Here is a 72,089-nt window from a genome sequence, read left to right as displayed (position 1 = left end):
CAATAATATTACATTCAGAATTCTCCCATCCACCCCACAGAGAAGAAGGTCAATTGCTGAGAGTATCTTCCCTTGGACTTTGGATGAGAGAATGACGGGTTGATATTTATTTGGTTCTATTTCTTTTTGTTTTCACTGTAGCAGCCTGTCATAAAGATTGTTCAGTTTGGCAGAATTCTGCTTGTAGGAGCCTGTTGTAAAGACTGTTTAATATGGTAGAAGCCTGTGTGTGGGTGGACCAGGAAGAATTAAATGGAACACCTGTAAAATACTCTTCCTGGTTCAGAGGTCAAGTATTCAACAATCTATATGAGGAACTTGGACTTTATGACGAAGAAACAGCTATGCAAACGAATCTGCTTCTGTAATCTAGCTGGATGTGGAGAGCAAAAATTAAAGCATTGGCTGATTATCACTGAAAAAGTTTAATATGATCACCTAATAAAAGCTATAATTATAGAGCATTTATTACAGAATATTGACAGCACTAAATAGTAAAAACAAAATATGCACTGTGCACAAAATGCTGTCCAGAGACAAACTCATGTTTTCAAATATTTTTATTTCTAAACACGAGTGAATAAAAAATAAAATAAACATTAAACTCACAAATGTAGAAAAAGAACAATCAAGTAAGGTAAGTCACACTGTAGAAAAGCAAATTTAAGATAAAGGGAAACTTTTTTTCCTTTTAAGGTGAATTCTTTCTCTCTGAAGCTCCTAAACACTGCTCTGGGGTCCAACCCATGGCCAAGTGGTTAAGTTCACGTGCTCTGCATCAGGGGCCCAGGGTTTCGCTGGTTTGGGTCCTGGTCACAGACATGGCACCCACTCATCAGGCCACGTTGAGGCGGCATACTACATGCCACAACTAGAAGGACCCACAACTAGAATATACAACTATGTACTGGGGTGATTTGGGGAGAAAAAGCAGGGGGAAAAAAAAAACGCTGCTCTAAGAACCACTAGTATAGATGATATTAAAGTGAAAATCTCCCAGATACCACCGAACTTATATATGGTGTCACCCAGAATCATTTACTGTCTTATTTCTGGTATGTGGTCTTCTTTAGGAGAGGTTCTGTGTCATGTCTAATTCAGTGCCAGGATGCTCAATAAAATTCTATTAAATGAAACTTTAAATAAATAAGTTCTAATGGCATATATTTTTAAACTATTTATATTCCTGATCCCAGTTTGAAAAATAAATATTTTTCAAATTTAATCCTTATTAAGATCTCTTCATATTCTTAACTCTTCATTACAGAGAATTCTCACAATCTAACTGATAAAAGCGTATTTATCACGACTTAAGAACAATTACATTGGACCTTTCCTTCCATCTAACTTTGACTAATTCTCACGTGTTTCAGAAATATGAATAACATCTTCATGCAATTCATATAAGGCACAGAAAATAGGTACCATTATTTCTGTTTTAATGACAGATTTTGAGGTTAAGGTGACTCATGAACAGCTGAGCAGCCAGTCAGTAGGAGAAACCAAAATAGAACGGAAACGCCTCCATTCCCACCCCCACGCTCAAACCTCGAGCGCACCCTCCTACCCGGGATTGAAGCGTGATGCGCCTGGGAGTGAACCGTGACCGCTTCCTGCAAGTTAACTAGCTGCGGAAGGAAGAGTCAGCCGTCCCTGGTGGTGAGCAGGGAGCACGACTCCCTCTCAATCTAGCTGGTAAAAATGGAAGGCAAGAAGAACTTAGAAAAGCAGCCCCTTGAATGCTCAGCTTGTTTATTTGGAGGCTGATGATTCATTTACCTTTGAGAAATAACTTTCAGAAATCACCATTCAAGTCACCTAAACTGAATAATTTTTACATCCCAGAGAATGTAACCTTAAAGGTCAAACTACCTTGTGTGTTAGATGGGCACAGCCCAGCCTGTTTTACTCTCTGTGAGGGGAAAACTACTTTATTAAACGGGTTTCTCTGATTCTTTTATGTACACAGAGAAAGAATAGGAAGGCACACTTCCATAGCAAATACTTAGAGTGCTTTTTAAAAATAATCAACAATAAAATATAGCAGGTGTAGTCTCTGACTTGCAAACAAATTATTCTTGGAATTCTTAAGGAGCTTAAAAATATTCTTAGAATACTTAATGAGCTTAAAGGTAATTTTTTAAATGTGTCTAAAAATATCAACAATCATCCTGTATCCACAAACAAAATGGCCCTGAGTGGATGAATTAAAAATTACATCTGTAATGTGTTTGATAAAGTTAAGATGCACCTTTCCCTCCGCCGTCCAATTCAAATAATAACGTCGTCCAATGCAAATACTAGTTTCCAGTAACCGAAGTCATTTCTTTTCCTACACCTCTGTAACTGGAGGCATGCAAGTCTATCTTACTTACTGAGGCTGCTTTCATATTCCAGTGGGCTGGGTTCTGAGAGAAATTTTAAAACTGTTTTCCTCTCCACTAAGTCCTTTGCCGCCCTCCTATTGCTTAAAGCAAACCACACCTCACAAATATGAGAAAGGAATAATCATGAAAACCTTTGCCTGATTCACCAAAAAATTTCTGTTACTATTACTGACCACTCCATACTCATACTGTTCTTAAGTTGCCTCCCACATCCTTATAGCATTGATCCTATTTGTTTGATTTTCTCTGCTGCACTCTCAGTGTCTGTGGTTCTCTTTATTATCATTAATTTTATGACTCCCTGAATTTAAACTTCAAGAGTTTATGTTCTCCAGTGTCCAACCATCCTACCTCCTCTTGAAAAATGGACATGAATACAAAGAAATCAAGCCATTGGATATAAGAAGAGAAGCCTATGAATGAGAGAAACATTTAAAGAATGTAAAGCAGACACGTTAAACTCACATTTAGCCATAAAGAGCAGCTTGAGTCTGATAGAACAACTTCAGCCAAAACAGAAGGTTCTTGTGGTGAGACAGCTGATACTGTCAGGCTGCAAAACCCTCTCCACTCCTTCCTGTGGGCACCTGAATTCCACAGGCTTGCAGATGGCAAGAGTCACTGAATAACGATTCCTTAGGATTTTCTGTGTGCTGGTCGGAGGCCTTGCACATGGCATGTAGCTCAGGACATGATGATTCCAGTTCCTTGAACAAACTCAGATAAAATAGGGGGGAAAATGTTTCCCTGCTTATCCTGGACACCGTCCCATGAAAGCGAGGCAGTACAGTCAAGTAAAGTTTTCTAGGGAGTTCTAGTAAAATGTGACACTATTCCAGCATAATCTAGCAGGTAGGAGGTTCAATGGCCTCCAGTGGCTTCAACACACTGGATATTTGAAGAGCACAAGAGGAGTTGCTCTAAAGACACACATTTCCTTATCCTTTGGACTAATCCAATGGAAAAAATTATACTTGACCCGTGAATCTGTTTTAAAGTCCCTGTATCTACACAAAGGTTGACGATAATTTACTTCTCTCTGGAAGCTATGAGTACAATGTGGATCCTGAGAAATTTTAATAATGATATTTTAATTAAGATTAAGGTGAGACCTGATGAAGTCAACTGTGTCTGGAGGAACTCCACTGCAAGAAACAGATTCTTGGGGCAATTCTTTTGCTTCGTATTTTGTCCCGCAGAGCTTTGCCTAACTAAAATTCTGCTAGGTTAAAACAATACCAGCTATGTACTCCCACTTTTGCCCTACTAAAAGAGGAATTTGATATAACGGTTGAAGTGGTAATGTTAGATGGAAGTTGACCTTCAAAATGAAATGCTCACTGGGAAGATAAGGCTGTCACTGATTAACCTCTAGAAATCCTTTCTCTGCTGTCCATGACCCCTCCTGAGAGGATCCTAGATGAGATTCAACGTGTCAGGGAATATCCTAAATTATATGTCAAATAATATTGTAACATTCACAAAGGGGTGCATGACCCAAACCTATTAAAACTTAGCATCTAGAATCATCTTATTCCATTTTTACCCTTTGTTGTTTGGTTTTTTCCCTTACCAATTTCTTTTCCAAGATGGGCTATTACGTTTTCCACTGTCATTGCTTCTCCCATTCAGTTCAGCCTACTCCCACAAATGCTCATTTTCCATTCATTTATTCATTCAACAACTATTCGCTAAGGTGCACGTCCTGTTCTGAGTGCTAAGGTACGAATAATGAAAAGAAAACAAGATTCATTGCTTCAAGAAGCTGACAATCTCATAAGGGGGATGGTCAAAAACAAGAAAACAATAAGATAATTTCAGATAGTGATAAATGAATCAAATAAATATGCTAATAAGTTTGAAAGTAACCAGAGGCTACTTTCAGGATAGGTCTTTCTGAGAAGAAATCGTTTAAATTAACACAAGATATATGAGCTATATCTACTTTTGAGGAGGCTAAGAAAAAATCAGCCCAGGAAGAGTAAACATTAACACCAAAAGCCTTAAGGAGAAAAGGAGTTGAATGTATTTGAAGGATAGAACAAAGACCTGGAACGTAATAGATGATGAGAGAGGGTTCTAGATGAGACTTGAGACAAATGGGGAGGGGAGATCCTCTAAAATATTGTGAGCTATGAGAAAAAGTTTGGATTTTTCTTTTCAGAATCCAATGGGAACTCTTTAAGCGTTTTAGTCAGGGGAATGAGATGGTCTACCACGCAGTTTTAGGTCACCCGTTCTCTGCGTGAAAATGGCTTACAGGGCCTACAGACAGTGCAGAGAAGGCAGTGCCGAAGCGATCGGAGTAATAAAGGGTGATGAGGCTGTGATGAGAGCAATGACAGTGAGGATAAAATGAATGAAATGGACCGCAGTATGTTTTTAAAGTACAGAAAACGAATTAAATGGATCCTAGGTACGTTTTTCTAAGAGCTTACTTGTAGTTTAGACACGGGACAGGTGGAAAGGTAGGTGTCAAGGATTTTATTTTGAGCACTTAGAGGGATGGTGATACCATTTTCTGAAATGAAGCCAACAGCTTTGGAAGGATAGAGGCAAGACACAACCGTTAATTCTCTTAAATTTGAGATGTTTTCAGAGGTGCTGAGGGGTGAAACGAGGGACAGAGTTCCAGTCTGTTAGTCACCAGCCTACAGGTGGTCTTCAAGTCAATCGGCCTGAGTACTATCAACTGTGAAAACAACCGACGACAGAGAATTTAGAGATCAAATAAATTAAGACAAAGGGCCAATATACCTTCTTGAGACACAAACTGCTATGTATATTGCAATAAATAAGTGGCTACCATGTGCCAGCCATTTTAGTACACACATTCCTGCCCTTGAGAAACTTGCTATCCAATGGTGGAAATAGAAACAAATAGATAATTTCAGAATAGCATGTTGAAAACTTCTTTTGTGGTTAGGGAATGGTCTGCTTCTAATCCTGATGTATTATTCTAATATATATATATAACTGAGTTCTGATCATATTCCTATCCTTGGCTTATTCACAGATAAATATTAGAATTTAATCTGGTCCAGGTACTCTTCTAGGTTATAGACATACAATTGTGAAATTATATAGTTACTGGCATCATGATTTAGTAGGGGGAATAGATATTTAACAAACAATCATAGAAATAATTCAAATTACAACTATGGTAAGAAAGATAAAGGATAAGTATAAGGTTTTCCTAAAGGCTGCGTCTGGCCTGGTCTGGCCTAGTCTGACTAGGAAGTGCCATTTTAAGCCTAGACTTGAAGGATTGTTGGTTGAAACTTAGGAAATCATCAGAGTCAGAGAAGAGTAAATAGGGGGAACAGCATATGCAAAGGCACCCAGCTGAAAAAGAATTTGACATGATAGAGGAACAAAAAGAAGACAGCATGACCAGGAAGCAGTGAAGGAAGCAGGAAGCAGGAAGCAACTCTTCATCTCTGTCCCAAGATCCAAAAGAATATTGTGAGACTATGAAGGAAACAGAATTCCAGGGATCAGAATCTGAGGAAATCAGAACTGTTTGGGATTCCAGTGAATGGTTCAGGATGTTGCCCATGATTGGGAACCCACATCTGGGGTGATTCCTGGTGAGCATTGGCTTTCAGAGGTGGGGAAAGGGCCTGCCGGCTTTAGAGAGCAAGGCTGGGTGGAACACCTTGAAATGCCATAACACTTTGTATCAGTTCCATGGCATTTATCACTTCTTTTTAGAATAATTCCCATCTCTAGGTTGAAAACTCAACTTTGAAACTTCTGCATGCCTAACATAATGCTTCACTCCCATTAGGCAATCAAATGATGAACTGTTTAATTCAAATGTAGTTTTATGGTCATTTCATCTGAGGCAACAGGCCTATATAAGGGTGACACAGTGGGCAAATCCCAGGTGAGGTCTCATTTGGAGTAGGCAAATTCATAGAGACAAAAAGTCGACTAGCGATGGCCTAGAGGGGGAAGAGGTTGGGAGGAAATGAGAAGTGACTGCTAATGGATAAGGGTTTCTTTTTGGGATGATGAAAGTTTTCGAAAATTAATTGTGGTGATGGTTCCACAGCTCTGAATAGCATTAAGTTGAACGCTTTAAATGGATAAATGGTATGGTATGTGAACTATATCTCAATAAAACTCTTATAAAAAAGACCAAGGACTTGCCAGGGCCATCTCTATGATGTGTTGTTATTTTATCTTTGAAGTTCTTAAAAAGCTTTTAGAGTCATGTAAGAATCAGGATGAAACCAGCCCTGGTAGTCTGGTGGTCAAGATTCGGCGATCTCACCACCACAGCCCAGGTTTCTTCCCCAGTCAGGGAACCACAGTGCGTCTGTCAGTTGTTATACTGTGGTGGCTGTGTGTTGCTGTGATGCTGAAAGCTATGCCACCAGTAATTTCAAATACCAGCAAGGTCACCCATGGTGGATAGGTTTCAGCACAGCTTCCAGACTAAGACAGATTAGGAACAAGGACTTGATCACCCGCTTCCAAAAAGATTGGCCACAAAAACTATGAATAACATCGGAGCATTGTCTGATACAGTGTTGGAAGGTGAGAGGCTGGCTTGAAAAGACCAGGTAGCGTTCCGCTCTGCTGTACACAGATCACTGGGAGTCAGAATCCACTGGATAGCACTAACAGAAAGAATCAATATGGCCCAGAATCGTGAACCCTAGCAGCTTCTCCTTTGAGCTGTTCTCTCTTGAACCCTGTAATACTCCCAGGCAGGATATGTTATCAACAAATTAAGGGGAAAAAATGGCCTCAGGTCCCATTACCTTCAAATCCTGGTAGGATATGCTCCTGGGATGTTTAGAGCAGGGGTCTAACCTGATGTCCTCGGGTGTGGGAAGGAGGGAGTGAGGAGTCATGTTGGGGGATCCATAGACTTCAGATGGCAACCCTCCTAAAGTTGTATGTCAGTTGTGAATATGTGGTTCGTGGAATTATTCTGGCAAGGGCACTTTTATTTATCATAGTCTTAGAGAAGTCTATTTCGCCTCCAGCCCCCAAAAAGGAGGAAAGCTTTGAAAATTTAAGTACAAAATGCAGAATTAAAAAATAGGTGCTACTTCCTAGGTTATATCCGTTTTGTTTTACTGGTTGGGGGAATAGGAGAGTAGGGAGAAAGGAAGGGGAGAGAGAAAGAGAGAGAGCGCACTAATTCCCAATTTCGGAAGGGAGCAAGCAATATTTCCTAAGGCATCATCTAAATTAGACTCAATAGAGCAGGAAGGACTGATTGAATATGCTTGTTCTCTCTCCTTTTTCTGTGCTCATTTTAGAAGAGGGCGTGGTTTATAGGGATAAGCATCAACTCTGATGAAGCAAATGAAACAAACGAAAAAGCCATACTTCATCTAAACACTGCAAATCAATGTTATCCCTTCTTACCCTCTCATTGAAGATGCCTGCCGCATGAATGATTCACGGTGAACCATCAACTCAGTACAGTCACTCTGCGAGAACACCAAGGGTTTGCTTACACATAATTACTCAGAACTGAGTAGGAGGAAATCCCTGTCTCGGATCATGGGAGATAATGGAATTCCAACTAAGGATTCCTTGGCAAAGTAGAAATACTTTCCCTTGGACCTTTGAAATCCTTGATGAGTTGAATCATGTCAAGTAACAAAATAAACAAGGATGAGAAACATCAATTGGGTTTGGTCCAAAGTCTAGCCTGCTTAAGATTGGGCTTCCCCCATCATTGCTTAAACATTGTACAGTTTTCTATCAGCCAAGCCTGCGGTTTTATTTCATTTTTTTTTTTAAATCAGATTTCAAAAGCCAGGCACTAGCTGATGGTAATTAGTAGGCATCGGTTGAAGTTTATTCTTGCCGTTCTTTCCAGGCATGCATAATTTTTGTGAAGAGAAAAGAAAATCCAATTATCCCCAAATCCAGCCAGTGTGGCTCATCTGCTCTTGTGTTAGAGCTTTAGAAATGGTTCTTAACAATTGAAAGGAAGACATATGGTACTTGAGAACAACATCTTGTAACCTTATTTTCAATATCAAGAAAAAAAAAAGCCTAGTCTTGTCACCATTTACATCCCTCTTTATGAAAATCTGACACAAAAAATATCGATCCTGTAAAACACGTGACGTAAAGGCTTGTTCATATCATAAGGAATTTATTGGTGATTTTATTTGAAGCTCCTTCTTATGTTTTAAAGGATTCCCTTAAAAATGCTCAACTTGAAATTTTCCAGGAACACTTGTATAATGTAAACTAAAAACATCTGATATACTGTTGGAGGACTCAGATTCTTCAAATCAAGGAAGGTAGGAATTTCTACTCAACCTTGGAAAGACTGTGGCTGTGACAAAGGATTCAGGAAATTAAATTATCTTGCTGTTGAAATTATTTCTTGAAATGTTAGTTAATTTTGGAAACTTCATTGATCTCTGAGTTCCTGTAAATGCTTTAGGATTACAAAAGCAAATATTAAATAAAATTTTGGTAATAAAATACCCTTTAGCATTTGGATTAGCATTGTTCAGGTCATATTTTTCTTCTGAACATATTTATCTCTAAGGAATAAACACGGAATTAAAGGAGAACCATACCAAAGATGCTTTTTGTCATTTCTTGCTCAAGAAAATATTCTTTTTTTTTTTTTTCTGCTTTACCTTCCCAAACCCCCTGTACATAGTTGTATATCTTAGTTGCAGGTCCTTCTAGTTGTGGGATGTGGGACGGTGCCTCAACATGGCCTGACGAGCAGTGCCATATCTGTGCCCAGGATGTGAACCCTGGGCCGCCGCAGCGGAGCGCACGAACTTAACCACTCAGCCACAGAACCAGCCCCAAGAAAATATTCTTACTGCAAGTGAAAACTGAAAAAAGAAACTGATTGAAAAAAATTCAGGCTAGCGTTTTTATTTATTTCTCTCTCTCTCTTTTTTTTTTTTTGAGGAAGATTAGCCCTTAGCTAACATCTGCCACCAATCCTCCTCTTTTTCGCTGAGGAAGACTGGCCCTGCGCTAACATCTGTGCCCATCTTCCTCTATTTCTATATGTGGGACCTACCACAAATAAAGCCTACCACAGCATGGCTTGACAAGTGATGCATAGGTCAGCACCCTGGATCCAAACCAGCGAACCCCAAGCTGCCAAAGTGGAACACACAAACTTGACTGCCACACCACCAGGTCGGCCCCCAGGTGAACATTTTTAAAGAAGCCTGCATTGAACTCTTCTGATAAAACTGTTGTTCAACAAGCCTTTGCCTGTATAATTGATTTTCATTATTGACCTTGTTTCTGAATAGACGTACTGTTGTGTTCTGATGACGTCATGTCACCAGATCAGCAGAAGGAAACTCCCAAGACGGCAAGACCTTCTTTAACTCCAGAGAACTTTCTACTAGCTGTGCAGCAAGACATTGATTATGGTCAGAATTCTCCAGTTATAAACTTTTTTTCTTGTCTGGATAATAGTCTGATCATATCATGTTTCTTCTAAAGGACTTAGACTCTGACACTTTACAAAGTTGTGTCCAAATTCCATGATGTAGTCCTCCAGGCTCCCACCATGGGACCTCACAAACTAAAGTTTGTTCACGTTACTTCCCCCAGCAAGTCAAAACCCATCTTCTTTTCCAGTGCAGTCAGCCTTCTTATGTTCATGCTGATTTCCCCCTCAGAGCCCAGGCTGTCCCATACCTGATGCCCATTCATCTTTTCATATATCCATCCAGTCTATCATCCAATGAAAACATCTTATATCAGGTGCTGCGCTGGGCATCATGGGAGCAGAAAGGTGAATGAGGTACAGTCTCTGTCTTTGAGGAACTCACAGTTTAAGATGGAATATGGATATGTTAACAAATGTGTAAAATAACACAAGATAGCAAAGGCATTTGAGATTTAATTGAGGAAAAGATTTATTTAAAGAAATATCATAACTGGAAGAGGTCATAGTTGATTTGAACCTTGAAGGATAAGTAGGGATCTACCATGAGTATTTGAATTTTGTCTGGTAAGTTTATTAATGTATATTATGGGCCTTCAAAAATATTTGTTAAATGAAAGTTAACAAAATGCTAAACTAGGGGTTTTTTTTGACACATTTTTCTTCCCCAAGTCTTACCACAGCCTTACGAAGTTGCTAAGGCTATTCGTGCTTTGCAAACAAAATACAGGCCCAAAGGAAGTTGGTCCAGTAAGCGGAAGATCCGAAGCTATATCCATTCTTCTGGCTCCAAGACCTTTGTTCTTTCTACTCTGCCTTCCTACTCTCTTACTGTTCTTTTAAATTTCCTGGCTGCTCCTATCACAAAGTGAACTCGGAGCAGATACTCAACAACAATTATTTACTGATAAAGAGAAGCATATAACTTTGATGCCAAACTTTTAATACCGATTTTCCAAACACTCCAACAGCCTCTAAACTGGCCAGTTATCCCTCTTAAATTTGGTCCCTTGCCATTTCCCCACCTTTATACTTCCTCAATCAGGTCTAACCTGCTTGCCTGTATGAAAACAAAAGCATGTAAATTTCAAGCAGCCAACAGTGCCCAGTGTTGAAGAATCCCACTCCTGAGCTATTGTCAGAGGAGTGTTAGGAGGAAAAAGAAGAGGAAGAGACAAGTCCACAGCTCTATAGGAGCTTCTCAGAAGTCCCTTATCTTTTAGACAAATACCAGCAATGATTCTGCAAGTCTTCTCTATGGCCCTGGTACAAGGTATGAAACCTTTGGGTGTTCAAATGCTACTTTCAGAGATTTAAGGTCACAGCAGAGATCCTAATTTCCATGACTGCATTAATGTATCTCTTGAATTACTCTCAGAAGGAACTGAAAATCTTTTGTTCGCTGTCAAGGTTTTCCAGGTCTTTATACTCAAGCACATGACAGATAGTCTACAAGCAAATAGTAGGGTAGTGACTGGGGAGCAATTTTCTGCCTTGAATTCTCTCTTCCCTTTCAAAGATACTCCTAGAACATTCCATTGACCCTTTGTGCCTGGAATGATGAAAGGACATTCCTGGGTGGGTTGGTATATTTCACACAATGTGTTCTTAGCTGCTTTCCAGGAGTGATTCAGGCAAGTGTAAGCTGCAGAGAATTCTGGTGCAGAGGATGAGAGAAAGCTGTAGTCTGCTTAAGCATGAGTGTGCTCCCTCTGAGCAGGCTGAGTAATGCTGTTCTGGAGGTGACTAGTCCATGGAGAAGCCAGGGAGTAGGAGTCAGGCTTTCTGATTTTAAACACCAACAGGTGGGATAACTTCTTTGGGCCTCATTTTCTCATCTGTGAAGCAGGAAAATTCATGCCTGACGGGAAAGGTCATGTGCAAAATCAGGTTCACTATTATTTATTGAATATTTGATGAAGGAAGAGTGGGAGAAAATACTGGCAGTCATTAGAGAAGTTGCCCGCAGTAAAAAAAGATGATTTAACCCATGGTTAGCATCTGGTGCTAGGGGTATGGTAGCAAACAGACGTGTTCTTACCCTCAAGGGTTCACCTGGTAATTTAGGAGACAGACACTAAATAATTAATTGCGCATTTAATTATATAACTAAAATTGTGATAAGTACCACAAAAGAGATTATGGTATTAAAAGAATGTTTAAGAATAGAACAAGATTTAGTCTACAGAAAGGGTTCTGTATGGGAGTGCCATTTAAGTTGAATTATGAAAGATGAAAGGGAAAGGGTGAAGTTGCAAAGATGTGGGAGATGCGTTTTAGGAAGAGGAAGTGCTGTATGCAAAGGTTTGTGAGGAAGGAAGCACACGGCAGGAATATAGAATCAAAAGCAGGCCTTTGGGGCTAGAACAGAAAGAACAAGGGATGGGGGAGTGATGGTAGATAAGGCTGAGAGACAGGTGGGAACCAGCTCAGACAGGGCCTTGTTGGTCAACGTAAGGATTTGGAATGTCTATCTTTAGAAAAATGAGAAGGGTTTACGTCCTACCAATCAAAGGAAATATTTGGAAAGCATATGCCTGATAAGGGGTTAATTTCCAAAATATATAAGGAACTCCTACCACTCAATAGTAAAAAAATCTAATAACTCAATTAATAAGTAGACTAAGGTCTTGAAATAGACATTTCTCCAAAGAAGATACGATAACCAACAGGTATATGAAAAGATTCTCAATGTCACTAACCATCGGGGAAATGCAAATCAAAACCACAATGAGATATCACCTCACACCTGGTAGGATGGCTAATATCAAAAAACAAAAGACAACAAGTATTGGCAGGGATGTATAGAAATTGGAACCTTTGTACCCTATCAGTGGGGATGCAAAATAGTGCAGCTGCTATGGAAAACACTACAAGTTTCCTCAAAAAATTAAAAGTAGAACTACGGTATGATCCAGCAATTCCATTTCTGTGTGTTTATCAAAAGAATTGAAATCAGGATCTTGAAGAGACATTAGCTCTCTCACGTTCATTGCAGCACTATTCACAATAGCCAAGATACAGAAACCACCTAAATGTCCATCTTTGGCTGCATGGATAAATAAAATGTGGTGTATATATATACATCTATGTGTATGTGTACATATATATATACACAATGGAATATTCAGCCTTATAAAAGAAGGAAATCCTGAAATATGCAGCATCACAGATAAACTTTGAGGACATCATGCTAACTGAAATAAGCCATTCTTCAAAGGGCCAATGCTGTGTGATTCCACTTATAGGAGGAATCTAAAATAGTTAAACATACGGGAGTAGAAAGCAGAATAGCGGTTGCTAAGGACTGGAGGGAGGGGGAATGAGAAGTTGTTGTTCAATGGGTACGAAGTTTCAGTAATGCAAGATGAATAAATTCTAGAGATCTGCTGTACGACATTGTGCCATACACAGATAACAATACTGTATTTTACACTTAAGAATCTATTCACAGAGTAGGTTTCATGTTGTGTTCTTACCACAATAAATTTTTTCTTTTAAAGATCGGCCCTGAGCTAACATCTGTTGCCAATCTTTTTTTTCTTCTTCTTCTCCCCGAAGCCCCCCAGTACATAGTTGTATATTTTGGTTGTAGGTCCTTCTAGTTGTGCTATGTGGGATGCTGCCTCAGCATGGCTTGAGAAGTGGTGGTCCACACCCAGGATCTGAACCAGTGAAACCCTGGGCCGCTGAAGCAGAGCACGTGAACTTAACCACTTAGCCATGGGGCCGGCCCCCACCATAAAATTTTTTTAAAAAAGAAAAAGTGGGGGCTGGCCCCGTGGCCAAGTGGTTAAAGTTCCGCTTGCTCCACTTCAGCAGCCCAGGTTCGCAGGTTCAGATTCCAGGCTCAGATCTGCTCTACTCATTGGCCATCCTGTGGAGTCATCCCATGTACAAAGTAGAGGAAGATTAGCGTGAACGTTAGCTCAGGGTTAACCTTCCTCAAACAAAAAAAAGAGGAAGATTGGCAATGGATGTTAGCTCAGGGCAAGTCTTCTTCACCCAAAAATAAAAAAATAAAAGATAAAAGAAAAAGAAAAATGGGAAGTCTTTAAAGAGTTTTAATGAGAATGGCTTGATCACATTATTTTTTAATCACACCGGATGCACAGTGGAGAAAGAATTACTGAGGTTTGAGAGTACATGAAGGGACACCGGAAAGGATATTTTGAAAACAGAGACTCTGGTTCCTTCCTGCTGTGTAACAGGAATCCAGGGTGCCCATTCTGGTGCCCTTCTTATGCCTGCCCTCTTGAATAGATTCTGAAATTTTGTCCTCTATGCACATCCCATCAGACCTAACTTTCCCATATTCTATTCCTTCCAAATCTCTGCATGATAGAAGAAAATGTGATTATTTCTTGATCTGATGATGATGGGTGGTAAGCTAACCTTTCCAGGTAACATAGCTATATTCTAACAGTGCTGTAACTAAATTTTCTGATCACCACATATTTATTAACACATATCATCTAATTGTCGAGACAAGTTAAAGATAGGTAAGTAGAGGGTAGATGGATAGATAGATAGATAGATAGATAACATCAATCAATATACTTTGAGCTGCAAGAAACAGAAATCTCACATAATAAGAAGTCTTGAGGCGAGGTGGCTCCAGGTTGGTTAATTTGTTGGTCACCAACATTTTAAGAACCTAATTATTTTCTTTTTTCCATTCTGCTGTGTTCAGCATTTGACAAGCTCTCTTGATGGTCACGAGCTGAATGTAGCACTCTTACAATCACACTCGGCTAGTCCAGAGCCAGAAAAAGGGTTTATGTCTTCCACATGTATCTTTTTGAGACATAAGGAACCTTTCTCAGAAGCCCTCCAGCCCTATTCGTGTCTCATACTAAGTCATTCACAAGGGAATGAAATCACTATGAATTTCAATTTATTAACTTAATTATCTTAAACTTATTAAAATTCTGATCCTAGGACTGCAATTGAAGGCAGGTTTTCCTGACGCAAGAAGCTTTGGGGTGAGTTCCTAGATACAGTTAGTTTGTGTTATTAAGGAAAAAGGGAAATGGCTGTTGGGTGGCTAAGACATCAATAATGTCTGCCTCACGTATAACAATTAAAGGTAAATTACAAAACAATTGAGTAAATGAAGGATCTCAAAGTGTTGTCTTCAAACCTGCAGCATCAGCATTATCCGTGAGCTTGTTAGAAATAATCAATTCTCTAGCCCTACTCCAGGCCTACGGAATCAGAATGTCAGGTCGGGCCTCAGTAGTCTGTTTTCTAAAAAGCTTACCAGGTGATTATGATGCACAGTAAAGTTTGAGAAGCATTGTTCTAGAGTTAGAGAACACACTGGAAGGCTCAATGACACCAAGCAAGGAGTTAGAAATATGGGGCAGGAGTGTGGGAGACAGATCAGGCCTGGGAAATTTGACAGACCAATGAAAACTCAGGCCTCGTATCATGCCTAGTCAAGGAGACATTTTGCAAGAAAGCCCTTCACCATCCTCTAAATCGTATTACCTTTCTTATCTATCAGTAGAACCCTCCTCGCTGCCAGAACAAGACAAATGGGTAAAGATAAGAAAATATCCTGCAAAAACTATATGAGGAAAGCATAATAAATAATTCATTGGGAGCAGTGCCCAGGCATGAAAGAGTTTGAGTAAGTTTAGAATTTGGGAAAATGATAGTGGATTCTGAAACATGGAAATGAAGACACAGAGTGACTGGAAGGCATGGTATTTTACAGATCCAGAATAACAATTACAGGTTCTTTCCCTGGACATTCCCAGAATGCTGATCAAAGGAGAACCTGGATACAGCTGCAAACAGGCAGCAAATAAATCTGTACAGAGATTTATACTCTTAAGTGGGAAACGCTTTTGTGAGGCTGAACTGTGGGGGGAGGGGATAAAAGTTTTTGTATTTTTTTATTTGTAGGAGTTCATGCAGAAGCTACACACCTGCTACAGATGTTGTTCAAAGGAACACATAAGCCTGGTTTGACACAGGTTGAAGTGTTTTAAGCATGAAGTACAGGGAATAATAGCACACAGTTACTGTCATGAATACTGTTCTCAGCAGGTCATGTGGAAAAGCAATCCAAGGACTTCTGCTGCCCCGGCACATCCCAACACCACGGCCCCCCGAATCTAACCACAAGAGATCAGCTTTAAAAGTGAGGAAAAGGGAAACACAGAGTTCACAAGGGCTTCGAAACAACTTATGAGGTAAAAGAGAAAGACCAGCTAGGCTTCATTAATAATAATCATCATTTCAAAAAGTGCATTGGCTAGCCTCAACCCTATTCCAAATGTAGTTTACAAAATTAGTTTGGATATTCCTTTGATGTTTTCTTTGGGCCTCTTCTTAAGCAGTGGTTCTCAAATTTTAGCGTGCATCGAATCTCCTGGTAAGCTTGAACAAAAGCACAGTTTCTGATTCAGTAGGTCTGTGGAGGGGACTGAGAATTTGCATTCTTAACAGGTTAGAAATATAGATAGTTCAGCACAACAAATTGAAAACCACTTAAGTACTCTTTAAGATTTTTGAAGTTCAACCATTTTTTTTGTATTTTCCACTTTCCCCCAGATATCTCAACAAACACACAAATACACACATACCACAAGACCTAGAAATTGCTCCATTGTTCAAGAATCCTGACATTATTGATGGCTGAAGACAGCAGGAATAACATGGGGCCTGTTAGCCCTCACACCAATTACCCAGTATACTTAGGACATTAGAAGAGCAGAGAAGGAAGGGCCACAGGTGTGACAATTTTCTGTATACTAAACAGAGTAAGCTTCTTAAAATTCAAGCTAGCATAGAGGTATTATACTAGGAGGCAAATAAGGAAAGAAAGACAAGTCATAACCAAAAATTAGTTTGTTGATAGTTTTAGAGAATAACACATGACTCTAACAGAGAAGATTATATATATGAAGTCCTAGGAATAAAATTGACTAATAACGTATAAGGATTGGAACAAGCTGTGAGACATAAGTTAATCATTCTTTTAAGGATGATCCATTTTACCAAAGACAGTTGAAGGTGGACTGATTGAAAAGCTACTGACTAGGATTTAAGTTAGAGTCATTTTTTTCATTTTTTTGATGTTGTGATTCTGAAGTTTTTCATTTGAAAGAAAAAACATAGTAATTAGTTCAAGAACTATCCACATAAACCAATGTGACTTCAAGAAAATAATAAAAAGAACAAAAAAGAACTATAAATGTAAAGATTAGTATTGCAGAATAATCATTTAAAAATGTATATTATACACTTTAAAAATAAATTTTTTTGTTCTAAATACAAAAGAATAAAATATAAGTATAGAACTTTTGGAAAATTTTGAAAATTTGACTAAAATTTAAGTTTTTACCTATAGCCTCACTGTAAAAATACAAGCACTTTGCTATATTTGCCTTTTTTCTAAGCACCACATTTATATAATTTTGATGCATAACTTATATATGTATAATTTTTACAGTGCTCCTTTCCTAAATATTATAAGTGTTTTCCATTATTTCAAATAATCCATTAGCATGTTTAATGTCCACATACATATTCATAGAGGAGATTTATCACAATTTACTTAAATTTCCTTTATTGTCAAACACTTTGTTTCCCCCTTTCTCCCCTATTCTAAATAGTATGACAGTGAGGACCTTTGTAGGTAAAACTTTCTCTATATTTAAGATGATTTTCTCTGGATAGATTCCCAGATTTAGAATTACTTGTCTCCTACATATTGTCGTTATTTTCCAAAGAAGCTGTAACATTTCTCCTTCCCACTAGCAATACTCTATGTCCAGTATTAAGTATTCTAAAATGTTTTATTGCTGCCAATTTGATAAGTAAAATTACATATTGTTTTTGTTCAAATTTGCATTTCATTGTTTACTAATGAATTGAATATTTTTTCGTGTTTACTAATAAGATACATTTTTTCTTGTATGCATTTCCCATTGACAATTCAGTTAACTTTCAATTCAAATATTCCTATTTACTCAAGAAAAAATATGAGTATAGATTTTGAGAATTAATAAACTAAAATAAAACCAGAAAACATATGAAACACTTTGGTTAGTGTTAGAGAACCAGCTGTCATACACAGAATAACACATAGCTTCAAATTTTCATATTTGGAGGATGAACATCAGTACTGTATTTGAGAAAAACAATTTCCAAGTAAAACAACTGTCACATTAAGATAACTGTATGCCAGTACACTGAAACTTTCCTCAAATGGAAGAAATATGATCAACATCAAATGGTTTAGGTTCTTTCCTTATGTGATCAAACTACAAGTGGGAGAGGGTCTTAAGCGTTCAGTAGCAAACGTCCTAAATAACCACTCCACCATTTCCCAAACTCTCTACTGACCACTAGAATGAACGCATCTATCAGTCCATTGCTTACTAAACATCGCCTAGAAGAAAGCAAGCTTGTTGATCTTAGAAGGTTTGCAGATTTCCTTTGCCTGAGGAAGGGTGATTGAAAAGGTGTCAAAAAGGCCAACACAACACCTGGATATGAACTGCATCTGGAAACCTTTTTTTTCAAGATTCATCTTTTGGAGGAAATACTTGGTCTTGGTCAACAGGGCAAGTGATCTCCTGGGCTATTGACAAAGGCCATAAATGTATACTCATTATTCTTGTTCTGTCAACAGACTGACATTCCTATTTGGCCTGTCATAGATTACTCATGAGGAAATACAAGGTAAGTGACTTCCTTTCCCTTAAGTTCAGAAACTCAAATGTCTCAGAAACTGAATTCTTTACAATTTAGTACTTTTGCTATTCTTCCTCAAGAAGTATGGCATAGTGAATGCGACACATACGTGTCTATACCTAGTGGGACTTTTCTATTTAGTAAGAGGTCATGATGATGTTCTATATAACATTCTCTGATTAACGTATATTAAAAGAAATTCCTATATTTTAGAAGAATGCAATTTTGAACAACTAATCATGTACAACTTCTATGTCCATGCTTCCGAAATCTATTTTATTTGCATTAATGACGTGAAGTTTCCTTTAGAAAAGTCAGGGCAGTGCTGATAAGGAGAGAACAATAACTTCATAAAAAATACAAAATCATTATCTGGTGTAACTCTTCTAACACTTGCGTGTCTAAGTTTAGTATAGAATGTTTATGTGTAGCTATCCTGACATTTCTGTCTCCTTTTTCTTCAGGTCAAGTAGGGGGTGTATGAATAATTTCAAATATAAACTCCCACTTTCGCATGTCTCCTTTGGCCACCCCTTCTGCCAGCTCTCCTCTTCACTGTTCATTGTCTCCAGGGAATCTTAATGGCTTTGGTTTCCAAAAACTTATACCCTTAAAGGAATAGTTCTCTACCGAGGGCAAATGTACCAGAGCCATTTGAGAAGGTCTGGAGATAATTTTCAATTTTCACAACTGATGCTGCTACTGGCATCTGGTGAGCAGAGGCTAGGGATGCTGCTAAACACCCTGCAGAGAATAGCACCGCCTCCTACAACAACAAAATATCCAGCCCCAAAGGTCAATAGTGCTGAAGTTGAGAAACCCAGCACTGAAGTTGAGAAACCCAGTGTTTGAGCAACAGTGAGGACTCCGTGCAAGGACAAAATGAATGGGAGGAACGTCATAAGACAGTTGACCTCTGCCTTGCTACAGTCTGGAAAATGATTCATTTGGGTGGGGAGGGAGACAGGATGAATGGGAGGAAGCAAGTTGAACAGAGATGGCCGTGGTGTCCCAGAGAGAAGCGCAGTACCTCCACCTCCATTCTGAGCCCCCCAGTTTGGGGGTCTCAGGAAGAGAAAGGATGACTGTGTGTTTTGTGTAAGCAGATGAGACCATAAAGAAATGATGATTCTTATCCCATGTGGGCCAATGACTGAAGACCAGATGAGATGATGGATGTCTTAGCAGAGATGCCTGTACCTAGGTACCTCTCTAATGCCCCCTGGAACATAGATACAACCCTGGAAAAGGGAGGGAGTCCAAACTGACTAGCTCCTGCCCCAGACAAGGGAGGCTGAAAAATGAAATGAATTTGAATTTTTTTCTTAAGTGTACAACTTGCATATCAGACACTGTGGTCTGGAGTTAGTACATGCTGCATGTAGAAGTTCTGTTCTGAATTACCCAGGTAGATTGTAAATATATTTATGTCACTCTATCCCAAATAATCCAACTAAAAGCAATCCTCCTTTTCATTTTATTACATTGAATTAGAACACATATTAGTAAACAGGATATTTGTGTTTGATTCTGTGATCCCTACCCCTTCCATTGCCTAAAGCGTTTTAGAATTTTACTCATGTTTGTGTAGCAGACCCAGTAATATAACTGAAGATAGTCTGACAGGTTTAAAACCAGGGCTAACTTAGTAGAAACTATCTGGTTCAAACCCATTCCAAATACTGAATTGCTATAATCTTAAGGAGACTTTAGTTTTTTCAAAAATCATTATCTGGTGTAACAATAATAGCTTTTGGATATTTGATCTAGCTAATTTAGGGGAAAAAAAGAGAAAGAAATGAAGATTATGTAACACCCTGTCACAGACACCTCTGTTAAGTAAAGCTGGTATTATCTTTCAAGGGTGTCACAATTCTATTGATCTGAGTCCCCACCCAGAAACCTAGGAAATTTACCAACTATTCATCAAGAATTCTGGACACCATTATCAAAGGAAAAGGACACGTGTTGGCAGAGGACACATCACCCATCTGCTGCCATCCCCGGCAACAATCCAATGTTTGTATACCAACCCTGAGCAAGAGGAAGGCTTTGTTTCCATAGGACATCTAGTACATTGTCCCCCCTGGGTGCAAGCTGCTCTTCTTCCTTTTCTAGGGGCCAATCTGTTTATTTACTTTCTCTGAACCATTTAGTGTCTCTCTTATTGGAGACTAGACGTTAAGAAGAGAACCTGGGAATTCACCTTCCTCAGTGAGGACAGTTATTTATTAGACAATCCTTGATATCATATTCATCTGCCACAGCAACAAGTTGACTTAGGAATAGCTGACACTGACACCCACTCTACTTTCCTTCCAATAACCCTACATTTGGATTGCGTATCCTTGCCCGAAGCATCATTGCGTAGGGCTAACTCTTCATTTACATCGATAATGCCTCCATTTACTTCTTCAGGCTCTGGGATAGATTATACAAATTAAATAAATAAAAACATTGCCCTGATATAAAGAAATTTATTGGAGTCCAGAAATAACAAGCTCAATCAGAGCTCAAAGCTACATAAAAGCATTTCTAATCTACAAGTCAATCTCCTCTCCACCGATTATATTTTGTCTTCCTACACAGTCTGGAATTACTGGAAATGGGCCATATTTTCTTCTCCTCTTGAGTTATATAGAAGTTGCTTTATTGTTTATTCTGGAACCTCATTCCAATCTTTGTCATGTCAAAGTGAAAGAGATTAAAGTCATCTCTGATCTGCATAGAACTTTGTCAAGAATCACACTCAGCCCTTACTGAAATCTCCTACTCAGTTGTGAGTCATCATTATTTTACAAAAGTGGTACCATTGTAAGATGTCACTCGGAGAGGCAAAGAAAGTTAAAAGAGTCTTAAACAGATGCTCAGGAGAAACGTTATAGCATGGACAGGGAGATGTACTGAGTAGAGGCTTCACAGGTATCTTCATATTTACGAAAAGTTATTACGGTTAAGATACTTAGCCTTCTTCTATGAAGGGAACACCAGGAGGGAAAAGTCAAAATTTATCATAAAGAAAAACAGTACTAGCAGTAAAGATTGTTGGCAGCACGATGCCAAGGAAGAATGGGAAACAGAGCCATCTTGGAAGTTACCATGTCTGCTTAAGCAGGAGTCATAATGACTCTCTTCTTGTCAGTAAATTCCTAGGTTATTCCATCTGAAAGCTCCTCTGCATGGAACTTCCTTGTTCATTATCTTCCATGGCATATCTGAGGTGGGCATTGGAGAAGGTGTCCTTTTTAGACCTGCACGGCTTTTGTAGCCTGCCTCTTGCTTTTATTGGTTTGGAGGCAAAGAAAATGTTTTTGGGATTAAACAGGATTTTGGTTTTTTAGTAATAGAATTTCTTCAAAACCTAATGGTCTTCCAGTTTATTTGCTTCTAGTCAGCCTTATGTGTTAATAACCACAGACAAAAATCTGGTAGAGACTGGGAGCCAGCCACATGGTCTAGCGGTTTAGTTTGGTGTGTTCTGCTTCAGTGGCTTGGGTTCACAGGTTCAGATCCCGGGCACAGACCTATACCACCATTCAGCCATGCTGTGGTGGCAACCCACATATAAAGTAGAGGAAGATTGGTACAGATGTTAGTTCAAGGCTAATCTTCCTCAGCAAAAAAAAAAAAAAAAAAAAGTCTGGTAGAGTTAGAGTTTTTTAGACCAAAGACACACAGCTCTTTTACTTTTTGCCTCTGGGCTCTGCCCATCCCCTTTCTCTCCTGTTTTAGGCTGGCTCTCTTAAGGCCATTTGAAACAAAGAGCTACAGTGGCAGACAACACTCTTCAGCTGATCTTTGCCACTGAGTTGGCTCCCACTGTCTGACAGAGAACGCTTAACTGCAGGTAATTGGGAAAGACTGAGAGGCACCATCTTATCTTCTGCTAAGTCTGCCCCTTTCCAGTCTTTACTTAGAACTGCTTTAGCCTACGGTACAAAAGAAATTTGCTTTTGCAATCTCTAAGGCCCAAATCATTGACTGTTTGGTGTAGCAATTAGGAATATGGACATTGGATCCAGACTGCCCAGTCCAAAGTTCAGCTGGGAAGTTACTTAACCTCTTTGATCCCCATCTGAAAAATGTGGCTAAAAACACTATGCACTTTATTATGTCGTTTAAGGATTAACTAACTTAAAATACATAAAGCACTAGAAAGGTAGCTGGCACATTGTAAGCACCATCTATATGTAGTTAGTATTAACTTACTAATGCAAGATTGCTAGACCCTTGATCAACTTGTTTTGCAGGATGCAGTCTGCCATCAGACTGATTAGCTCACACCAGAGTTGATCTCTTTTGTAGATTCCGCTAAAGCCCCAAGAAGTAACAAACATAAGACAACATCTTGGATCTTTCCTACAATTTCCTCTAAGGCCTTGGCCATACCATGTGCTCTGCTTTCCAAAATGTGATAGTAAGCATTTCATCAAATGGCGTGTCACAGCGTAACAAGAGCTTTTAGCATTTCAGCTTCCACCTTCTGAGCCATCAGAAACTACGTTCTAGGCTTTGTCGTGGCCAAAATTCTACTTTCAGGCATCAAATTCTGTACTCATTAGAGTTTATATTTGTCTGCTCATAAGGGAGATCTTAAATACCTGAAGCATAAACACAATGAATCTTCATTTCTTTTTGTATAAAAGTCTGGATTGAAGTAGTTCAGGGATGGCACGGTGATTCCATCGTCCGATCTGGGGCACATGTTGCTTCCAGTTTCCATGTCAGAGGAATAGGTAGCCATCACACCCACCTCCAAGCAACAGAAAGGAGGGAGGGGCGTGGCTGGGTATATTCCAGAAGTTGAACACACATATCCAGAACTTGTCACAGGGCCACGTCTATCAAGGGAGTTTGGGAAATGTGGCGTTGCCTCCAGTGGCAATGTGCCAAACCAAAAAGCAGGCTTTCTGTTGTTACAGAGGAAAGTGAGAACAAGCCCTATGGAGACAACCAGAGTCTCTGCCACATTCACTAAAAATGGTTCTTTCTCCAGTTTAACACAATGTCTGCTTTAAAAAAAATGCATAACACGAGACCTCTTCAACACCTCTCCATCTCTTTATTCCCGCAACAAGAAAATGTAAAACCTGTGGGTGCATGTGTATTTCAATAAAAAAATAAACTAAAACCCAAGAGCTTATATCAAAAGACAATTCTATCCTGGAATAGTTTACGGTTTACCCTTAAGATATAATCGCATTTCCTAAAATGAGAATTAACTTGCATTTGTATTTTTCGAAAATAAAGACCAAAATATTTGCATGTTCATATAACATATGGTTGATAGAGGTCCATTTTATCTAAAGAAATAAAACACATATTTTAACTCCTATATGCTTCCAAAACTTGCATACAGCAAAACTATATTTTTAGAAGGTATAATCACCAAAATATCTGAGTTGAAAGGAAAGACAGGAAAGTCTACTGTATTTGAACATTTAGTGGGAGCGTGAAAGACTATCTTTCCATTAATTTTTGTTTACTTTTTCAGTCTAATTTCATGAGACAAAGAGAGAAATGAATAATCAAAATGCCAGTATTGGGTGTTTTACAACTGCCACAAAACTTCAAACTTAAAAAAAATTACCAATGAGCCAAAGTAAAATCAGCAAGAGATTTGTTTCGTTTCTTCATCAACACCATTGCCGTATCTGCGCCTAAGCCTAGGCCTTGTTTTTTTATTTTTGGTTTGTTGGTTTCGTTTGGTTTTGTTTTGGGTGATGTTCAGCATTTTGTGTCCTGATAGGAATTTTAATGAATGTAAAACAAAAGCACTGGTACCAAGGCGAGCCCAGCGCATGAATCAGGTAGGCGTGGGTATTCACAGCACTGATTACTGACAATTTTCTTGTGCCATTGTGGCCCAAATGTTGGTCAATCAGACATGTCACCAGAGAGGCATATTTCTAAAAGATCCTGGACACTTAAAAGAAATACGTATATTTCAGGGATGGAATTGAAGCAAAACTTACAAGATCACTAAGCAAATCTGAAGCATTCTGCAGAGTTCCCGGTTTCAGATGAGACAGAAGTGGAAGAAGGAACTAGTCTGAGAAAGCGTTTGATTTGGACAGTAACTCTTAGACGTGTCACTTGAGATAAAGTGCTTCCCTGCAGCCGTGAGGCTTTAACCATTTCCTTTTGCAGTCAGTCCAGTTCATAAATAGAGGAACAGCTAATTATTTTTTCCCTTCATTTTTGGAATACTAATGTGGGCAACAGGTATCAAGAGTTTATTAGTGTAACACATTTTATAACATAAAAAGGAATTCCTGTAAGTTCCTACAGGGCAGAAAAGAGACATGATCCATTTGGACTGGTTAACACTTATTTATGTCTTATTCAACCTTGTCCGGAAAGGATTCAAGGCAATGTACTAGAACTTTCAGTCTAACTCACAGCCCCTACCTCCATCTGAAGGTGACTTCTATACTTGAGTAACTCTTTCCAGGTCTCAGTATTTCAAGTTCTACAACTGGAATGGACCCTCCTCAGCCTCTGCTTTAAGACTCTTTCAAAGATTCTCCATCCTCCGTTGTCAAGTTCTTTAACATGGCGTACAAGCCCTTCGTGCCCTCACCTCTTGCTGCTGCCAAAGTTTCACATTTGCCTCCGTAGCGTACGACTTAGGAGCAATTTAGTTAAATAAAATGTTTCTAAGAATATTTTAATAGGAAAAAAGCAGATCCACACGAAAATTGTTTAAATAATGACCAAACGGGTTTTTGAGGATATTAGCCAATTGTGTATTATTTTGCTCCCCTGTGTATTAAAATTTTGTGTCCATTTTTAGAATTAGTGCTTTTTAATTTATAATTAATTTTGTTTGTTTTGCACTGCCATATGGCAAAAACTTGAAATAGCATAAATGTCCATCAAATGGTGTTTTGTTTAAATTAATTATAGTAGGTTATAATGTAGCACACATGTATGGTCTCATTTTACAAAAAAAAATCAGTAATATGTAAGAATATATAGAAATCATTTAAAAGGATCTAAAGGATTTAAAATACTCAGCAAGATATTAATAGCATCTATTTTTGAATGGGTGAAATTATTATATTCTTTGTGTTTTTTCTATTGTTTTGCAGTAATAATTCATTGCTTTTTTAATAAGGAAAAAACTGATGAAAGAAGCTGCCTTTTAATGAGCGAGAGCTCACTGTGTGCTGGGCACTGTGGTAAACTTTGGTTTTAATTCTCAATAATTCATGAGGCAGATATTATGAATGTCACTTTATAAATTGGAAAATAGGAACTTAGAGACACTGAGTTCAAGTTCAAGGTTACATTGTGGCTATATCCAGACATGGGTTTTGCACACAGACCAACCATGCTCCCAAGTAGTCAGCTTCCTGCTACTGGTGGATATTTCGGCTGTGCAATCAACAATTACACACTGCAGAGGAAGAAATAAATGGCTAAGCAATTAATTCAAAATTTTAAAATTGAAATTAAAATGCAATTTTACAAATCTATAATGCTTCAAGCTATGTGAGGGACTATTTCATAGTGTGCCAAAATGAGCAACCTTTGAGGAAAAGAAAAGTAACTAGAGACGTACATTTCAACAACAACAATAAATTTAATTTACAAAATACTGTTACATTGATCAGCTTTAAAAAAAGTTTATGACTAAATTACTTCAGAGACAAGTGTTTCTAGAAGCCTCTGGCTCCCCTAGGCACTTATCTAGCACCCTAGCCACTTTGGACTACTTAATACTCTCCACGCACAGCAAACAATTATTTGAATCTTGACCTTGCCTATGCCCTGGTTCTCTTTTCACTGCTTAGTAGCTCCTATTAATTTTCCAATGTTTTGACTCTTCGCTCCCAATACGCTTCCATTTCCATCCTGAAGATGAGTTAAGCTCAATTTCACTATTCTCCCATTTCCAAAACATGAACAGCTAATATGGCAGGGGCCTTAGCCGATCAGAACATATCCAGCCTTGCAGCAGTACTGGTGCATACCAGCTGAATATCTACTGCCAGTAAGATCACGTTGTGTATATCTCTCCAATTGGTACTAAGCTCCTTGAGGACAGAGGCCATCTGATATTTACTTTTATGTCACAGTGCATATTGATGATGCTGGAGCTGAATTAGGACAGCATATGGATCAGTGCTCAAGCATATATACCTCTTTCTTTGGTCTAAAATGCTCAGGAAACTCCTTACCCATCACAGAATATGTGGTGATTGACAGGAGCAGTGGTCTGGCTACATGCCTGGTTTCCCTGGAGCTCCCAAAAGTGGGAAAGGGCGTGGAACCTGATTACGGTTAGTGTTTGATATAGGCAGACATGTCTGATAAAGAGGGGCAGGTGGGGAGAAGGAGCCAAACTTCATGGAAAGACCATGGGGCCCTTAAAGAAAAAAGTACTGTGTCAAATCTGGCAGGCAGAGCCTGACCCCTCAGCTTGGCCTATGTGTGAAAGAGAGCAGTAGTTCCAGGTACAACTGAGATGGTGCATGACCAATTCCCCACTCAGCACTGTCCACACCAGGCCAGAATATCTGTGCCCCAGATGGAAGAAGGGCATTTAAAAAGCCGAATAAGTACATTACCAGGGACCCAAGGATTTCTCTGTGGGATCCACTCCTCCCTTCTAAAAGGCATTGATGTGTGAAAGGTCAATGTGCCCTCCACAAGGCTAAAATCAAGGTGTCAGTAGGGCTTTACTCTTGCTAAGGCTCTAGTGAAGAATCTTTTACTTGCCTTTTCCAGCTTTGAAAGGCCACTGGCATTCCTTGGATGAGGGTCCCTTCTAAAGCTAGCAATCATGGGTCAAGTCCTTCTTACATTGCATCACTCTGATTTCCTCTTTTGCTTCTCTCTTCCCTGTAAGGACTCTTGTGATTACATTAGGCCCACCTGGATAATCCAGAATAATCTCCTTATTTTAAGGTCAAATGATTAGCAACCTTAATTATATTTGCAACCTAAATTCCTTTTGCTGTGCAAAGTAACACAGTCACAAGTCCTAGGGGATTAGACAGTGGACATCTTTGGGGGCCATTATCTTGCCTACCAAACATGACGAAGCAAATTATACCCAAAAAAAGGCAAGAGCAATAACAGTGTAGAGTGAATAAGTTGTACAGTGTAGCCTGAATAAGTTTGGCTGTGGCACAAGTACAGAGAGAGACCACAGAGGAACATCAGACAAGGAGGCAGAAGGAAAAGCTACAAACGGGCAGTGAGAACAGGAGCCAGGAAGGAGGGGCCCTAGAGCAGGGGGCAGACTATAGGTGGTCATAAGTGAACAGCTCATCTATATCCATTTCCCCGGCGCCCCCCAGCCCCTGGATTCTTGGAGAGTCAAGAAAGAAAGGGCTGACATCCTGTCTCTTAGTATTTAGCAATTAATCCAATATATCTATGGACAAACTGGAAATTAATCTTACAAATAACATAAATATTGATGAATTCTGGGTTACTCTTTGGTTCCAACCTCTAGGTTCTCTATTATTCAAGAAGGTAGTGGCTTGGAGAATCAACATGTAGAATTACTGAATGACATCAAATTTGTCCTCACTGGCTGATTTATGGATATTACTCTTTAATAAATATCTCCAGGGTTGAATAACATATGGCTTAAATTAGCTTCCCAGTAACTACTTGCTAAATGAACAAATAAATGAATAATCTAACCTCGGGTTGCATTTGGCACAGTGGATAGGGTGTTTTTGCATGGGTTTAAAAAAAATAATTACATATATATATATTTCTATAAGGACAAAGTATATTTCCTCTATTTGTTTAAATTAATCTTCTCTGGCATACTCACTGCTTCAAAATTTATATTTATTTTAGAAATTGGAATTCAAATGCATTTATAATTACACACTGATTGGCCAGAGGGTGGGAACGGTTTTTTTTAGATCAGTGTTTGTAATAGCTACTTGACCTATAAAATCAATTTGAAAAGATCAGTTATTATCTGATACGCAAAAAATGTTGTAAAACGATGGTTGATTTTATGTCTCCAAATGGACATATAAATTCAATGTGATTGCAGATCTTAAATAAAAGATGAAGTGTCATAATTCTTACAATACATCTGCCATGTGATGTTAAACTCTAAAGTTGTTTCTTAAAGAAAGTTCTCTTAATTGAACATTAAAAGATGGACTATAGATCTAGGTAGAAGATGTTTTCTACCCTTTACTTGTGGATGATAAGAAGAGACGATTCATTTTACTCTGGAGCCTGAAATGTCCAATCCCCTTTAGTGCTCTGCTATTTTTCTTTCTGATGTAGGGCTTGCCCCTCATCTTCCCTCTGCTACTCTTCATCCAGGTGAATTGGGAGAGCCCTTAGCAGCAGGGCATTGAGATGACTAGCTAAATACAACTATTCTATTTTCAGACTGATAAATGCTTACTTGTTCTGAGATATTGCACATGAATTAATGTAATAGACCATAACATCTGTAAAGAGAAATTTGTAGGATTCAATTCATGGATCCAAAAGGTATTTTTATATTAATACCTTTCTTGGTTCATATAGAATATTTATTTCTTTTCTTTTCCCATCATATGCTCAGAGTTCAAGGAAGAAAACTTCCGACTTAGGTTACTTTACACAAAAGAAAATGCATTTAGTCTACAGCATACAGACTACAGTGACTCATGATCACACAAGGTAAGTGTTTGACTTTGATTTACCAACAGTCTAATTTTATAAGTAGCTCCTTGAGAGCCAAAAACTGGATTAGGATCTGCCAGTCATCAAAATCAAGAAAAGGGAGGTGATTTCTTGGGTTACTTAAAAGGTCTTGACCAAGCCATCTTTCTACAAATAAGTTGACAGTCACCTGCTCTTTTTCTATCTCACAGGAATGTTTCAAAGAGAAATTACAAACATTACGGTTGCTGCTAATTATAATAAAACATTAAAGTTAAGATTAATTGAGAAGAAGGCACAATTAAATGTTTCTATGGAGTTAAATTTCCCATTCCAGTTCTCAAAGAACCCAGTTTTCTACATTTAGGTATACATATATTGCCTTAATTCAACCCAAACCAACAAGATTTTCTAATAGTCAGCTTTGGGGAATCTCCTTTGAGAATATTTAAATTAATGTGTCAAATATTTCTATATAAAATCAATAGTACTTAAAATAATTTGTGGTCAAAAGAATTTTGAATATGGCTTCTGGTCATATTTTCCCTACTATTTTTATGTTAATAAAATCCATTTATTTGTTTAATGGATCTGTTTGGGGCCCACTTGTGGTAGAACTTAGGAACATAAAGGCAAAGAAGTCACACATAGTTCTTGCCCTCAGCTATATGTCAGGAGGTGAAGGTAACTAGATATGGTGTATAAAGAAAGGCAGAGTAGGGCGGTTGACAGAGGTTGTGCAATGTAGGTTGATCATGGACGTGCAGCTGGGCATGAGCATCTAAGTCAAAGCACAGGCAAAAGTGTGTGCCACTGGTGGCAAGGCAGAGGGCTTAGAGGAAGGGGTGGGAGGCAGCCAGGAGTGAGAGAGGTGGGGTCAGCAACACCTCAGAGGCAGAATATAATTGGGGTCAAGAGTTTTAGACTCAAGTAGACCCAAGTTGTTTGCAATCGTATGTCTGCCAAGTCATGATATCTCTCTAAGCCTCAGTGTCCTTTTCTTTTAAAATAGGAACACCAGAATGACATCAGCAACATGGCAGAGTGAGTTGTTCCCATTATCTCTCTCCCTTTGAACTACAACTAAATGGACACTCATTGATCAGTGGAGAATATACACACAGCCCAACAGGATGCCTGAGAGACGCATGCAGCTATACATCTAAAGGTGGATAAAGTGGGCCTCCTGGAAGTAGCTAAGATAGGTGAGCTTTCTCCGACTCTTCCCTGACAGCCTTGTGTATGTGCATGAATGCTTTCCTGGCCAGGAGAGCCTATAGTGCTGCTGTGGTCCTGCAAGTGTGAACATACCTCAGTACAACTGTAAGAAGAGGCAGAGGCAGCCCTGAGCTTGCACGTGAATGCTTTCCCAGCCAGCAGGAGAGCCCACTCTACTGCTGCAGTCCTAAGGAGTGGCCCAGGCACAGACCCCATGAAGAAGACCCACCCACTGAGCACGGCAGCTGGCATGACTGTAAGAAGAGGCAGAGGCAGATCTGCTAATGTGTGAATGCTTTCCTGGCCTGTGGGAGTGCCCATAGAACCTCTGCAACCCCACAAATGGGAATGCACCTTAGCGCGACTGTAAGAAGAAGTGATGGCAGCCCTGAGCCCACTCACGAATGTTTTCCTGGCTTGTGGGGCTGTCTACCATACTCCTACAACTTCCATTAGATGAGGTGGGATCAGAAATACAGCTCCTACTTCCACCCCAGTGGTAGCAGGTAGAATCTGTGACCTGATACTGCTATGGATGCGCTGGCAAAGGATTACTTCATCAAACACCATGAGAAACTACAGTAACAATTCACAGCAGATGGAAAATGACAACTCTCCAGAATCCAACCCTGAAGTCACAGAAATTTACAATCTAAATGACAGAGAACTTGAAATAGCTGTCATAAAGAAACTTGATGAGTTACAAGAAAACTCAGAAAGACAGTTCAATGAGCTCAGGAGTAAAATTATTGAGAAGAAGGAATACTTCACCAAAGAGATTGAAACTATAAAGAAAAACCAAACAGAAATTCTGGAAATGAAGAATACAATTAATGAGATAAAAAATAGTCTAGAATCCTTAAAAAAATAGGCGTTGACATTGTGGAGGAAAGAATTAGTCATTTAGAGGATAGTAATATAGAAATGCTTCAGGTGGAGGAGGAAAGAGAGCTAAGATTTTTTTAAAATGAGGGGATTCTTCAAGAAATATCCAACTTAATTAGGAAAAGCAGCATAATGATTATAGGTATCCCAGAGCGAGAAAGGATCAGAGAGCTTGTTCAAAGAATTAATAGCTGGGAACTTCCCAAGCCTGGGGAAAGAGTTAGACTTATAAATACAGGAATAAAATAAAACTCCTAATTACATCAATGCTAAAAGACCTTCTCCAAGGCATATAGTAGTAAAACTGGCAAAAGTCAATGACAAAGAAAAGGTATTAAGGGCAGTAAAGCAGAAGAAAATAACCTACAAAGGAACCCCTATCAGGCTTTCAGTGGATTTCTCAGTAGAAACGTTATAGACTAGGAGAGAGTGGAATGATATATTCAAAATACTGAAAGACAAAAGCATTCAGCCAAGAATACTCTATCCAGGGATGCTATGCTTTAGAGACAATGGAAAAATAAAAGCTTTCCCAGATAAGCAAAAGTCAAGGGAGTTTACTGCCACTGGCTATACCCTATAAGAAATAATCAAGGATGGGCTCACACCTAAAACAAAAAGGCAAAGGTCTACAGAGCTTCAAACAAGGAGATAAAAAGACAGACAAAGTCAGAAAACTGCAGCTCTTTTTCAGAACAGTGGAGCAAATATTTAATTGTAACTTAAAAGATAAAGGGAAGGAAAATATCGAAAGTAACTATAAGCACTTCAACTTAGTCACAAACTCACAACGGAAAACAGAATAATTTGTGACAACAATAACTCAGAAGAAGAAGAGGAAAGGGACGGAACCTGCTTAGGCTAATAGCAATAAGAGGCTATCAGAAAATGGACTATCTCATCTACAAGATCTTTTACACAAACTTCTCAGAAACCACTAAAAGAAAAATCAAAGCAGAGCCACAATTCATAAAGAAAGAGAAAACTTAGAAAACTGCCACAGAAAATCACCAAACTGAAATGGTAGTCAGAAACACAAAAGATGAGAAACAATAGAAACATAGAACAACTGGAAAACAAGAGATAAAATGGCAGTATTAAGCCCTTATATATCAGTAATCACTCTAAATGTAAATGGATTGAATTTTCCTATCAAAAGACACAGAGCAGCTGGAAACGCAGCTGGAAACATGAGAGAAAAATGACAATAAGAGGCAAAGAGGGGCAGTACATAATGATAAAAGGGACTTTCCAACAAGAGAACATAATACTTATGAACATATATGCACATAACACAGGAGCACCAAAGTATATAAAGCAACTATTAACAGACTTAAAGTGAGAAATTAATCGCAGCACAATAACGGTGGGGGACCTCAACACCCCATTTACATCAATGGGTAGATCATCCAGACAGAAAGTCATCAAAGAAATAATGGATTTAAATGAAACACTTGATCTGATGGACTTGATAGATTTATGTTGAGCATTCCATCCCAAAACGGCAGAATACACATTCTTGTCAAGTGCACATGGAATATTCTCAAAGATAGACCATATGTTGGGAAACAAGGTAAGCCTCAATAAATTTAAGAAGATTGAAATCATATCAAGCATCTTTTCCAACCATAATGCTATGAAACTGGAAATCAACCATAAGAAAAACCTGGGAAAGTCACAAATGTGGAGACTAAACAACATGCTACTGAGCAACCATTGGATCAATGAAGAAATCAAAGAGGAAATTAAAAAATACCTGGAGACAAATGAAAATGAAAACATATACCAATTCTTATGGGATGCAGGAAAAGCAGTTATAATAAGGAAATTCATAGCAGTATAGGCCCACCTCAACAAACAAGGAAAATCTCAAATAAATAATCTTAAACCACACCTAACAGAATTAGAAAAAAAGAAGAAAAAATAAATCCTAAAGCCAGTAGAAGGATGGAAATAATAAAAATGAGAACAGAAATAAATTAAATAGAGCCTAAAAAACAGTAGAAAGGATCAATGAAACTAAGAGCTGGTTCTTTAAGAAGATGAACAAAATTGACAAAACCTTAGCCAGATTCACTAAGACAAAAAAACAGAAGGGTCAAATAAATAAAATTAGAAATGAAAGAGGAGAAATTACAATGGATACTGCAGAAATGCAAAGGATTATAAGAGAATACTATGAAAAAGTGATGCCCACAAATTGGGTAACCTAGAAGAAATAGATAAATTCTTAGACTCATACAACCAAAATGGAATCAAGAAGAAATAGAGAATCTTAATAGGCCAAACATTAGTAAAGAGACTGAAACAGTAATCAAAAACCTCCAAAAGACAAAAGCACAGGACCAGATGGCTTCTCTGGAGAATTCTACCAAACATTCAAGATTTCATACCTATCCTTCTCAACCTATTCCAAAAACTTGAAGAGGATGGAAGGCTTCCTAACTCATTCTATGAGGCCAAATTACCCTTATACCAAAACAAGGCAAGGACAGCACAAAGAAGGAAAACTACAGGCTAATATCACTGATGAAAAATAGATGCAAAAACCCTCAACAAAATATTGACAAACTGAATACAGCAATACATTAAAAGGATCATACACTATGATCAAGTGGGATTTATGCCAGGGATGATTCAACATCCACAAATCAATCAATGTGATACACCACATTAACAAAATGAGGAAGAAAAATTACCTGATTATCTCATTAGATGCAGAGAAAGCATTTGGCAAGATCCAACATCCATTTATAATAAAAAAAACTCTCAATAAAATGAGTATAGAAGGAAAGTACCTCAACATAATAGAAGCAATATATGACAAACCCACAGCCAACATCATACTTAATGGTGAAAAACTAAAAGCCATCCCTCTGAGAACAGGAACAAGACAAGGGTACCCACTCTTGCCTTGCCTATTCAACATAGTCCTGGAGGTTTTGACGAGAGCAATTAAGCAAGAAAAAGAAATAAAAGGATAGCATGAGTGAAGTCATGCTGGTGTGAAAGTGGACAGCAAATTCAGGACACCAGACCTGGTGGCTGTTAACATAAAGAGTATGTGCATCAGTAGTGGGGGTTGGGGAGGGAAGAAAAGCAAAGGAGTGGGGAATGAAAGGAAAGCCTTGGTTGTTTTGTGCAGTGTCCTTGTGTGTCATTGCACGTACTGATAAATCAGTTTTTAGAAATACATTGCTTAGTGTGCAATAGGTCACAATAATTACATAATCTTATACATGATATATTTATGCAAGTTTATGAATTTACTGTTTACAAAGTATGTCCCTGTCTTATTTGGTTATTATAGCAGCACAGCAAGGTAGGTCTTGTCATCCCTGGTTTTGCAAATGAGGACAAAGTCTCAAAGGACATTAAGTTGCATGCCCAGAGTTGCTGCGCTCGGACTGAAAGCAGCTGCCTCGGTATTCATTCATATTCAGCAAACATGTCCTGAGTTCCTATTCTACTGCCAAGCACTCTGATAGATGCTGAGAATACAAAGAATGCTCAAATGAATACACAGAAAGGAGGGGGAAACTAATATATAAACAATGAATTAAAATATAATGAAGTAGAAACTACCATAATGATGGGCATGAGATTGTTACTCAGAATATGCACAGAGGGGACTAGGAAGAGCTGCCTAGGACAGATGCCACCTGAACTATGAGCAGGTATTTAGGGAGTGGAAAGAACAGCTGTTCCAGGCATGGGAACTGCATGTGCAAAGCCACAGAAACATGAGAGAGAGCATTACATGAGGCCAAGCTGTGAAAAGTTCAGGGAGGATAGTGTTGGGTTGCAGATGAAAGACACAGGAGCCACATCAAAAACAGTCTTTGCAGGCTATGCTGAGGGGTTTGAATTTCCATGCTGTAAGTAGCTGGGATCCACTGGAGGACTTTAATTGTGTGAGCGACAAGATCAGATTTGTTATTCAGAAAGCACACTCTGGCAGCAGTTCAGTGGGTGGAATGGAAAGTGGTTACCCTGGAGATGGGTAGACCCATTGGGAAGCTATGACAATAATCCAGGGGAGAGAAAATGTGGGTAGTGGTTGGAAGAACAAGCAGACTCAAAGACATTTTGGAAGTAGAATTGACGGTCAGAAGAGATTCATTGGATAAAAATGTTGAACAAAAGGAAGAATCAAGAATGATGGTCAGGTTTCTGGCTTGGGCATCTAGGTAGATAGTAAATCATTAATCAAGAGGTGGAATACCAAAGGAATAGCAGATCTGGAGGAGAATATTACGAGTACATATAGGATGAGTCGAATCTGAGGTGACTGTGGGACTTCTAGGTGAATATATTATGCATGGTTAATAAATTATTTAGAATCAGAAGAGAGGTTATGAGTAAAGATATAGATTTAAGATAATCATCAAATACTTTGTTGAAGTTTTGACAATCTCCAAAACTACAAGATCTGGGTACCATTGCTTCTCCCCAATTCATTTGCACCATCTCTGAAGTAAGTGCTAGCTCAAGCTTTGTTCCAAAGTACAAATTAGCATAGCAGCTCAGTAAACAATGTCTCTGAGCTTCTGGAAAGAAAGATGTTCAGTCACCATAAGGCCCAGAATTAATGAAAAGTCACAGAAATAATAGCTCTATTCTCTAGTCGCTTTTGAACAACAAGGTAAGAATTTACAGAAACTGCTGAAAAGACCTTCTGGTAAATAGGACAGCAGAAAGAGTTTGTTTTTAATACTCATTCTAAATCATATATGCGGTTGTATTCTGAAACGGCTAGTTCACATTCTTGACCTGAATTCCTTTTCTAATGGGAAAGTGAATTTTTATTTTGATTATAGGATATAATTTCTTTAGGAAAAATCTCCTGTGAGAATTAGTTCCTTCTCACTATGTTTTTAACGAGAGAAAATTACAAGAATCGAACATGTGCTTATGTAATGAATGTAGTTTACCTATATTTTAATTAGAAGACAATTTTTGGAGGAAAACTATTTTTGCTTGGCTGTGGACAAACATCAACAACATCAATTTAAAAACAAAAACTGAAAATTGTTGTTTTTTTCAGGTTTGGTAGAGATGACCACAATGTTAGACCAGAGCATTATTGTCTTTAATGCTTGGAAAAACACTAAAACTCAATAATTTGTCTCCAAATTGTGATAGATACGAAATAATCAATCCCATTATCTTTTCCTTCCCACTTTTCCTACACTGAGTCACAATGGAAAGAGTAGGAGATTCATTTGTCACAGCTTATGTTTTCTGACTAGCATGAATACCAAACTTACGGATAGTGTTTAAGAGGAAGAGAGGAAATGCAAAAGGCGCTCTACATATTTAATCTTCTCCTAACAGTTTTCACAATAATCCTGTTCTGGGGAGTCACCGAGCTAGCAAGTTAAACTATTAAAACGAAAACAGTAAAACCATTAAAGCAGTAACTATTACATGATAAATGCTCCATAAGTATTCAATAGTATTATTACTAATTAGATATATCTCCCCTGTTACCTGAGGAATCCCATACTCAGGGAGGTTAAATATTTATCCAAAGTGACATAGCTAGGAATGAATGGGTCCAGGTTTGGAACCCAGGTTTGCCTGCCTCCAGAGCTCATGTTCTTTCTATTATTCTATACTGCCACTTAGTGACAAATAAATTTAGTCCCTATTGAAAATAATATCTCCTTACAGTATATTCTCATGGAGAGACTACTGAAATAGGTTCATAAAAAACCTGACTTCTATCCCTGATAGCTGATTCCAAGCAATCTTTCAATTTACCTGTGCCTTAGTTTTCTCATTTGGAAAATAGAGATATCACTACTACCCTTCTTTGCCAATATGCCATTGAAATATTCAATATGGTATAATATATTATAGTTTCTATATTATAACTTTCATATACATTATCTCACTTGGTCTTCAGAATAGAGTTAATGTGACCTAAAGGAAAGCACATTGACTTTCAGCTTCCACAAACTTGGACATGTTGCTTAAGTTTTTGAAATTCTTCGAGTCTCTGTTTTGTCACTTATGGAGAAAATTAGATGTTCTCTCTGGGTCTTTTAACAACCTTAAAAAATGTGGTTGTGTAGGGATTATTCCAAAGTTTACATGTGGAAAAGGGCTCAGAGTAGATCAATGATTTTCCCTAAGGATGTCCAGCAAATAAATGTTGAAATTCTAAGACCCGAGATTTTGACTCCATTACAAGTTTCTTTCCACGTTATGGAGGTACACATTTATTCTGATGAGCAAAGACACATTAATGATGCTTGATATGAGAGATAATCAGACTCATCAGGTGATTGCTTTTGCCATTAGGTAGACTGATAAACTTCAAAGTAATTAGCATCTATAATTGCAAAGCTGAAATCTGAGAGATGTTGGTGACCTGCCAAAAGAAAACAGTTGGCACCAGGCTTTGTGAGTTGCCCTTCATCAGTAAGCTTCACTTTAAACAGCGAAGTCCACCCTGCCTGTACCTGAATTGCCCTCTTGAAACAAGTAACCAGTGTCATCTTTCTCTTGAATTGGCTGGCACTGCTGTGATATCAGTTATCACATGATATTCCAAAAGGTAATTGTGATCTCTAGCTTCAAGGTGTTAGCAATCCACTTGGAGAAAATGAAGTTCGATATTAAGCACCTGGCAGCTTCTATCATAACTGGAATGAACAGAAAGGTCCTTAAGTCACCTGGAATATCACTGAGTATTGCATAAATGTTACTCAGTATGTAAACTGGGTAAGAAGTCATAAAACCTTAGGGTTCACAAAGGCAGAGCTTAAACTATCAAAGCTATCAGGACATTGGGAATTGTTTAATTTACTCGTTTTATTTCATAAATGAGGAAATTTACCACCATTTGTGTGGGAAGGGGAAGAAGGAATTGGAGCTAGAGTCTTCATCATCCAGTTTGTTTTAGGGAACTATAGAAGTAAAAGGACGCTTGAGGAACATCAGCTATCTGAGAGATGCCATGCATTTTCTAAATGTACGTTATGTTGCTGCAGATAAATCCAAACTCTTCTGGCATTGCTTCATAAACCAGTATCTCAACCCTTAGAAATATCAGAAACCAACAGAGAGGTCATAAAATGCAGTAGCCCCTCCCTTCCTGTTTTGCTCTAACCATATCCTAGTCAAGTGCCATCGTCCACTGGCTTCTCTGATCCCATGTTCACGTTGTCCTCATTGACTGTGACCTTCCTAAGGCACCATTTCCCTTCCAAAAACAGTCCAACAAGGCAACTTATAGCCTACCTGCTGTAGACTGCATATTTGTGTCTTTTGTGAATTCTGAGCCCCAAATGTGATGGTATTAGGAGATGAGGCCTTTGGGAGGTGAAACTAGAGTCCTCAAAAATTGGATTAGTGTCCTTATTAAAGAGAACCCAGAGAGCTCTCATACCCCTTGTGCCGTGTGAGGACACAGCGAGAAGATACAGTCATCTATGAACCAGGAAGAGGGTCTCTCACCGGACACCGAATCTGCTGTTGCCTTGACCTTGGACTTCCCAGCCTCTAGAACTGTGAGAAACAAATGTCTGTTGTTCAAGTCCCCCATCCTATGGTATTCTGTTATAGCAGCCTGAACAGACTAAGACACTACACATGTTTTTCTCATAATGTTTCTCCCCTCTCTCCATCCTGACAATCCGTTTCTCACAGTTGCCCTGTATCATTATTATCAGTTCTGTTTTTGGCATGGATAGTGGCAAGAATCCAAGGGTGTTGGGAGTAATTAATGTGTTCTCTATTGGATCTGTGTCAAGTAGAGAATAACAATTATTCAAGAGAACAAAATGGTACAATCATCGAAGTTATGCAGTGGTGACCATGCCTGTCTTTACCTTGTAAACCTTCTCCTCTAGCGTACCTGATCACCCTGGGTACATACATGGGGAGGGAAATAGCGGGTCCAGGGAGTCAGTCTTCCAGAAGGAAGAAATAGAAAATGGCTCTGACATCACTTCCTAAGAAAGACCTAAAGCTGCTGAGCATGGCTAAGAGAATGTGATTTTCCTGAATGACCTGTTGAACAAGTCTCATTACTCCATAAGCTCTCTATATACAGCCAGAATATAATTCCTTTGCCAGCCCTAAGACAAGCTGGTGGGATAGCCTGACTCTCTCTCCCTCCTTCCACCTTCCAACTGCCAGATATTATTTTTGTGTGTCTTTTCTTTTCCAAGGCTGCCTTTGATGTTCAGCATAGCCTGAGCTTACCCAGAGAAAAATGTGAGTGAGGAGAAGCCCTCACAGAATCACCGTCCTGAGTCCAGAGCCTCCAGGGAGGGGCCAGGCTGCAAAGCTTAATAAGGAAAGAGCCATCTGATATAATTTAAGGACAGAATTCACACCAGCCTGGATAGAAAGTGAAAATACAAGTGTGCTGCTTCTCAGTGAGAATAGAAAACATTGGCACAAAAAGTCTTGTTTTCTGGTTAAGGAATTAAGGAAAAAATCAAAAATGAAACCTAGAGCTGAGTGACCACATCATAATTCACTCATTTGTACATGATGAAGAAATCACCTGTTTTAGGATTGAGACATTCTCAAAAGTAACATTAAAGTACTGAAAATCGTTAGGCATTGTTCTTTCTAGATAAAGATGAGGCTACTGAGCCACCAACAGCGGTCAGAAAGGCTTTCAGCAGTGAGAAAAGATTTGCAATGTAAAAAGTCAGAACTGTTTGAAAGGGCTGACCTATATCTGTGAATCAGGGAACATCCCGTGGATGTTGTAGCCTCATGAGTAGGAATTTTCAACCATCATCCCTGCCACACCAGTTCCCACCCTGACACACTCAAAAACAAGGACATGAGTTTGACGAAACCCAAAAATGGCTAGTGCTTGATGCCTTCTCCACACTCCCAAAAAAACAGCTTTTGCCTTGGCAATCTCTCAAAAAAATTACACTCATGTAAGTGATGAAATCAGATATGGAAATACACACACACGCAATGTTGTATTAAGACTCACAAAGAAAATTATTTATCTAATTTTTAAACTAAATATTCTCAAAAATAATCTCAATATTTCTAGATTGCCATTCTCTAGATAATAATAAGTTGTACAAATATGTACCATAGCATAAACAGAAGTTAAATGTATTTTACTGGTAAAATTTTAATCAAGGGGATGAAGTGCTTTTGGCTATAAGGGAGTGGTTTGATGAGACTCATCCTCGGCCAAGAACAACTGCAAACCTGTATTTAAAAAGAAAAAACTGTTTGAACATTACAGAAAGAAACCAATGCTTCAAGACTGGAAGATTCTAGATCTTGATTCCTTGAGGCTTCAGCAGAGATTCTAGAGAGACGAGACACACTTTGAGGTGAGCCCCACAAGCCTTTGGAGACTAGGCTGATTTTTGTCACAGAGCATGGGAGCAAAACAGAATACAGTGGTGTCTGGTTTACAGCACTCTCACTGCACTGCATAGATAAAAATCAAAGTTTTAATTGAGGAAGTTAGAAAATATCTGGAAATGAGTGACGTGTGAAATGTAGAAAGAGTAGTGCTTAAAGGGGTAATTTTAAAGCCTCAAATACATTTACTAAAAGAGGGAGAAAGAAGCTGAAAAATCAGTGATCTAAGCCTCCAACTCAAAAGTCTAGAAGAAAGAATAAATTAAACATAAATATAAAGGAAGAAACGAAATTGCATTTTTTTTAAAAAGAGCAGTATAAATGAAATAAAAAACAAATATTTAATAGGGAAAACAAAAAAGGCAAAAGTTGGTTCTTTGAAAACACTAATTTAATTTATAAATCCCCAGCAATATTGACTCAGAAAGAGAGAGGGCAGGGGGGACAGCCCAGTGGTGCAGTGGTTAAGTTTGCACGTTCTGCTTCAGCGGTCCAGGGTTCACCAGTTTGGGTCCTGAGTGTGGACCTAGCACCACTTGTCAAGCCATGCTGTGGCAGGTGTCCCACATATAAAGTAGAGGAAGCTGGGCATGGATGTTAGCTCAGGGCCAGTCTTCCTCAGCAAAAAGAGGAGGATTGGCAGCAGATGTTAGCTCAGGGCTAACCTTCCTCAAAAGAAAAAGAAAGAAAAGAAAAAATGGAGACCAGGGAAATATTAGGAACAAATTACTAATATCAGGAAAAAAGGGAACATCACTACACACATTAAAATATAGTAAGCGGGATCATGAACAACTTAATATCAGCTAATTTCATAAATTAGATAAATAAATTCCTTGGGGAAAAACCACAACTTATTAAAACTGATACAAATGAAGAAATAAAAAATGTGAGTGATGCTATTGCATGTGAAAAAGATTGATTTCAAAATTAAAAACTTTCCTACAAAGAAAACTCTAGGTCCAGATGCTTCAAGAGAATTGCTCTAAATACTTTAGGAAGAAATAATTTCAATCCTGCACAAACTTTTTTAGAGTCTAGCTATAGGGGGTGTATTTCCCAACTCGTGTTATGAGGTCATCATAATCTTGTCAGCAACATCTGACAAAGACATAAAAGAGAAAAATTACAGATCTTTCTTATGAACATAGGCATAAACATACTAAATAAAGTAGTAGCAAATTGAATTCAACAATATGGAAAAGCATAACATATCCCCACAAAGTCAGGTTTAAACCAAGAATGCAGGGTTGATTTATCACTCAAAAATGAACCACTGTAATTCACTACATTAACAGAAATAAGGCAAAAAGCATGTAGTTGCTTCAATAAATGTGAAAAATGTAAATAAAAACATTTACAACCACACATGATTGAAACAAGACAACAACAAATTCCTCTTAGCAAAATAGAAATAGAAGGAAATATCTTTATATGATAAAAAGTATCTTCAAGAAAACTTATAGAAAGCATCACTTGATGAAATATTAAAAAATTTCTTCCTGAGATAAGGATAACTCAGGAGATAAGGATAGCCCTGTTTCAATTTCCATTTAATATTCTCCTGGAAGTTCTGCCAATGCAATAAGGCAAGAAAAAGAAATAAAATATTTATGGATTGAGGAGACATGAGAATGTACATAGAAAATACAAAAGATAAACTATTAGAATCAATAAGGGAATTTATCAAAGTCAGTAGATACAAAGTCAATATACAAAAATAAATTACACTCATAAAATATCAACAAATAATTAGAAAATAAAATTAAAAATCAGTACAATGTTATTTACAATAACATCAAAAACTTAAGTATCTAGGATTATACCTAACAATAGTATGTAAGAGGGAAAACTAAAAAGCATTATCACAAGGAATTGAAAAAGACCTAAATTAATGTATCATATACTGTGCCCATGAATTAGATTACAGTAGTGTAGGAAAGCCATTTCCCTCCAGATTGATCTATAAATTCCATGTACTCCTAATCAAAATCTCAACAGGTATTTTTATGGAGTTTGAGAAGCTGATTTAAATCAATGTGGAAATGTTAAAGACCAAGAATTGTCATGATGACCTTGAAGAAGAAAAACAAAGTTGGAAGACCTACAACATCAGATATTAAAACATATTTATAGTTATTGTATGTTTAGTATTGATTAAAGGATAGACAATAAATTTATTGAGCAAAATATTCTAGAAGCAAACCCACATATATACAAATACTTCATTGATGACAACAGTGTCATCATAGCAGTGGAAATGATAGTTTCTTTTGCCTCTTCTCTCCCCAGTGAATAGGATAGCCACAAAGGGGGAAAAAAATGAACCTTGAATCCCACTTCACTATCTTATATCATATATAAAAATCAATTCCAGATGGAATAGATTTCGATATGAAAATTCAAACAATATATTTCCTGGAAAATTATATAAAGGAATATATTGTGAGCTTAAAATAGGCAAAGAGCTTTTAAACACAACACAAAAACACTATCCATAAGAAAATGATAGATAAGTTGGACTTCATCAATTTAAGAACAGCTAAACCATTGAGGCTAGCCCCTTCTACATTTTAGAAGAAGCTAGAATATCCAACTTTAAAGATTCATGACATTTAAAATTTTCAAAAACCAACATATGGATAAATTAACCATATCTAATTATCAGAAATCTTGTGATCTAAAAAATAAAACAATCAAAACATTAACCATTTCAACAACACGGAGTCCCTCAACAGAGATGCAAAAAACAATCACTTGGTTGTAATTCAGTTAATCCTATTTCAAATGATGCAATAATGGGCAAAGAATTAAGTCTGTTCCACAGAAAGCATTTTAACATCAAAAGTGGTTTAAAAGGAAAAAGTTAATCAAAATGTCTGTGAACAGCTAACTTCACTCTTTTTAGTTAGGTTTTTCTGAAGCACGGTTTTGATAGAAGTAACCCATTGAGATACAGCTTGAAACAGGAACTAAGTAAACATTGAAAGACCATTAAGGAAAAAGCAAGTGAGTGTATGGAACATGCACAGAGTGTTCTATCCCGGAGAACTAAGACCAGAGGAAGGGAGTCAGTATTTATAACGGAAGTTAGAGCTCTATTCTCATATCATTACCTATAGTTAATAGATCAGGCTATTAAACTGTGTGTGTGTGTTGGGGAAGGGAGACCTAAGTCCAAGAGTAAGAATAGAACGACAGCAACACCCTGCCATGCAGAAGCCACGAGTTATTCAAGTCCATAGTATAAATAGCTCCCAAAAGTGAGACTGTGAAATTTTTTTTAAAAGCCTTCATGCCCTTCCATTATAAAGCAAAAAGACCGAGCTGCAAAATGATGGGTCCAGCAGGTAGGACTGGCTATATAATGTGTGAGGCCCGGCGCAAAATGAAGATGCAGAGCTTCTTGTTCCAAAATTATTGAGAGTTTCAGCGCTCAGTGACAGCAGAGCATTTTACCAAGTGCAGAGTCATTCTGGTAGCTGGGCCCTGAGTGACCGTCCCCTGACGCTGACCCTGTTAGCAGGCAGACTGCGCCAAAAGATCAGGCTTTTCTTCCACACTTGCCTACAGGGAAAATCACACCATCAGCAGCCGTGTCTGTGAAGGTTTGGATTCGATGCGCTTTTCCCGTGAGGTTAAACAGGGAATAGTCTCTTCACAGTGAGTCTTACTGTGTTTTTACTGTTGAAAATGATAGCTTGCCGATTCAAAGCTGTGATTTTCAGAATACATTCCCATTTCTGTTTCCAGGCTTGTGGTCCTTAGACTGCCCAGAAAGAAGGCATTGTGTATGTGATGATTTTTTTTTTCATGCCCCAGTAAGCTTTCAAACTGGGCCAATCAGAAATGACGCATGTGCACATAGTATCTAGCTTGCTTTAATTCCATCAATTAATAGAGAGAGCGAGACATTATTTAGAATATTTAATACAAAGAACAAAAGAATGCCATTACATGAAAAATGTAAGAACTAGTTTCAACTATGTGCTATTCCATCCTGCTTTATCTACCCACTTTATCAGTATGGATTTCTTCCAAGAGATAAATCTTTCCATCAGAATTTTTTTGTGAATTGTTAGTCCATGTCCTGTCAGGCTGTGTATCAAAATTGCAGGTGAATTTTCCCCTTTGATTCTGCTAAACTGTAAAAGGGCTTGAAAAGAAATCTTAGATGTTTTGTTCATTCTAGGCACTGAAAAACTGGTAAAAATACTTTTTCCCCGCTAAACACAAAATATCCATCTCCTGATATGTTCCTCTAATGCTATGACAAAGCATAGATCTTTGTTTTATCCAAAGGACATAAAATGTGCATTTAAAGTTATGCTTCAGGGTATAGTTTGCTATTTCTGACCATTTAAGAAACATTTCCAGAATCGATATCTACTCCTATTTAGATTTCTTGGAAGGGAAGAATGAAATTGAATATGAGAAAATGTGACTCATAATGAACAGTAAGAAAGGGATATTTATGCTTTATCTTCTGCAGTCCATCCTGTGAAATAATAATGAAGCCAGGGAGGGATGATAACGATCACTTCCTTTAATGTGCTGGGGAACCACCGTCTCTGATGGAGAAACCACTAAGGAAGAGAGACTGTCACAGGCGGAAGCGGAGCACCCTGATGCATAATTTAGGGATAGGATGTTGCGGGAGGGACTTCATCAAAATGTGTACAAAGTGAAGAGTTTAGCGCTATTTAATGTGAAATTAGTACTCGTGTTAGTTGGGGTTTTCAGGAGAGCACAAAGAGCATCAGCAGACATTTTGGATTATTCTACCTCTTAAACTGCCATCTTTCACTTTGAAATCTTTTCAACATTGGATATTTGGGTTACTGCATTCCTACCGTACACACTTTTCTTTCATACCATTTGATAAGCTCAGAAAACAAAAGCCTCTCTCTACCCACTTGAGGACCTTCCATTGCATCCTGAGAGTCATTTTGCGTTACCGTTCCTTTAACCAATTCACTTCCCTGATGCTGATCTTCTTGGTCTCTCACCTGGAATATTTTAATGACCTTGATTGCCCTGGCTCCATCCAGCTTTCTCTTCCTTCTGATCTGTCACTCAGATAATTTCTAGGTTCTCTTTCTGAAAGGCATATCTCATCATGTCACTCTCCTGGCTTACAAGATAAAATCTTGGCTCCCCCGTAGACTCAAAGGAGACCAGTAGAATCTAAGGGGCCAAGGGAGTGGAGGGAAGCCTTGGCCAAGTCCATGTACATTTAATTGCCCACCCCACCCCAGCCCACCAAAGGCTAACCCCGGTGCTCATCGGTACTCAAAATCAAATTGAATTGTATTGTCTTAGACTTAGAGGTTCTTGGCTACACACTCTAACTAATCTAGCTAACTAGCTAATATAACTAGTATAACTCTAATCTAGAAATTGCTTACTCTTTCTGAGTTGTACCTGGCTTACCACCATCTCTGTTCTATTCCAAGGGAACACACTCCCCAGGAAAAAAAGATTCCGAGCTGTGCCAAGGACAAGGTGGAGTTTTAACATGAATATCAGGTTGGCCCTCAGGGGAAGGAGATAAAGCAGGCTGCTTGGACTAGCTCATATTCTGGGTGTAGTCTAAGGGGCATAGAAGTCCAAAGGTTCCCATATGATCCAGGCCAGATCAGCAGGTTCAGGTTTTCCTTGGGATTTGTAGTCAAAGCCCATACAAACCAACAGTGTGTTTGACTGAGATGCTACTTCTGCTTATGCCACTAGGAATCCAGAGTAAATTCCTCTTTATGAATTTGGGGATTCAGAATCTGGACATATCTTTCCATCACAGTCTGCTAATACAGATGATTTATATCACATCAACCCACAGTAGCAATTTGAATCATTTTCCGTAATGACATCGGATGAATTCAGTGAACAAAGAATGGATACAACCCAAAATGAGAAATCACATTATCCATAACTGATTTTGTGGGATTTATTTTTTTTCAAAATCAGATATTTAATATAGTACTTCACATTAAGGCCGAGCAGAAGGATACTAAATCTTTGAAAGATCTTAACAAATTATGTAAACATCATTTTATTTGCAGTGTAGAGCCAAATATTTCCTATTAACGAAAGATTCTTTACCAAATTCCCATAATAAAGCCGTTGATGGTATTTTCTAAATGAACTGAGCCGCGTCAGTCCTCAATACACCACTGTCGCCTTGTAGCCTCAGGAGATTTTTCATATTCCACAAGAGATTTCATCTAAGAACTAGTCTTTTAACAATTATGTCTTTCTTAATATTTTAACAACTTTACAGGCCTCTTGGGGTGCAGTGTTACACTGAAGCCTCTTCAAGCTTCACAAAAATGGATATAAAAACTCTCAGAACTATTCCCAGAAGCAGATGAATCCTTCATGGGAGGAACTTCGATCTTGTGATCACACGAAACATCATTTTCTTAGCATCACATTAGGATTTCTGTTGTAAACCAATGTCTTTGTTTGTTTACTTTCTCTCAACACAAGAAACTAAAAAATGAAAATTAAAAGAAAAAAACCAACCTGTAGTCTCTAGTAGCAACTGAATAGCTGACAATAAGAGGACTTCATACCACAGGGATACTGGTTTTGACATGAAACTCCTCCGTCAGAATGTGAACGCGGATCCAGAACATGAACAGATGCCGTTTCCCCTGACGCCTTTTGGCGAGACTTCACAAGGAATTTGTTTTCATCAATTCAGTCACTTAAAAATGAATAAAAAGCTAATGCAATTGAGGCAGCAGAGCTCACAGTTCTGACAAATGGATAAAATGTTCCGTTGCTCAATTTCTAAAAAACTTTACAAATGGTTTTGACATCCTCCTAAGTGTGCGTGCACGCTCCACCACCAGGAAATCCAGCTCCAACTTGTTGCTTCCAGAGCTCCTTTAATCTCTCCTCCCTCCTTCTGGCATGAGTGTGTTTTCCATGATGGCAGTGTGAGCTCTTATAAATGAAGGTGCTGACATCTTCACTCGTTTCAGGGCCTTCTTCCTGACGCCTCAATATTTTTGGAAAACACGATTGCCAACCCCTGTGACCACAGAAATCATAAGATGGACTTTGGATTTAAAAGTTTGACCAAAGATAATTCTAGGCTGTGATGAAAAGACTCAGTCCCATCACAGCTCCCTTTCAAATATGTTTGCTAAGATCCTACTAAGGCAGCATTTACTGTCCTAAAGGTGCATAACAATGGCTACAGAGAACAAAATGCTCAATTTCTTTAGGGCTATGTTTTGAACAGCTAATTCTGTTGGGTGTAAGAGTCAACAAATGCAGATAGTCCGAGAATAAAATTCTATCCAGTACCAATATGAAAATAAAATGCAATTAATTAAAAATGTATGTAGGAAAGAACAGATTACAGGCATATTCTGGGTGTCCACCTTGATCAGACTGAGATTATCAGGTCAAGCCCTCACACGTCCTGTTTGCATTAAGACTCTAAACGTTTCTGAAATATACCATGAGGAGAATTCAGGGAACTGATAATCACTGTGATCTCTGAGAACATGAGGATCACTGAGATTAACACCCTTGAACTGACAAGAGAGGTAAGGTCTACCCCCCAGTAGGTGCCCTAGACTGTGTGGAACTCACTCGGAGATAAGAAGAGTCAGAGTTCATGCGTTCCCTCCTGGGCCTGGTGGTGCAGCACTTTGCAAATACACACTGCCCCAGGCCCTGGGGAGTCCCCCCTAAATGGTTTTAGGTAATGGTTTATAAATGGAAAGAACAGGGTGGCTTTGGCGGTAAAACGAGGCTTAGTGGAGTGACAAGGGTACAAATAGAGCAGTGGCAGCGACCTAAATGGCCCTGGTACATGTAGCACTCCTGTGCTTCACCAGTGGCATGCAGATCACTCAACAAGGCCACTGAGGGGCACCCTTTGAGTGGGGGCAAAGGGAGCCCTGGGGACAAATGTCTCTATTCTGGTTCTAGGCCATTGGATAATAGATCAATGGCAAATGGGCACTGGGGACAGAAAGGCTTTGGCGAAAGGATTAGTGTGGAGAAGGACGAGTAACCACATCTGAGGGTAAAAGTAATCCCACTGTCTCTGGTGCTTAAATGGCATGGCTAGATTTTTTCGCTTTACTTCAGAGCCAAAATAGTGAGGTTAGGCAAGAAAGGAGCATTAAGACCACATAATTTGAAGTTTTAAAATATGGTTTCCTCAGAAAGATTAATAAATGTAAAAATGTAGATTTCTCTAGCGATCATAAGACCTTAAATCTATCCTTGGTTATACCTTGAGAATGTCCAGTATAATTTTCAAAGACTCTTTTCAAGGAGAGTTTCCTTTTAAAAGAAATTTTTTGGAATACCGTATATGTGCAAGACACTCCAATAGGTGCTGGGATTAATGCCTCAGACCTCATCCCTATGGCAACTTCCACATCAAGTCAGTTAGCAAGACCTTTTAATTTAGCATCATTACTATCGCTTCAATCAGTCCACTTCTTCCTTTCTCCACTCCCATACCTTAGCTTAGGATAGGGTTTACTAACATTGGCGCAGTTGATATATTGGATAGGATAATTCTTTTTTGTGGGTGGCTGTCCTGTATATTGTAGAATGTTTAGCAGCATCCCTGGACTCCACCCAGTGGGTGCCAATATCACCCACTCCCAGTTGTGACAACTAAAACTGTCTCTAGACATTGCCAAATGTTCCCTGGGAGGAGGGGCAAAATCAACCCTCACCCCCATCCCACTGAGAACCATCATCATTTCACTGCTGAATTACTGAAATAAACTCTAAACTAGTTTCCTTTATTCTTATCTTCTCCTCCAGTTGGCCGTGCATATTATGGGCACCTCCATTTACTAAGCCACTTCTAAGCATGATACCACCTCGTCCTTCTTTACAAACAGAGCAGTGGGGGTCCAGTGGAGCGATTTGCCCACGGTCACAGAATAAATAGGAGCCAGAATTCAAAACCAAGATCTGACTGAATTTAAAAAAACAAAACAAAACTATTTTTAACCCATAAGCAATATTCTCCAGAGTGTTTATTCTAATGTTAAGAACCAAATATGTCTTTCTCAGATTGAACTCTTTTCATGGCTCCTCCCAGCCTGCATGGTGAGCCAGGCTCTTCAGTCTTGGACCTTAGTCACTTCTCCACCTCCCTTTCTCACCTCCACCCCCATTTCCTGTCATATACTCCTATTCCACTGACCCTTGTGCTTTTCCTCAAACCTCTGTGTTCTTTCTGGCTTCTGGGATTTTCCTCATGTTCCTCATCTGCCTTGAAAGTTTTCTCTTCATTCATCTCTTATCTAAAACCTGCCCATTCTTTACAACTTAAATCAGGCACCATCTTCCCATGAAGATGGGACATCCTCAGTCTGTGTTAGGGGTACAGTCGCTGCCTCTCCATCACATCCTCCACTTATTGCTATTACGTCCCTCACCACACTGCATCACCCCAGGGTCTCACTTGTCAAGGACTGCACCATTTAACTATTTATATGACCTTGGGCCATATAAAATCATGAAACCATCCTGCGCCTCAGTTTCTTTACCTGTAAAATGCGGATAATAATAATAGCAGCTTAGTTAGGTTGTTGCCAGGATTAAGTGAGTTATATTAAGTGTTCAGAAGAATTCCTGGCAAGTATGCATGATGTATATGCATCAATTATTATTATTTGAATTCCAAAAATCTAGTATACTCCTGGCACATGTTGGAAACTCAAAAATCATTGATTAAATAAAGAAATATTTTCCATATAACTTCCAGGGTAATCCTTCAGTTGAAGTTTAATTGTACTGAGGCATAATCAACTTTGTGTCACCACATTGTTGGGACAGAGCTCATTAGCTCAGACAAGGGTTACAGGCTGATTAGATCTGCAGTGGTGAAGCAGATTGTCATTCCTTATGCCCCACAGTGAGTCAGGCAGAGGCAAGAAGCTTGGGATGCTGCATTCCATACTCCAGACCCAGAGCAGTTGATTTCTAGAACTATTGCCACAGAGAAAAATCAAAAGCAGTTCCAGTGGCCTTTTACCTCACTTATCATGTGTACTGTTCCCTTTTTTCTTGCGGTTTTTCTGCTTCTTCCACTCCCCTCCTCCATTTCCTGGGAATCATTTTTTTCTCTTTTTCAATTTCATGTCTTCACTCTCCCTTCTTTGAGAATAGATCTTTCTGTGGCTCCCTTAAACAGAATCACTAAGTCTTAGTCTGAACAATTTTTTAAACATAATTATTATTATCAAACAATTTCGGGATTTTCCTCACCTACCTTGAAAGTTTTCTCTCCAGTCATCTCTTATCTAAAACCTGTCCATTCTTTACAACTTAATTCAGGCAGCATCTTCCCATGAAGTCTCCGCTAACATCCTCCATCTGTGTTAATAACATAATTATTATTATCAAACAATTTGCTTCCCTAAACTAAAAGAAAATTGTGAAAATGTTACTATGGACAATACCATCAAACTATTCACCAAAGTGCCTGAAGCGGGAATTGGCCTGGAGCTCCCAACTCACTCAACCTCGTGAGAAAGATACTTTTCTGCTTATTTTCTGATAAAAATTTTTCTATGTTTCTCATGGAAGATCAATTGTAAGCATACTTTTACAGTCAGTATTATTTTCCATCATTTGTTGAACTCGCCACTGGAAATGGCATAGACAAGTTTTAAGGAATGATGCCATTTAAATGCAAATCAAAGTCCCTAAATCTTACATTGATCCATTCTTTCCCATAATATTTTACTGACTTTCTTGATGTGCCAAATAAAAGATCGCATTGTCCTGTGTTAAAAGAACTTTTTCTTCTGAAAACAGAATTGTACACTTGGGAGATGGATTATGATTTCCTTGGGATCAGTAATTCTGAATTTTCAGACTTTGGTATAACTGAAATCTTATTTTTAACCAGATATTAACATAGTTTATGGCATTAAAATATATATTTTATTTATTAAGAATTCTTTAAAAAATTTCCATACCAAAATAATTTATTATTTGAGCCAATGCTTGCGAGCTTCAAGTTATATAAATGCACTTTATCCTTCATAATGAAGGATGGTCTTGGCTTGATTTAGAGAAATATAGAGCATATTGTCACAACGATCTTATAAGCAATTCTGTTTTTTTGTCACATAAGAAAGCGTTGTACCAAATCCCTTATAGCTGCTAGACCCTTTTTGAATTAAAAATTGGCTTGAGTTTAGCTAGTAGTTTAGTAACCGTAAAACTTATATGTTTATCTGCTGCTATAAACACATGAAGTTGGTGTATATATATATATAGTGTATGCATATATAGTGTAGTGCCCAGTGCACACACACACACATATGTGTATATATATATGTGTGTGTGTATATATATATATATACATATATATATACATTTTCTTGAATTAGAAAACATCTTTTGTTGTTGCGTTTATTTCTAAAGCATTGTTGATCTATACTGAGTAGTAGCTTTCGTTATTTTTGTGTCCCTTAGAAGCACGAGGAATGGGTTGATTTGATAACTATATCTGCATACATAAAACATAGCTGCTATTGGTGATTGAGGATCACACCACGACAGCAGCCACCATTGCTATTAACATTAATTTTAACCAGTAAAGAAACTGAAAGTACAAGTGGGAATTGAACCTCAGTGATGAGAACATAAATACTTTAGCCTTTACCTAGCTTCATAAGCCTTAGATACACACAAATGAGGATCTGTTCATTCTTTAAACAAATATTTGCTCAGCACTACTAGGTACTGGGCACTACACTAGGCATTGAGGATAAAAAGACTACCACCGACTCTTTTCCTGCCCTCACATAACTTGCAGTTTCTCAAGACAGACAGTTACACAAACGGAGTATGATATGGGCCCTATGTTCTTGTGGGATATCAGAGAAAGTTTCTCAGAGGAAATAACCTTTGAGCTGACATCTGAAAGATAGATAAGACTTGACTAGTAAAGTTTGAGGCAAGAAGGAGAGGAGCCAGGCAAGGGGAATAGGATATATGAAGATCCAGATGCAAGAGACAACACGGAGCCTTAAAGGAACTGAAAAGACTTTGGCATGACAGTAGCACAGAGTGTTATGGGGAGGGGCTGGAGGTGAGGTAGGAGGTACAAGTAGGAGATGGGCCATGAAGAGTCTTGGAAGCCATGTTAAGTTTTGACTTTGTCTTTGGAATACTGAGAAAATTTATAAATAGTTTGAACTTGGAGAATGGCACAAATTGGAAAATTAAGATTTACAGAAGATCATTTGGGTTTCAGTATGAAAAATGGATAGGTGAAGGTTAAGAATGGACCCAGTTATGTGGCATTTTCAGGGGTCTAGGTGAGTGACGGTGATGGCATGGTTTAGGGTGGTGGCAGTAATGCTAGAGAGATGAACAGAATTGAAACATAATTCTTTTATTTACTATTTATGGACCTGGTGATTAAGTACATAGTGAGAGAGAAGTCACAGACGACCCCCAGGTTTCTGGCTTGGGTAATAGTGCTACCATTCACTGGCATAAAAACACTAGAGGACACAACATTGAGAAGATGATGGGTCAATTTCTGAAATGTTGAGTTCAAGGTTCATAGATGCCTCTGGGCAAAGTGGCGAAGCTATCCGTAAGAAGTTGGCTATGTGGCTTCCGATGTCAGAAAATAGACCAGACTTTGAAATATAGATCTGGGGATATTTTAAAAAGCTGCTGAACAAAATCCACGTTCTCTCTTCATGTTGGGCACATAAATAGACTATATTTCCCTGTATCCTTTGCAACTGGATGCTGCTATGTGACTGAAATCTGGCCAGTGGAATGTGAGAAGAAAAATACCTACTTATGGTCCACACCTATAAAAACCTCCCAGGTGCACTGGTCCATGGTCTTCTTCCCATGCTCTTTCTGTTTTCAGCAAATGTCAAAGATGGCAGGACCTCTGTCAGCCTGAGTTACTGAACGACTGAGGAGGTGCCCTCCTGCTGACCTTTTCATCTACCCAACCCTACTACAGGAACAATATGTAAACTGTATTATGATGGAGGAATTATATGTTTAGGGGGTGAATTTGTTACAATAATGAGGTTACCATAACTGATTCAGGAGCCTTCTGAACAAAGACAGGTGCGGAATAAAGATCTGAAACCTCAGATGAGATTGTCCAGGGAGAGGATTGTCTCAGTTTTTGATTGCTGCTGTAACAAATTATCACAAACTTAGTGGCTTGAAACAACACAAATGTATTATGGTTCCATAGGTCAGAAGTTCGAAGTTGGTTTTACAGTGTCAAGGTATCAGCAAAGCTGTATTCCTTCTGGAGGCTCTAAAGCAGAATCCATGTTCTTACCTTTTTCAATTTCTCTAGGTTGCCAGCATCACTCCGACCTTCGCTTCTATCACCATATCTCCATTAGCGACTCTCCTGCCCTCCTCTTTCCCTTATGAGGACTCTAATGATTACATTGAGCTCACCTGGATAATCCAGAATAACCTTCCCATGTCAAGGTTCTTAATTTAATCAGATCTTCACAGTCCCTTTTGCCATGTAAGGTAACATATTCACATGTCCTGGCAGTTAGGATGTGGACATCTCTGGGGAGGGAGCTATTAGTCCACCTACTACAAGATGTGGAAATGGCATAGGAAAAGCACTGAAGACAACACTTTGCATAGCATCTATTTAAAAGATATGAGCTGAGGAAGAGGAAACAGCAAGGACCATTAATGAACATATAAAGGCATGGGGAAAAAAAACAGGGATTTCTCTGACATGGAAAATATGAAAGAAAGTATTTTAAGAAAGAGGGAGAACTCAGTTATGTTTTTATCAGTGAGAAATGCAGTAAGATAAAGACTTACAAGTGTCCTTTGAATATAGCTACAAGGAAATTATTAGTGGCCTTTTAAAGATCTATTTGAGGGCCCTGGCCCATGGCCAAGTGGTTAAAGTTCCACATGCTCCGCTTCGGCAGACTGGGTTGTGGGCTCGGATCCTGGGCACAGACCTACTCCACTTACCAGCCATGCTGTGGCAGTGTCCTATATACAAAAAACAGAGGGAGGTTGGCACAGATGTTAGCTCAGGTGAATCTTCCTCAGCCAAAAAAATTTTAAAAAGATCTGTTTGAGTAGAGTAGTAAGAATGAAGGGCTAAGTTGAGTCGTGCCTGGGAGGAGGCACTGTGGAGATATCAATAAAGACAATTCTTTCAAGAGATGGGATCTGAATTGAAAAAGAAAACTAGGGAGAAAACAGTGGACAGGAGAAGGAATTAGAAACAAGCCCCCCCCTCCCCCGACCACCATTGGAAATACATATGTATATTCAAATGTGCCAGTGGAGAGGGAGATATTAAATATAAAGAGTAAGATGTAATAACTACATGTAAGCCCCTAGGAAAAAGGAAGAGACTTTCTTTCATTTTAACTGGAGAGAGAAGAAAAGGGTAGAGTTGTATATAAGTATATTGAAGGAATTACTGTCTACTTGTTTTCTCTGTGAAACAGAAGATCAGAGGCTGATAGCAAAGGGGAGCTGAGGAGGGAGGGGTTGTACTTTTGAGAGGCTTGGCATCGTCTGAAATATCACATGGAATGAGAGCAAGTTGATCAGGAAAAATACGTTAGTGCTGTCAGGGAATGCTTCACCAAGATTAGAGACATAACTCTATGGGGGACAATCCTGATCACTGTGTGACTTTTCTCTTAAAATGTCAATGAGCTGAATGCAAAAGCAGAGAAGGTAGTTGTTGGATTTTGTTTGTGGGGTTTTCTTCCACCCAGTGTGTTGGGAAGACAGTAGAATTAGAGGTTTTAGAATACTGGTAAACAAAAGGATGAAGTGATGTCAAGGGTGGGGAGCTAAGTGAAGAAAGGAGAGACCTAATGGGGAGAGGGACAAGGAACTCTAAAATAAAGATATTAAAGAAGTCAAAGAACTGGGATATTGGGAACAATAATATAAAAGAGGGATATGGTCGGGAACACGTGGTTAAGAATGAGTGTGAATGCTTTATTTGAGAGGCAGCCCAATCTGGATGTGACGAGATCTAGGGTGTAGCCATGGAGCAGAGCCTGAGTGAAGGAAGGTCCTTGAAGGTGAGGCACGCATGGAACCATGAGGCAAGGTTATCATACTGAGTCATCCAGAATGATATCAGGCCTGAGGTATGGAGAAGATGACTGTTGGCCAAGTGTTAAGATCTTCTAAGAGATTTATTGACCATATTATCAATAAACAGGCAAGAAGAGAAAACTCAAAAGCTGCCCACAGAGGCAAAACACATTTAAGCAATGATCTGAATAATTCAATTAAAACTCCTTCCTATGGCTTTTTAGGAAAAGGAGACTTGGCTTGCATTAGCCCAGAGGAATTCATCCGACAATTTACAATGTGCCAAATCATTTTTCCTGTCTTAATAGTTAGCAACTTGCAGGCCACCGCTGGTCCCATTGGCCTTCGAGCCTGACAATGAATTAACGCAAACCTACTGCCAATGAAAGTTCACAAGAGAATGCTGGCAAATTTCTTCTTCTGTTACATGGGTCATATTGTAAAGGAAGGGCTGTGGAGGACAGAGTTTGGATTAGAGAAGGTGCAATGACACTAGCAGTATCGCTGCCCCAGCTCCGCATTTTGCCCTCTGAGCTGCAGAGGAATTGCTCGCTCCCATCAGCAACCCAGCCCCATGATTCAGCCCTGTCATAAAAGAGTATTTTCCAAAACAACTACAACACCTTGTACTGTTTAATGTACTCTGTAATGCAAGATAAGCTGGCACCTTCTTTGCCCTCCAGGAGTGACCAACTGTGTGCCTATTTTTAGCTGCCTAAAATAACAGATTAAACCATTTAGTTTAAACTTCTACTTGATATGAGCAATGTGCGAGTAAATTAGTAAGTGCTTTTATATGATGTAAACAGGGGGATTCTTAAGAAAGAGCCCAAGAAGAATATCATTATCCGTCTTCCAATTCAGGGAATTACAGCCTCTACTTACTGACTCCCTGCCACGTACTCAGAACTGAAGAAAACACAGAAACAAGGTACACACACTGTGTGTTCACTGAGCGTGCTTGTAGGCTTGTTTGGAACGTATATAACATATATGGAATATTCATAAAATATAACATTTTATCAACTATCAAAATCATTTGAAATAAATGATGTGTATTATATGAGGGAAGGGCTCTGTTCACTCAAAGAGCAGTGAAATATGGCTCCTGTTTTTGTGTGGCTCAGTGTCTGGGGTAGGGAGGGAAGCTGTATGCACGCAGGTAAACCATAGAATGCTTCCATAAGTCATATCAGAGACTTATGGGGCCGAGAGGAGGGGTTCCTCTCAGGAGAAGTTAGGAAGTTCTCTCAGAGGAAGTGATGTTGGAACCAGGTCTGTGGAAGACATTGTGGAGCTCTGCTAAAGGGGATGGAGGGAAGATGAGCCACCAGCCCTCCGGGTTTGAGCCTTCTCCCAAGTTGTTTTCTCTCACTAACATCACTCTAAGTGAGTCTTCTGCTCAAGAATCCATATTTTATTACATACTTTTGGAACTAGAAGGAAAAAAGAACTTCCGAGATTCTATGATTCAGAGATTCAGCAGTGAAAAATGAAATCCAAAATTAAAAAGTGCATATTGGAGCTCATCCAGCTCATAAGGAGAAAACTGGGACTAGAGAAATCAGTAAATGCCTGCAGAATAAATGATCACACAGTCTACCCAGTGCTGGGACGGAATCTGTAGTAGAAGACAATAAAACAAAGTGATAAAGGCAAAAGTTCAACACTGAACAGTATTTCTAATGGTTATGACAGTGCTTATTTTTATTACCCTTAGGTTTCTGCTTGACGCCATTCAATGCCATAGTAATTAAACCAGACATAACTTAATTCTAGCAGGCTTTATTGTCCTGTTTCCTTGCCCAAATATTCTGTGCTTGCTTATGATATTTTTGAAATTGCAACTGAGTCATTTACCTTGGGTGGGGACCCCAGGCCCACAGTGAGCAATTGTTTATTGGGAGGGACAGTCAAGGCAGAGTCATGCTCCACAGTGAAACCTCTGCTGTCTCAGAGGCTGACAATCAGGATTTTACTTTTTTAGTTTATCGGACAAAGTGAGAAGCAGATGTATCAGAACTTAAAAAAAAAGTCTCCGATGACCCAAATTTTCCAAAATGAGGAAATCTGAGCCTCGCTTACTGTAAGCCAGTAATAGTCAAAACTGATGGGGCTCTACAGATGTCGGGGATAAATGTGAATATTTTAAAAGGGGTCAGAGTGACTCTGGTTTCCGGTCCTATGTGTAAGGAGTTTAGAAGTTGACACTTCTTCCTAACAACAAGTAAACATCTGAACAAACTGAAAAATCAACAACTCCTCTTAGATCCACTAGAGAAGTGAGGTCACAGGGCAAACCACCGTCCTCAAAATTGGAAAGACAGACAAATACAGAGAATCATAATTTACTGGAGAAGAAATTCATAAACAGAAACCTCCATGGGAACCAGTGCAGGAATACGGAAACCCGAACTATAAGTGATGGATTGCTGGAGACTGAGGGCGAACACCTCTGAGAGTTAAAAGTTTCCAGGGAACGCAGTCACAGGGGAGCCCCCATACTTTTGCAAATTTTACCTCCAGGGCTCTACCAGGTCCGCACAGTGAATGTCAGAGAAGAACTGCCTTGGGCATCAGGTAGGGAGAGGAAAAAAGAAACTATTTTGAAATACCCAGAGCATTCTGTTCTTTTTAATGAGTCTTGCTCTCGGAAGAAACAATTTTTACTAAAACCTAACCTGCTGGGATTTTATCAGAGCGTAACCTACCAGGGGTAAGAGAAATATCCAACTCTAGCTCCCTTTCGCCATCCTGTCCCATGTAAGGATGAGCGGTGGGACTGAGAAGCACTGGCAAAGTCCATAGTTCAGGGGTACAGGCTCACCCAAAGACTGAGATCTAATCATAGGACTATAGAATGTGGCTCCCTCCTGCACACGCTACTGCCGCATTACTAAAGCCCTATTTGCTGAAGCTCCTTTTACCCCATACATCATGCCCTCCTTTCAACAAAAATCTTACAAGGTATACTAAAAGGCAAAGAACACAGTTTGAAGAGACTGAACAGGCATCAGAGCCAGAGTCAGACATGGTAGAAATGTTAAAATTACCATACCAGGAATTTAGAAAAAAACAACCTACAATTAATATGCTAAAGGCTTTAATGGAAAAATAGACAATATGCAAGAATGGATGTATCATGTAAGCAGAGAGATGGGAATTCTAAGAAAGAATTAAAAAGCAATGCTAGAGATTAAAAAACACTGTAAACGAAATAAAGAACATCTTCGATGGTCTTATTAGGAGACTGGACGCAGTTGAAGAAAGAATCTCTGAGTTTTAGGATGTGACAAGAGAAACTTCCAAAGAATGAAGAACAAGGAAAAGACTGAAAAATAGAACAGAGTATCCAAGAAATGTGGGACAACTGCAAAAGCTATAACACGCGTGTAATGGGAATACCAGAAGAAGAAGAATCAGATAAAGGAATGAAAGCAATAATGATTGAGAATTATCCTAAATTAATGTCAGACACCAAACCACAGATCCAGGAAGCTTAGAGAACACCAAGCAGGATAAATGACTGATATACAAAACTACACCTAAGCATATAATATTCAAACTTCAGAATATCAAAGATAAAGAAAAAATCTTGAAAGAAGGCAGAAGGGAGAAAACACTTTGCCTTTAGAAGAGCAAAGGTAAGTGTTGCATCTGATTTTTTTCTCAGAAACCATGCAAGCAATAGGAGAGTGGAGTGAAATATTTAAAGCATTGAGAGACAAAACTCACTCAAGAATTCTGTACCCTGCAAAATTATACTCCAAAGGTGAGGAAGAAATAAAGACTTTCTTGGACAAACAGAAATTGAGAGAATTTGTTGCCAGTAAATCTGCCTAGCAAGAAATGTTAAAGGAAGTTCTTCAGAGAGAAGGAAAATGTGTAGGTCAGAAACTTAAATCTACATAAAGAAAAGAAAAGTATCAGAGAATGAATAAATGAAGGTACAATAAAAACATCTATTTTTTTATTCTTAACTGATCTAACAGATGACAATTTTTTCACAATAATAACAACAATGTATTTGATTAAATATGTTTACGTATATGTATAGGCTTATAAATGCTTATGTGTAAATGAAACAAATGATCACAATGGTAAAAAAAGATGGATAGGAGGAAATAGAAATATTTTTATCGTAAGGCTCTTGTACTGCCTGTGAAACAATATAGTGCTATTTCAAAGTGGATTTGGGTTAGTTTTACATATGTATTGCAAACTTTAGGGCAACCACCAAAAAAAGTACAAAATGATGTATAATTGATACGCTAAGACAGTAAATAGAACTATATAAAATGCTCAATTACAACCACAAAAGACAGAAAAAGTGTATAATACAAAATGTAGGAACAAAGAACAAGGGCAACAAATAGAAAACAGTATAAATATGATAGACATTAATTGAACTATGTCAATAATTACTTTAAATATATATGATCTAACTATACCAATTAAAAAACAGAGATTGTTAGAGCGGATCAAAAAACAAGTCCCAACTCTATGTTGTCTTCAAGAAACCACGTTAAATATAAAGACAAGTATAAATTAAAAATAAAGGGGTGGAGAAAGAAATGTCACGCTAATACTAATAAGAGGAAAGAGGGTGTAGCTATCAAGCCAGCAACAGACATAAGGGAACCTTAAATGCATATTACTAACTGAAAGAAGCCAATCTGAAAAGGCTACATACTGTATGATTCCAACTATATGACATTCTGGAAAAGGCAAAACTATGGAGACAGTAAAAATGTCAGTGGCTGCCAGGGGTTGGGAGGAAGGAAGGATGAATATGCAGAGCGTGGAGGATTTTTAGGGCAGTGAAACTACTCTGTCGATACTGCAATGGCTGATTGCATGTATGTACATACAACTGGTGAAATGTACACGTCGTTATACATTTGTCCCAACCCACGGAATATACAACATCAAGAGTGAACCCTAAAGTAAGCTATGGAGTTTGGGTGACAATGATGTGTCAAGGCAGATTCATTGATTGTAACAAGTCTTCTCTTGTGATGGAGGCTATTGGTAGTGGGAAAGGTCGTGCTCATGTCGGGACAGAGGGTATATGCGAACTCTATATACTTGCCACTCAATTTTGCTGTGAAACTGAAACTTCTCTAAAAATTAGTTCATTGTGGTAAAAAAGTGGGAGGCAGACAGAATGTTTAACACTTGGGTTCTTAGAGAATGGTACCTAATAATTTGACTGGGAATCTATGTCAAAAAAAGATGAGCACTCGATCTAAAATGTTAAATTATCTGAAGATAGTTTGAAACTGGAACACTGGAGAACTAATTGATTGATTATCTTTTTGGAAATGTTGATGTTGCCTTAAAATTCTCATTATTAGTATATTTATAGTAAAGCATATTAAATACATACCAGCCTTAGATTACAAATGTATTTTCAAATACATTTACCCAACATGAATGTTAGGACTAGATGGGAACAGGTGTGGCCTAAACCAAGCAGACAGGAAAAGCAGAGGCAGAACGTGGCTGTCTACCCAATGCCAATGGCCTGGAACAGAAACGGAAAAGTCAGAGCCCCATGCTCTGAGAAATGGGCTCTGAGAAACCCACAGTCTTAATTTAAGCACAAATTGCTCAAGACTATCTCTAGGGAGTCATCCCTCATTATATGGTTATATTGATGCTAAATCGCTATAAAAATGAATGATACTCAAATACCATGTGCCAGGGGCTACTCTAAATAAACACTTTACATATATCACAGATGAGGAAACAATCACAATTCAGTAACATGTATGCCCAAGGCCGCACAGCCAGTAAGTGACAGTCGGGATTCTAAGCCAGACTTGCACCCAATGCCCATGTCCCGAAGCCTGGTGCTCTCCTGCCTCACACCCACAGAATGAGGCCAGTGTCAATCAGGCCGGCTCGTGCCCTCTGTGGTCTTGGTGGCTTTTTTGAGAGCCAAACCACCAATGAGAGACAAATCAAGCAATATCGTGCTGTTCTGTCAGGGAAGATGGAAGGCAGCAACAAACCGCGAATTGTTATCCTTCGTTACTCTGCAGTGGTTAACTCTTCATGTACCCTAAATCTTCTGGGGAAGAAATGAGGTTCAGTTTGGGAATAGCCTTCTGGGCAAGGTCTTGAGGGCTAAATGGATATTCAATGTTTGAGCACCAAGTTGGCAGTCAAGAAATGCTTGAATGAATGAATGACCGAATTAATGAATCAGTCAACTCTACCAAATTTCTAGATAGTTATGGATTTAAGAACCTCTTCATTTCATTATACCTCCATGTCTTCCCTGAATCATTACCATATTACCTTTAATATATGTTATTTCAAACTACTTCTTCTTTAACACTTCAGTCAATTTTAATTACTTGTCGAATTTGTCACAGTTTTCTTCCTTCCTGGCATTGCTTGTGCTGTTAGCTCCACCTGGAATGCCCTACTTTGTCCAAGTTGCAACTTCAAATCCTGCTTATGGTTAAGGTCCAACTCAAACACAGCTTATCTCTCCTAGAGACAAGTAATTTGTCCCACCTCTGATAGCCTACATTATCATCACTCTATCCTGTAGTTGGATTTGAATATGCCTTATATCCCCACAGTAAGTCACTTGAGGGGAAATGTCATTTCTGCTTTGTTTTCTCTGTCCCTTTGAGTGTTTTATGTGGTATAGAGTAGCATTCAAAAAAGATAGTACTGTGTTTGAGTGGTGAGCATGTATGAATAAACTTTATATTGTATAAGTTATTTACTTGTCAAATTTGATTTACAATTCATGTTTATCAACAAACTATCTCATTAATTAGTTAAATCTCTGGTAGGAGCATTTCAAATTGTTTCTCACAATTTTTTCCTGTGTTCATAATTATATGTGCTCTTTTGTGAATTAATAGCTACAATGAGGAAGTCACTTTAAAATTCATTAGAAATAAGATGAATTTTGCTTTATCATCTTAGGAAAAATAGAGATTATTAATGAAAACCTAAGGATTATTATTAAAAAAATGAATAGGGATTATTAATGATTATTATGTGTGTATATCAAAATTTACATTTAGACTTATTTTTACAAGATATATTTTTTAAATAAAAATTATGCATTCAATGCAAGAGTTTAAAATCTTTTGAAGTGATTCTTTCATGAGAAAGAAGACTCAATCAGAATTGCATCTGGACCTTTGAATTTTCTGAATTTTGTTACTAGTACATGTATATCATACGTAAACAAATTAGAAAAGAAACAAATTATCTATTATTGTCTATTAGTCAAGGAAATGCAAACAAGAAAATAATAATGGATATGATATGTAAAGGTATTTTTCAAAATAAGTTAACATTATCCCATTTTTCTATTTTGCACCTATTATACCCAGAATGCTATATTTACACTTGAGAATGCATTTGAATTATATGCAGCATTTTCTTTCCTGATAAGATATTATTGTTGTCATCTGTATTGTGATGAATCACTTCCTTTTTTTTTTTTTTGTCAGGCTTTTTTGGTGAGGAAGATTGGCCCTGAGCTAACATTTGTTGTCAATCTTTCTCTTTTTTTTCTCCCTAAAGCCCCAGTACGTAGTTGTATATCCTAGTTGTAAGTCCTTCTAGTTCTTCTATGTGGGATCCCACCACAGCACTGCTTGGTAAGCGGTGCATGGGTCTGTGCCCAGGATCCGAACCGGCGAACCCCAGGCCACCAAAGCAGAGTGTGCGAACTTAACCACCATGCCACCAGGCTGGCCTCAAATTGCTTCCTATTTTTAAAATTGCACTTAAAAACAGAAATATATAATAGAATTGCAATGCTTGTAGATCTGTAACACACATTATCCCAACCCAGAGTTCACAGCATTTAAAGAACCGCCCAACATGTTTTCCGACTTTTACTCTTATATCGCTTCCATTCCTTTAGTGAGTTAGTTTAAGAAGTTCTCATTTCTCCAGGTCTCTGAAATTCCTGGGAACAACTCAGTCTCCTTTACCTAAAGAGCTCCATCTCTCCTTGTTACTATTCTGGTTTCTCAAGTCTTCTCTGTGCTGCCTTTTGCCACATAACACCTTGCATTTGGTCCTATCTAATATCCTCAGCACACACAGACACATGCGCACACACACACACACCATCCTTTCCATGAACAGGTCCTGGAGAGCGCTGTTCTTGGCTCTAAATTCCTCTGTAGTGAGAATCTGCCTGCACAACTTTTATCCTTTCTCTACTCCTCCATGGAGTGTTGGGTGTGGTGAGGAAGAAAAAAGGAAACATCTATAAATATACATGTTATCAATTTTTTTCTCTCACATTATCCCAACTAAAGAACAATAATCATAAATGTTCTTTATTATATCATGTGTTAAACTAATGTCAATAAGTTTTGTCAGTAGTACTCATTTTTTCCTGATGAATATAAGGAATATATTATTTTTTAACAAGTCTTGGTAAACTATTTTGTTAATAAACAATGTTTTATAACAGTTGTAGTTTTACAGAAATATTGAAAACATTGTATAGAAAGTCCCCATATACTTTACACTGTTTCCCTAATTATTAACATCTTACCTTAGGCTGACACCTTTGTTATTATTAAGGAACCAAAACTGATACATTATTATTAAAGTCCATATTTTATTTCAATTTCATTAGCTCAGGAAACATAATGTCCTTCTTTTATTCCAGGATCCCATCCAGGATACTTTATTGTATTTTGTTGCTATGTCTCCTTAACTTTCTCTTGGCTGTAACAGTTTCTCACATTCCCTTGTTTTTTATTATCTTGACACATTTAAGAAGTATTGGTCAGGTATTTTGCAGAATTTCCTTCAGCTGGGATTGGTCTGATGTTTTCCTTGTGATCAAACTGGGGCTATGTGTTACTGGGAGAGAGAACACAGAGGTAACGTCATTTTCATCATGTCATATCAAGGGTACCTACTATCAATGATGCTTCTTGCTGTTGGTGTTGATCTTGGTCACCTGCCTGAAGTGTCGCTTGTCAGGTTTCTCCACTATGAAGTTCCTCTTCCACAGGTGAATTTTTTGGACTAGATTTTCTTGAGCGCAAACGTGGATCATACTGCAGGTTTCAGAGTATAAGATTAGTTGATACTACTGAAAAAAAAATTCCCCAGCTAAAATGTTAAATAACAGAGAACCAGCATAATTTTTCCCAATTACACTTTAGTTTGGTTCCAAAATTTTAGGGGCATATCAATATTTGTCTCCATTTTCTGGAGAAAATGTTATACAAAGTCATTCTCAAGTAAGGTCAAGTCATTTTAGCGAGGTTGACTAGATAATTCATATACAAACTACTTGGTAACTGGAAGAAATCAGATTTCATTTGTAACAAAGTAAGAGGACTATATTTAACATACACATACATACACACACAAATTAAGTGCACATAAAGATAAGGATAGAGAATTTGTCTGAAACTTAATGGAAGAACTCTGGTCATAACAGCTAGATAAAAACACTACTGGTTTGCTTACCGTAAGATGAGTTTTCATCATCATCATAAATAATACAACAGGCATCATTAAACTAAAGTTAAATTAAACCAAAACTATGAAGGTATGAAGAAATAACTCTATATCTTTCCTTTCACAAATTCTCTTAACATCTTTTATGCTCCTTGAGTTTCTTTCTCTTTTTCTTTAAATGTCGTCTTTAAGAAGACATTTTAAATGGTCACATCTTACAATGGATTTAAAAAGAGTTGGTGCCTTCATTGAGTTCCAAAAGTTCAAATTTTTTGTCTGGATTCAAACTGAAATAAGGTTTTAAACTCTCTGTTATTTTATTTTTTACCAAGTTTTAAGTAACGTAACGTTAGCAAAACTCTTACATTGGTGTGAAACCACAGTAGGATTAAGAAGCAACTCAGACGGGCAGGCTCCCAGAGCTTGAGTCTGAAAAGTCAATAAAACTTACTGGAATAAATCAGAAATATGGTGCCAGTTAATTCAGGTTTCCTCATTCAACTTCTTAAATAACCAGAGAAATAAAAGTATGTTGAATGAAAATAGATTTTTTTATAAATCCCTCATCGATATGCCCTCTATAAAGAGCACTATAATTTCTGAAGTCAGCTGGCACATAGTCATATGAAGTTAGTCTCAACAGAATTTCTAAAAGCTAATAGTGTAAACCAAGTCCATTTTACTAAGAAGGAGTTATTTGATTACCTGAATTTTAGGAGCTACAATGACTCACAAGAAGTTGTATGATATGAGAAATACTATTAACAAAAAAATGATAAATTCCTTATTTTGCTTTATTTATTTACAAAATTTGTGACTTACTAACTGAGATTAATGCACGTGATATGTGATGGAAAGACATGCTATGGTGTACACTGGGAAATCTTGTCCCTCAGCTACCAGCTCATCCCTCCAAGGGAGCCAGTTTCCAGTTTCTTGCATAAACTTTGGGAGATAGTCCATTATTTCTAGACTTAGCCACAGAAATATTTTTTCCACATACATGGTAACATGCTATATGTGTTCTTCTGGACTTTTTTATTTTTTTTTCAATTAAAATATCTTGAAAACCTTTCTATATCATAAATGTAGAATTTCATGTTTTTTAAATGGCTCACATAGTATTCCATTGTGTGGTTGAAACATAATTACTATATAAACCCCTACTCATGAGCATTTAGTTGTTTATTAACTTTGATTATTATAACTGAAGCTCCAATTAATCTTTATCATATGACATATTTCAGAATACTTGTGGAAAATTCCTTATTATATATAATTTTCATTAACTGGAAATCAGTTTCTCTTTAGACTCCAAATAAGTATTAAGCTAACATTTGTAGAATATCAATTTGAAGGGAGATGTGAGCAGTTAACCTACTGAGGAAACCCATACATGCCCTAACCTTGGCTTGGAGATTTTAGTCTTCTTTCCAAGATGATTTACATGTACCTGAAACACAAACCAGGATACTAGGTCAGAAAAAAAAAGGATTATTTAAAAAGATTTGTGAATTTATTTATATGAATGTTTTAACACTAGGGAAATTAAATTCAATTTACTTATGCATTTAAAAAATGATCAATTTCTACTGGAAATTCCAAGACTTCTGGTTACCATCATATAGACATGGAATGGGTAAGAGCAAAGCAGCACTTCTTATGCAGAGTTATGAGAAAGCTTGCTCCACTCCATCCAGGCAGGGTTAGAATGACAGAGACCAGGGTCAGACATCAGGGACCTCTAGTTTCTGTAGGTCAATAAGCTTCTACTAACAGTAAAGTAAGCAAATTTCCTACCAGAGGAAATGAGATACTGCTTGAGAAAAAAATCAAAACACCTTTCTCATTAACTTTGAGTTCTTATTCTTAAAGGACTGAGAGGGGGACAGATAAATGAAAATCTGAGGAGATATCCCATGACTAGAGCAATAACTTAAGACAGAAAAATAATGGCAGTAAAATAAAATGTTTTTAGAAATGATATTCATTGGGTCATGTGAATTGAAGTTCCAATGTAGGAGACTTTGGGGAATACTAAAATAGAGGACATGGGTGACCAGCAATTTAAATTATTATTTAAATTTTTCTTCTTCTTGAATGATCTACACAATAACCTGTTTTTTCTAAAGGAGTTCCAATTTCACGTATTTTTATTCTTTTCAATCAAGGAAGTTTCTTAAGAATATTATTAAACATGAAACATGTTAAGTTGTTAGGTTTTATAAAAATATTCAGAAATTAGAAATCATTAAAACTAAATGCCCTTACCCCAATTAAAAAATGAGCAAAGGATCTGAACAGACATTTTTCCAAGTAAAATATATAAATGGTCAATAGCACATTGAAAAATATTTGACATTGTTAGTCATCAAGGGAATGCAAATCAAAACCACAGTGAGATACCACTTTACAACCACTAGGATGATTGGAATCAAGTAGTCTGATAATAATAAGAGCTGGCAAGGATGTGGAGAAATTGGAGCCCTCGTATACTGCTGGTGAGAATGTAAAATGGTACAGCCATTTCAGAAAATAGTCTGGCTGTTCCTCAAATGATTACACATAAAGTTACAATGGGACCCAGCAATTCCAATCCTAGGTATATATCCAAGAAAACAAAAACATATATCCACACAAAAACCCATATATGCAAGATTATAGCAGCATCATTCATAATAGCCAAGGTATGGAAACAACTCAGATATCCATCAACTGATGAAAGGATGAATAAAATTTGGTATATCCATACAATGGGATATTATTTGCCATAAACAGAAATGGAATACTAATACATGCTACAATATGGATGAATCTTGAAAACATTACACTAAGTTAAAGAAGCTAGTCATAAAAGACCACATATTATATGATTCCACTCATATGAAAGTCCAGAAGAATAGTAGACAGAAAGTAGATTAGTGGTTGCTTAGGGCTGGAAAAGGTTGGAGGTAGGGATGATTGCTAAAGGGTATAGGGTTTCTTTTCGAGGTTATAAAAATGTTTGAAAAAACTGCAGTGATGGTGATAGCATCTAAAACTAAATATGTACTGTGTTGAATATACTAAAAACCATTGTATTGCATACTTTAAATGTGTGCCACGTACGATAGGGGAATTATATCTCAATAAAGCTGTTTTTTAAGAGTCACTCACCCCCCCAGAAAAAAATAAAATCAAAGGACCTGTCTTGTTACATAATACTGCTTCTGCTCTAGCTTATTTAGATAATCTCTGGCTTCTGGAAGAATTAGCAGTTTTGTGATAAGACAAGGACAGTTTTTCAAAGAAGGAAATAATCACAGTGGTCTTTTTAACCTTCTATATAATCAAGCATCATTGAACATTCAGCAACCTACTGTCAGAAGCAGCTCTTCCAGCATATTCTAAAGCATTTATGAAGAACGAGTTACGCTGATTTCTGAATTGTCAGAACGAGAAAAAGCACAGCTGCCTTCAATGGAAAGAAAATTAGATTGAAAAGCAAAGAGGCAGAGAAGAATTCCTATTGTTGGTGGAAGTATCCTCCTCTCCAGGCTCCCTCAGTCCATGGGCTATCAGGAAGTGAAACTCCTAACGTGATATTCCTACGTACCAATCTCAGCCACTTCTGTCCTACACATACAGGAATATGTTCTTCTCATCGAAATTGTTACCAAATGGAATGTTTATTATGCACTCAACCTGCAGGATACTATAAGATTTTTTGTTTGTTTGTTTGTTTGTTTTTAGGGAACAGGCTAGAAATCTTAGACAATTTCTTGTCACTAATTGGACACCACAGAAGGTTTTTCTTCTTTCAGTGCACTATTTTTAAAACCCAAGCCCCTAAGTCTGCATATATTTCAGGCAATGATCTAAATGCCGTATATAGATTTCTATCTAATTTCACACCAACGCTATGAAGAAAGCGTGTTAGTATAGATCCTTAAAATGCATGACAAAGCTGACTAAATAGGAGACAAAATACCCATAGACTTGAGGCTAGGAAGCAGAGAGGAAACAGGAGGTAAACCGAGGCAGATGCTGCAGTGGACATTAAAGATCTTATAAATCTCTGAAAGCTGGAGGTTTAGGCTAGAGACATGACCTTGAGACTGTGAAATATGGAAGTTGGAACTGAGAATCCATTCAGCATAAATTCCGGATCTGAAGAGATACACCATCAGTAAAATGGTAGATTAGAAAAACCCACCTAAAAGCAAAGAGCTGTCAGGTAACATCTTAGTTCCAGTGAAAAACTAGGTGGGAAAAGGTTTTCTCCGAGAATTTCTAACCGAGGTCTGCTCTCACATAGGCTTGGAATTAAAATTTATACAACTCACATGGTCTAAGATTCTCCAAGCTGATAAATGAACTTAAAATTCTACTCAGCTTAAGGTTGCCTAGCAAAAGAGAAAGAGAAACTCTTTAGAGGAAGACATATAATTTCCTCCTAGGCCTCACATAATTGCCAGGTATAGAGTCCAGAGAAAGATGAGCTTACAATCCACAATTATAAAAGCAGAAGCCCAGTCAAGCCGATTTGAGAGTGAGAGTTGGCAAAAGCCATCGAAAACAGAATTGGACTCTCTAATTAGGACATTAGCTACTGAAATTATCAGCTACAAGATGAGAGAGAGAATTAGAGAAAGAGAGAACTTTTTTGTCAGGGAGAAAGAAAAGACTCACTCACAGTTAAATGAATTTCTAAGCAATACATTTAAAATATTTGAGCAATATAAAAAGCTTGATATAACAGATGCATATAAAATTGTACCTAACAAGTAAAGAATAAATATTCTTTTCAAGAACATATAGAATATCTATGAAAACTGACCATGTGCCCGGCCATAAAGCAAATGGCAAAAATCATCCAAAAATAGATACACAGATTGTGTTCTCTAATAACAATCCATGGATTTACCTGAAAGGGCCCTATACACAGCTCCAGCCCCTCCCAACCACAGTCTATGAACAGTCCTGCTGGCACAGGGACCCAGCAGGAGACACTCCCAGCTGCACCCCTAGAGAGCCTGAAGGGCCCTGTCCTCGGTTCCAACCTCATCACAGCCAAAGTCTGCTAGCAGACCTGCCAGCCCAGGGACCAAGGAGAAGACACTCCTGTCTGTGCTCCCAGAGATCATGAAAGGTCCTTATATGTGGCTCCAACCCCTTCCAGCCATAGTCCACAAACAGTACTCCTATCGCAGTGAACCAGAGGGAGACACTCTTATCTGTGCTCTGGAAGATCCTAAAATGGCTCTGTACTCACCTCCCAGCTGCAGTCTGCAAGCAGTCCCCCCGGCACAGGGACCAGGTGGGAGACACCCACGTCTGTGCCTCGGAAGATCCTGAAAGGGCCCTGCACTCAGGTCCGGTCCCCCTAACGATGTCAGGGACCAGTCTAGCCCACCTAGGGACCTGGCAGGAGACATACCCACCCGTGCCTCCAGAACCTGGTCTGTAGACTTTAGTCTTAGCTGTGGAGCCTGAAACAGCCTTGGGGATCAGTTCCAGCCTCAAGAAAAGTTTCTGGGGATCTAACATTCAGCATGGTGGCTATAGTTAACAATACGGTATTATACACTTGAAAGTTGCTAAGTAAATCTTAAATGTTCTTGTCACACACACAAAAAAATTGTAATTATATGAGGTGATGGATGTGCTAACTAACCTTAATGTGTTAATCATTTGCAATATATACATGTATCAAATCATCACATTGTACACCTTAAACTTACACAATATTGTATGCCAATTGTGTCTCAATAAAGTTCGAAAAAAATAAATTAAAAAAAACTGTTTAGGGGCTGGCCCAGTGGCACAGCAGTTAAGTTCGCACGTTCCGCTTGGGTGGCCTGTTGTTCGCCGGTTCAGATCCTGAGTGCGGATGTGGCAGCGCTTGGCATGATGCCATGCTGTGGTAGGCGTCCCACATATAAAGTAGAGGAAAATGGGCACGGATGTTAGCTCAGGGCCAGTCTTCCTCAGCAAAAAGAGGGGTATTGGTGACAGATGTGAGCTCAGGGCTAATCTTCCTCAAAAAAAATTAAATTAAATTAAAAAACAAGTTTAATCCTGTTAAAAAATAATGGAAATTAAAAATACTTTAAACAGTACTGAAAGTACTATATACCAAATTGCTTAGCTACTAAAATCAATGTTTAAGAACATTCTTATCTATTCCTCTTTGGGGTCATGTGTAAGTTTTTCTGAGGTTTACACCTGAAGACTGGAATTTCTAGGATATAGGACATGTTCAAGCTCAACTTTAAAGATTATGTCCAATTGTTTTCCAAGCTTTTTGTACCAATTTATATTTCCATCAGCAGTTATAAATGCAGCATTATTTATAATAAACTTATTCTCAAATTTTCTGCATTATAATGAAGTATTTAAACAAAGTTCTAAATTTGTATATTATAAAAAGTCCTGGAGTAAACATTCTTTTATATAAATATTTTTTGGCTTTTCTAATTTTCTTCATAGTATAATTTCCCAAGATTGGAATGCTAGAACAACAAAAATGCACATTTTTTAAAAAATTTTTTTTAATTTATTTTTTCCTTTTTCTCCCCAAAGCCCCCCAGTACATAGTTGTATATTCTTCGTTGTGGGTCCTTCTAGTTGTGGCATGTGGGACGCTGCCTCAGCGTGGTTTGATGAGCAGTGCCATGTCTGCGCCCAGGATTCGAACCAATGAAACACTGGGCCACCTGCAGCGGAGCGCACAAACTTAACCACTCGGCCACGGGGCCAGCCCCAAAAATGCACATTTTAAACTTTGTCACATAATCCCTCTTTGCCTTACAGAAACATTTATGTGAGGGTCCATTTTGCCACATGCTTGCCAATACAGAATAGTATTAACTTTTTCTTTCTTTGCCAATCTTATAGTAAAAAAAATAATATTTCATTGT

Source organism: Equus asinus, chromosome 11 (genome assembly GCF_041296235.1).
Source record: "Equus asinus isolate D_3611 breed Donkey chromosome 11, EquAss-T2T_v2, whole genome shotgun sequence".
Lineage (NCBI taxonomy): Eukaryota > Metazoa > Chordata > Mammalia > Perissodactyla > Equidae > Equus > Equus asinus.
This window is presented reverse-complemented; position numbering follows the sequence as displayed.